This window comes from Triturus cristatus, chromosome 9 (genome assembly GCF_964204655.1).
Source record: "Triturus cristatus chromosome 9, aTriCri1.1, whole genome shotgun sequence".
Lineage (NCBI taxonomy): Eukaryota > Metazoa > Chordata > Amphibia > Caudata > Salamandridae > Triturus > Triturus cristatus.
This window is the reverse complement of record NC_140592.1, coordinates 544,549,487-544,620,734: the sequence shown is the minus strand read 5'-3', so window position 1 is coordinate 544,620,734 and position 71,248 is coordinate 544,549,487.

Here is a 71,248-nt window from a genome sequence, read left to right as displayed (position 1 = left end):
CTAAGACCTTAGCTATTAGGCCAGACTAAGAGTTAAGACCTTATCTATTAGGCCAGAGTAAGAGTTAAGACCTTAGCTATTAGGCCAGAGTAAGAGTTAAGACCTTAACCAGTAGGCCAGAGTACAAGTCTAAGACCTTAGCTAATAGGCCAGAGTAAGAGTTAAGACCTTAACCATTAGGCCAGAGTACGAGTCTAAGACCTTAGCTATTAGGCCAGAGTAAGAGTTCAGACCTTAGCTATTAGGCCAGAGTAAGAGTTACGACCTTAGCTATTAGGCCAGAGTAAGAGTTAAGACCTTAACCATTAGGCCAGAGTACGAGTCTAAGACGTTAGCTCTTAGGCCAGAGTACGAGTCTAAGACCTTAGCTATTAGGCCAGAGTAAGAGTTAAGACATTAGCTATTAGGCCAGAGTAAGAGTTAAGACCTTAATCATTAGGCCAGAGTAGGAGTCTAAGACGTTAGCTATTAGGCCAGAGTACGAGTCTAAGACCTTAGCTATTAGGCGAGACTAAGAGTTAAGACCTTATCTATTAGGCCAGAGTAAAAGTTAAGACCTTAGCTATTAGGCCAGAGTAAGAGTTAAGACCTTCACCATTAGGCCAGAGTACGAGTCTAAGACGTTAGCTATTAGGCCAGAGTACGAGTCTAAGACCTTAGCTATTAGGCCAGACTAAGAGTTAAGACCTTATCTATTAGGCCAGAGTAAGAGTTAAGACCTTAGCTATTAGGCCAGAGTAAGAGTTAAGACCTTAACCAGTAGGCCAGAGTACAAGTCTAAGACCTTAGCTATTAGGCCAGAGTAAGAGTTAAGACCTTAACTATTAGGCCAGCGTACAAGTCTAAGACCTTAGCTATTAGGCCCGAGTCAGAGTTAAGACCTTAACCAGTAGGCCAGAGTAAGAGTTAATACCTTAGCTATTCGGCCAGAGTAAGAGTTAAGACCTTAACCATTAGGCCAGAGTACGAGTCTAAGACCTTAGCTATTAGGCCAGAGTAAGAGTTAAGACCTTAGCTATTAGGCCAGAGTAAGAGTTAATTCCTTAACCTGTAGGCTATATTACAAATCTAAGACCTTAGCTATTAGGCCAGAGTAAGAGTTAAGACCTTAACCACTAGGCCAGAGTAAGAGTTAAGACCTTAGCTATTAGGCAAGAGTAAGAGTTAAGACTTTAACCAGTAGGCCAGATTAAGAGTTAAGACCTTAGCTATTAGGCCAGAGTAAGAGTTAAGACCTTAACCAGTAGGCCAGAGTACGAGTCTAAGACCTTAGCTATTAGGCCAGTGTAAGAGTTAAGACCTTAGCTATTAGGCCAGAGTAAGAGTTAAGACCTTCACCATTAGGCCAGAGTACGAGTCTAAGACGTTAGCTATTAGGCCAGAGTACGAGTCTAAGACCTTAGCTATTAGGCCAGACTAAGAGTTAAGACCTTATCTATTAGGCCAGAGTAAGAGTTAGGACCTTAACCAGTAGGCCAGAATAAGAGTTAAGACCTTAACCATTAGGCCAGAGTACGAGTCTAAGACCTTAGCTATTAGGCCAGAGTAGGAGTTAAGACCTTAACCAGTAGGTGAGAGTACGAGTCTAAGACCTTAGCTATTAGGCCAGAGTAAGAGTTAAGCCCTTAACCTGTAGGCCATAGTACAAGTCTAAGACCTTAGCTATTAGGCCAGAGTAACAGTTAAGACCTTAGCTATTAGGCCAGAGTAAGAGTTAAGACCTTAACCATTAGGCCAGAGTACGAGTCTAAGACGTTAGCTATTAGGTAAGAGTACGAGTCTAAGACCTTAGCTATTAGGTCAGACTAAGAGTTAAGACCTTATCTATTAGGCCAGAGTAAGAGTTAAGACCTTAACCAGTAGGCCAGAGTACGAGTCTAACACCTTAGCCATTAGGCCAGAATAAGAGTTAAGACCTTAACTATTAGGCCAGCGTACGAGTCTAAGACCTTAGCTATTAGGCCAGAGTAAGAGTTGAGACCTTAACCAGTAGGCCAGAGTAAGAGTTAAGACCTTAGCTATTAGGACAGAGTAAGAGTTAAGACCTTAACCATTAGGCCAGAGTACGAGTCTAAGACCTTAGCTATTAGGCCAGAGTAAGAGTTCAGACCTTAGCTATTAGGCCAGAGTAAGAGTTAAGACCTTAGCTATTAGGCAAGAGTAAGAGTTAAGACTTTAACCAGTAGGCCAGAGTAAGAGTTAAGACCTTAGCTATTAGGCCAGAGTAAGAGTTAAGACCTTAACCAGTAGGCCAGAGTACGAGTCTAAGACCTTAGCTATTAGGCCCGAGTCAGAGTTAAGACCTTAACCAGTAGGCCAGAGTAAGAGTTAATACCTTAGCTATTCGGCCAGAGTAAGAGTTAAGACCTTAACCATTAGGCCAGAGTACGAGTCTAAGACCTTAGCTATTAGGCCAGAGTAAGAGTTAAGACCTTAGCTATTAGGCCAGAGTAAGAGTTAAGACCTTAACCAGTAGGCCAGAGTAAGAGTTAAGACCTTAGCTATTAGGCCAGAGTAAGAGTTAAGACCTTAACCATTAGGCCAGAATACGAGTCTAAGACCTTAGCTATTAGGCCAGAGTAAGAGTTAAGCCCTTAACCTGTAGGCCATAGTACAAGTCTAAGACCTTAGCTATTAGGCCAGAGTAAGAGTTAAGACCTTAACCATTAGGCCAGAGTACGAGTCTAAGACGTTAGCTATTAGGCCAGAGTAAGAGTCTAAGACCTTAGCTATTAGGCCAGACTAAGAGTTAAGACCTTATCTATTAGGCCAGAGTAAGAGTTAAGACCTTAGCTATTAGGCCAGAGTAAGAGTTAAGACCTTAACCAGTAGGCCAGAGTACAAGTCTAAGACCTTAGCTAATAGGCCAGAGTAAGAGTTAAGACCTTAACCATTAGGCCAGAGTACGAGTCTAAGACCTTAGCTATTAGGCCAGAGTAAGAGTTCAGACCTTAGCTATTAGGCCAGAGTAAGAGTTACGACCTTAGCTATTAGGCCAGAGTAAGAGTTAAGACCTTAACCATTAGGCCAGAGTACGAGTCTAAGACGTTAGCTCTTAGGCCAGAGTACGAGTCTAAGACCTTAGCTATTAGGCCAGTGTAAGAGTTAAGACCTTAGCTATTAGGCCAGAGTAAGAGTTAAGACCTTCACCATTAGGCCAGAGTACGAGTCTAAGACGTTAGCTATTAGGCCAGAGTACGAGTCTAAGACCTTAGCTATTAGGCCAGACTAAGAGTTAAGACCTTATCTATTAGGCCAGAGTAAGAGTTAGGACCTTAACCAGTAGGCCAGAATAAGAGTTAAGACCTTAACCATTAGGCCAGAGTACGAGTCTAAGACCTTAGCTATTAGGCCAGAGTAGGAGTTAAGACCTTAACCAGTAGGTGAGAGTACGAGTCTAAGACCTTAGCTATTAGGCCAGAGTAAGAGTTAAGCCCTTAACCTGTAGGCCATAGTACAAGTCTAAGACCTTAGCTATTAGGCCAGAGTAACAGTTAAGACCTTAGCTATTAGGCCAGAGTAAGAGTTAAGACCTTAACCATTAGGCCAGAGTACGAGTCTAAGACGTTAGCTATTAGGTAAGAGTACGAGTCTAAGACCTTAGCTATTAGGTCAGACTAAGAGTTAAGACCTTATCTATTAGGCCAGAGTAAGAGTTAAGACCTTAACCAGTAGGCCAGAGTACGAGTCTAACACCTTAGCCATTAGGCCAGAATAAGAGTTAAGACCTTAACTATTAGGCCAGCGTACGAGTCTAAGACCTTAGCTATTAGGCCAGAGTAAGAGTTGAGACCTTAACCAGTAGGCCAGAGTAAGAGTTAAGACCTTAGCTATTAGGACAGAGTAAGAGTTAAGACCTTAACCATTAGGCCAGAGTACGAGTCTAAGACCTTAGCTATTAGGCCAGAGTAAGAGTTCAGACCTTAGCTATTAGGCCAGAGTAAGAGTTAAGACCTTAGCTATTAGGCAAGAGTAAGAGTTAAGACTTTAACCAGTAGGCCAGAGTAAGAGTTAAGACCTTAGCTATTAGGCCAGAGTAAGAGTTAAGACCTTAACCAGTAGGCCAGAGTACGAGTCTAAGACCTTAGCTATTAGGCCCGAGTCAGAGTTAAGACCTTAACCAGTAGGCCAGAGTAAGAGTTAATACCTTAGCTATTCGGCCAGAGTAAGAGTTAAGACCTTAACCATTAGGCCAGAGTACGAGTCTAAGACCTTAGCTATTAGGCCAGAGTAAGAGTTAAGACCTTAGCTATTAGGCCAGAGTAAGAGTTAAGACCTTAACCAGTAGGCCAGAGTAAGAGTTAAGACCTTAGCTATTAGGCCAGAGTAAGAGTTAAGACCTTAACCATTAGGCCAGAATACGAGTCTAAGACCTTAGCTATTAGGCCAGAGTAAGAGTTAAGCCCTTAACCTGTAGGCCATAGTACAAGTCTAAGACCTTAGCTATTAGGCCAGAGTAAGAGTTAAGACCTTAACCATTAGGCCAGAGTACGAGTCTAAGACGTTAGCTATTAGGCCAGAGTAAGAGTCTAAGACCTTAGCTATTAGGCCAGACTAAGAGTTAAGACCTTATCTATTAGGCCAGAGTAAGAGTTAAGACCTTAGCTATTAGGCCAGAGTAAGAGTTAAGACCTTAACCAGTAGGCCAGAGTACAAGTCTAAGACCTTAGCTAATAGGCCAGAGTAAGAGTTAAGACCTTAACCATTAGGCCAGAGTACGAGTCTAAGACCTTAGCTATTAGGCCAGAGTAAGAGTTCAGACCTTAGCTATTAGGCCAGAGTAAGAGTTACGACCTTAGCTATTAGGCCAGAGTAAGAGTTAAGACCTTAACCATTAGGCCAGAGTACGAGTCTAAGACGTTAGCTCTTAGGCCAGAGTACGAGTCTAAGACCTTAGCTATTAGGCCAGAGTAAGAGTTAAGACATTAGCTATTAGGCCAGAGTAAGAGTTAAGACCTTAATCATTAGGCCAGAGTAGGAGTCTAAGACGTTAGCTATTAGGCCAGAGTACGAGTCTAAGACCTTAGCTATTAGGCGAGACTAAGAGTTAAGACCTTATCTATTAGGCCAGAGTAAAAGTTAAGACCTTAGCTATTAGGCCAGAGTAAGAGTTAAGACCTTCACCATTAGGCCAGAGTACGAGTCTAAGACGTTAGCTATTAGGCCAGAGTACGAGTCTAAGACCTTAGCTATTAGGCCAGACTAAGAGTTAAGACCTTATCTATTAGGCCAGAGTAAGAGTTAAGACCTTAGCTATTAGGCCAGAGTAAGAGTTAAGACCTTAACCAGTAGGCCAGAGTACAAGTCTAAGACCTTAGCTATTAGGCCAGAGTAAGAGTTAAGACCTTAACTATTAGGCCAGCGTACGAGTCTAAGACCTTAGCTATTAGGCCCGAGTCAGAGTTAAGACCTTAACCAGTAGGCCAGAGTAAGAGTTAATACCTTAGCTATTCGGCCAGAGTAAGAGTTAAGACCTTAACCATTAGGCCAGAGTACGAGTCTAAGACCTTAGCTATTAGGCCAGAGTAAGAGTTAAGACCTTAGCTATTAGGCCAGAGTAAGAGTTAATTCCTTAACCTGTAGGCTATATTACAAATCTAAGACCTTAGCTATTAGGCCAGAGTAAGAGTTAAGACCTTAACCACTAGGCCAGAGTAAGAGTTAAGACCTTAGCTATTAGGCAAGAGTAAGAGTTAAGACTTTAACCAGTAGGCCAGAGTAAGAGTTAAGACCTTAGCTATTAGGCCAGAGTAAGAGTTAAGACCTTAACCAGTAGGCCAGAGTACGAGTCTAAGACCTTAGCTATTAGGCCAGTGTAAGAGTTAAGACCTTAGCTATTAGGCCAGAGTAAGAGTTAAGACCTTCACCATTAGTTCAGAGTACGAGTCTAAGACGTTAGCTATTAGGCCAGAGTACGAGTCTAAGACCTTAGCTATTAGGCCAGACTAAGTGTTAAGACCTTATCTATTAGGCCAGAGTAAGAGTTAAGACCTTAGCTATTAGGCCAGAGTAAGAGTTAAGACCCTAACCAGTAGGCCAGAGTAAGAGTCTAAGACCTTAGCTATTAGGCCAGAGTAAGAGTTAAGACCTTCACCATTAGGCCAGAGTACGAGTCTAAGACGTTAGCTATTAGGCCAGAGTACGAGTCTAAGACCTTAGCTATTAGGCCAGACTAAGAGTTAAGACCTTATCTATTAGGCCAGAGTAAGAGTTAGGACCTTAACCAGTAGGCCAGAATAAGAGTTAAGACCTTAACCATTAGGCCAGAGTACGAGTCTAAGACCTTAGCTATTAGGCCAGAGTAGGAGTTAAGACCTTAACCAGTAGGTGAGAGTACGAGTCTAAGACCTTAGCTATTAGGCCAGAGTAAGAGTTAAGCCCTTAACCTGTAGGCCATAGTACAAGTCTAAGACCTTAGCTATTAGGCCAGAGTAACAGTTAAGACCTTAGCTATTAGGCCAGAGTAAGAGTTAAGACCTTAACCATTAGGCCAGAGTACGAGTCTAAGACGTTAGCTATTAGGTAAGAGTACGAGTCTAAGACCTTAGCTATTAGGTCAGACTAAGAGTTAAGACCTTATCTATTAGGCCAGAGTAAGAGTTAAGACCTTAACCAGTAGGCCAGAGTACGAGTCTAACACCTTAGCCATTAGGCCAGAATAAGAGTTAAGACCTTAACTATTAGGCCAGCGTACGAGTCTAAGACCTTAGCTATTAGGCCAGAGTAAGAGTTGAGACCTTAACCAGTAGGCCAGAGTAAGAGTTAAGACCTTAGCTATTAGGACAGAGTAAGAGTTAAGACCTTAACCATTAGGCCAGAGTACGAGTCTAAGACCTTAGCTATTAGGCCAGAGTAAGAGTTCAGACCTTAGCTATTAGGCCAGAGTAAGAGTTAAGACCTTAGCTATTAGGCAAGAGTAAGAGTTAAGACTTTAACCAGTAGGCCAGAGTAAGAGTTAAGACCTTAGCTATTAGGCCAGAGTAAGAGTTAAGACCTTAACCAGTAGGCCAGAGTACGAGTCTAAGACCTTAGCTATTAGGCCAGAGTAAGAGTTAAGACCTTCACCATTAGGCCAGAGTACGAGTCTAAGACGTTAGCTATTTGGCCAGAGTACGAGTCTAAGACCTTAGCTATTAGGCCAGACTAAGTGTTAAGACCTTATCTATTAGGCCAGAGTAAGAGTTAAGACCTTAGCTATTAGGCCAGGGTAAGAGTTAAGATCTTAACCAGTAGGCCAGAGTATGAGTCTAAGACCTTAGCTATTAGGCCAGAGTAAGAGTTAAGACCTTAACCATTAGGCCAGTGTACGAGTCTAAGACCTTAGCTATAAGGCCAGAGTAAGAGTTAAGACCTTAACCTGTAGGCCATAGTACGAGTCTAAGACCTTAGCTATTAGGCCAGAGTAGGATTCTAAGACCTTAGCTATTAGGCCAGACTAAGAGTTAAGACCTTAACCAGTAGGCCAGAGTAAGAGTTAAGACCTTAACCAGTAGGCCAGAGTAAGAGTCTAAGACCTTAGCTATTAGGCCAGAGTAAGAGTTAAGACCTTAGCTATTAGGCCAGAGTAAGAGTTAAGACCTTAGCTATTAGGCCAGAGTAAGAGTTAAGACCTTAACCAGTAGGCCAGAGTGAGAGTTAAGACCTTAACCATTAGGCCAGAGTACGAGTTAAGACCTTAACCTGTAGGCCATAGTACGAGTCTAAGACCTTAGCTATTAGGCCAGAGTAAGAGTTAAGACCTTAACCAGTAGGCCAGAGTAAGAGTTAAGACCTTAGCTATTAGGCCAGATTAAGTGTTAAGACCTTAACCAGTAGGCCAGAGTAAGAGTTAAGACCTTAACCAGTAGGCCAGAGTAAGAGTTAAGACCTTAGCTATTAGGCCTCAGTAAGAGTTAAGACCTTAGCTATTAGGCCAGAGTAAGAGTTAAGACCTTAACCAGGAGGCCAGAGTAAGAGTTAAGACCTTAACCAGTAGGCCAGAGTACGAGTCTAAGACCTTAGCTCTTAGGCCAGAGTAAGAGTTAAGACCTTAGCTATTAGGCCAGAGTAAGAGTTAAGACCTTAGCTATTAGGCCAGAGTAAGAGTTAAGACCTTAACCATTAGGCCAGAGTACGAGTTAAGACCTTAACGATTAGGCCAGAGTACGAGTCTAAGACCTTAGCTATCAGACCAGAGTAAGAGTTAAGACCTTAACCAGTAGGCCAGAGTAAGAGTTAAGACCTTAACCATTAGGCCAGAGTAAGAGTTAAGACCTTAGCTATTAGGCCAGGGTAAGAGTTAAGATCTTAACCAGTAGGCCAGAGTATGAGTCTAAGACCTTAGCTATTAGGCCAGAGTAAGAGTTAAGACCTTAACCAGTAGGCCAGAGTACGAGTCTAAGTTCTTAGCTATTAGGCCAGAGTAAGAGTTAAGACCTTAGATATTAGGCCAGAGTAAGAGTTAAGACCTTAACCAGTAGGCCAGAGTAAGAGTTAAGACCTTAAACAGTAGGCCAGAGTACAAGTCTAAGACCTTAGCTATTAGGCCAGAGTAAGAGTTAAGACCTTAGCTATTAGGCCAGAGTAAGAGTTAAGACCTTAACCAGTAGGCCAGAGTAAGAGTTAAGACCTTAGCCATTAGGCCAGAGTAAGAGTTAAGACCTTAGCTATTAGGCCAGAGTAAGAGTTAAGACCTTAGCTATTAGGCCAGAGTAAGAGTTAAGACCTTAACCAGTAGGCCAGAGTAAGAGTCTAAGACCTTATCTATTAGGCCAGAGTAAGAGTTAAGACCTTAACCAGTAGGCCAGAGTGAGAGTTAAGACCTTAACCATTAGGCCAGAGTACGAGTTAAGACCTTAACCTGTAGGCCATAGTACGAGTCTAAGACCTTATCTATTAGGCCAGAGAAGAGTTAAGACCTTAACCAGTAGGCCAGAGTAAGATTTAAGACCTTAGCTATTAGGCCAGATTAAGAGTTAAGACCTTAACCAGTAGGCCAGAGTAAGAGTTAAGACCTTAACCAGTAGGCCAGAGTAAGAGTTAAGACCTTAACCAGTAGGCCATAGTACGGGTCCAAGACCTTAGCTATTAGGCCAGAGTAAGGGTTAAGACCTTAGCTATTAGGCCAGAGTAAGAGTTAAGACCTTAACCAGTAGGCCAGAGTACGAGTCTAAGACCTTAGCTATTAGGCCAGAGTAAGAGTTAAGACCTTAACCAGTAGGCCAGAGTAAGAGTTAAGACCTTAGCTATTAGGCCTCAGTAAGAGTTAAGACCTTAGCTATTAGGCCAGAGTAAGAGTTAAGACCTTAACCAGTAGGCCAGACTACGAGTCTAAGACCTTAGCTATTAGGCCAGAGTAAGAGTTAAGACCTTAGCTATTAGGCCAGAGTAAGAGTTAAGACCTTAGCTATTAGGCCAGAGTATGAGTTAAGACCTTAACCATTAGGCCAGAGTATGAGTTAAGACCTTAACCATTTGGCCAGAGTACGAGTCTAAGACCTTAGCTATCAGACCAGAGTAAGAGTTAAGACCTGAACCAGTAGGCCAGAGTAATAGTTAAGACCTTAACCAGTAGGCCAGAGTAAGAGTTAAGACCTTAACCATTAGGCCAGAGTACGAGTCTAAGACCTTAGCTATTAGGCCAGAGTAAGAGTTAAGACCTTAACCAGTAGGCCAGAGTACGAGTTTAAGTTCTTAGCTATTAGGCCAGAGTAAGAGTTAAGACCTTAACCTGTATGCCATAGTACGAGTCTAAGACCTTAGCTATTAGGCCATAGTAAGAGTTACGACCTTAGCTATTAGGCCAGAGTAAGAGTTAAGACCTTAACCAGTAGGCCAGTGTAAGAGTTAAGACCTTAACCAGTAGGCCAGAGTACAAGTCTAAGACCTTAGCTGTTAGGCCAGAGTAAGAGTTAAGACCTTAGATATTAGGCCAGAGTAAGAGTTAAGACCTTAACCATTAGGCCAGAGTACGAATTAAGACCTTAACCATTAGGCCAGGGTACGAGTCTAAGACCTTAGCTATTAGGTCAGAGTAAGAGTTAAGACCTTAACCAGTAGGCCAGAGTAAGAGTTAAGACCTTAACCAGTAGGCCAGAGTACGAGTCTAAGACCTTAGCTATTAGGCCAGAGTAAGAGTTAAGACCTTATCCAGTAGGCCAGAATAAGAGTTAAGACCTTCACCATTAGGCCAGAGTACGAGTCTAAGACCTTAGCTATTAGGCCAGAGTAGGAGTTAAGACCTTAACCAGTAGGCGAGAGTACGAGTCTAAGACCTTAGCTATTAGGCCAGAGTAAGAGTTAAGCCCTTAACCTGTAGGCCATAGTACAAGTCTAAGACCTTAGCTATTAGGCCAGAATAAGAGTTAAGACCTTAGCTATTAGGCCAGAGTAAGAGTTAAGACCTTAACCATTAGGCCAGAGTACGAGTCTAAGACGTTAGCTATTAGGCCAGAGTACGAGTCTAAGACCTTAGCTATTAGGCCAGACTAAGAGTTAAGACCTTATCTATTAGGCCAGAGTAAGAGTTAAGACCTTAGCTATTAGGCCAGAGTAAGAGTTAAGACCTTAACCAGTAGGCCAGAGTAAGAGTAAAGACCTTAGCTATTAGGCCAGAGTAAGAGTTAAGACCTTAACCATTAGGCCAGAATACGAGTCTAAGACCTTAGCTATTAGGCCAGAGTAAGAGTTAAGCCCTTAACCTGTAGGCCATAGTACAAGTCTAAGACCTTAGCTATTAGGCCAGAGTTAGAGTTAAGACCTTAACCATTAGGCCAGAGTACGAGTCTAAGACCTTAGCTAATAGGCCAGAGTAAGAGTTGAGACCTTAACCATTAGGCCAGAGTACGAGTCTAAGACGTTAGCTCTTAGGCCAGAGTACGAGTCTAAGACCATAGCTATTAGGCCAGAGTAAGAGTTAAGACCTTAGCTATTAGGCCAGAGTAAGAGTTAAGACCTTAATCATTAGGCCAGAGTAGGAGTCTAAGACGTTAGCTATTAGGCCAGAGTACGAGTCTAAGACCTTAGCTATTAGGCGAGACTAAGAGTTAAGACCTTATCTATTAGGCCAGAGTAAAAGTTAAGACCTTAGCTATTAGGCCAGAGTAAGAGTTAAGACCTTCACCATTAGGCCAGAGTACGAGTCTAAGACGTTAGCTATTAGGCCAGAGTAAGAGTCTAAGACCTTAGCTATTAGGCCAGACTAAGAGTTAAGACCTTATCTATTAGGCCAGAGTAAGAGTTAAGACCTTAGCTATTAGGCCCTACACCGTACCGAGGAGCATTCAGAAAGACGGAGCCAGCATCGGTACCGGCTGATCTGGTGTAAAGAACGTAACTAGCACAGCAAACGCAACTGACGTAGCGCTTTACACATGGAGGAGAGTGCTCCCATCGACTACGGCTCATACAGTGAGAGCTCATAGAGGTGAGAAGTGAGAGGTGAGAGGTGAGGCGCTTGCAGTTGCTGAGGCCGGGGGGGGGCTTTCTTTTACTACAACAGTCCCGTACCTTGGATACAATTTGATTGGGCAGGGTCACACTGAGCTCTGAACAACTGATGCTTCTCATTTACAAGGTACTCCAGCGTTTGTTGGGGTCAGTTCGCTTTGCTCTCCCCACGGCGCCTAGGCTTTCGGACACTTGCCTCCTTCACAGCTCAAGACTTTCAGCGCTCTTTTCTTATTATTTGGGGGGGGAGCACGCGGATAAGTTTTTTTACCACTCCTCCATGGCTCCTAAGCTGATAGCACGAGGCGCCCGTATCGGACGAAACACATCCCACCAGGCAGGTCGAGCCCAGGCCCCCGCTTCACGTGCAAACAATAACGCCTCTTCAGATGGGCTAGGAGGTGGAACTGACACGGGCAGCGGCAGCAGTTCTGATCGACCCCCTATGGATGCGGCTAAAATATCTAAAATATCTAATTCAGTCAACATGAATATGAATATGCCCATGATCCGCCCTTCCCTCTTGGCCGCTCCCACTATCTCTCCTAGTGGTGAAGGGGGGCTTGGGGGACCGGGACTACCTACTATCTGTAACAATGAATCCTCGGGGGAAAACATGGGTTCAGGGCATCTCTCCGCTTCTGGGGATACTCCTCTTTGCGGCCCACTGCTTGCCTCACCTGCATGCCTGACTGGTGCTTCACTAGATGTTGAGCCTCCTTCTCCCCAAGACAAGACCTTCAGTGAAGCTTTGACTCCGGGGTTCGCCGAGGAGGATGTAATCACAGCCCTCCACTCTCCATCCATCCTCGCAGTGTCATCTTCAATTCACGAACTTCCGGAGCTACCCCTGCTTATCCCAGCTATCTTGGGTGGAGAAGGTGGAGAAGGAGAGACTCCCCAGGATATGGGAAACTCAGACTTCAATAACGATAATGAGGCAGAGTCCGATGTAGAGTCTGACGAAGAACCCGAACCATCTCTCATCTCCCCGGCCAATGTTATAAGAAAATCCTCACGGAAGAAGGGTTGGTTCAAGGCTAAAAACAAGCTAAAAGCAGGCAAGCCCTCATCAACTCAGAAGGCTGTCAACACTTCTTTGCCCGCGCAAGTCAAGCCCATAGCTGAAAATAGCCCTCTACGTAAATGGATACAAGCCAATGGAAATGTAAGGAAGATGGCTCTCCGCCTGTCCGGTGCTAGCTCTCTGCTGGGAGACCAAACAAAGGAAACGCCTATGGCTCAATCTCAACCTCAACCTCTAGTGCCAATGGATATATCAGTACTCTCCTCTCCCAATCCTGCTCCTGCTCCTGCTCCTGATCCTGCTCCTGTACTCACTAACCCCTGTATATCTGTCTCCAGTTCTCTAACCGACTTAAGTAGCCTGACTACTACTGATACTACTACTGATACTACAGACACTCAGGAGAAAAGCTCAACGTCTAATACTATTATTCCTGAGCAATCTATTCTGCCCCCTATTGTTTCAGAGCTCTCTCTTTCCGATCATACAAACCTCTCGCCCTCTTCCGATTTTGACTCTGATAGATCAGGAAAACACAGCTCTCCCCTCAATATCATTTTGCAGACCCTACCTGCCCAACACAAAGAAACACAATTACAGTTTTCCCAACTCAGAGAGGACAATGCCAAGATACAACATTCCATTCAGGACTTAAATAAAAAGGTGGGAGGGGTAGTTCAAGACATTGAATCTCTTCAGCAAAGGGTCTCCAAGGTGGAGGAGACAACTGCTGGTAATCAGAGTGTGGTTAATCAATATCAGGAACAGATCGGCAAGCTTCAAGACAAAGTTGAGGATATGGAAAACAGACAGAGACGCCTTAACCTAAGACTTTTTGGCATACCTGAAGGATCGGAAGGGGCTGACCCTAGGGCGTATATGGTATCACTTTTTCAGAAAGCTTTCCCGGAACTTTCAGATTGGGATTGGGACTCTCAGCTTCAGAGAGTTCATAGACTCCCTTCTTTCACAGTTAATAAGGCGAATAGATTTCCTCGTCCTTTTCTGATTTATTTTGGGAACTTCCTTCTTAGGCAGGCTGTCTCACTTAAAGCTAGGCCCAACTCACCTGTCACAATTAATTCTGTAACATTCTTTGTAAGATCAGACCTTAGCAAAACTACCATGGATAGACGCTGGAGGCTTCGCCAGCTCATTGATCCATTTAAGGCTCTGGGTGGCCAGGCCTTTCTACAGGAGCCTGCTCGCCTAAAAGTCATTCACGGTGGGCGGACTTATGCATTCACAGATGAAAAAGAGGCAGAACAGGTTCTAACGAAATTAACATCTTAACACCTTAACACCGTAACACTTTAGAGCTGCGAATTATTCTACTAATTATACTACTATCCTACTATCCTTCAATATATAATCAGGGGGTAAAATTTAAAATTTAATAAATAAAATAAAAAATAAAAAAAAATAAAAAGGGGGATAGGCGCACGTGCTCTCTTATATTCACATAACTCTGGTGTACTAATTGTAATTAAATTGCTTTAAATTTGCTTTACAAATAAGATCCAACATTTGTTTAGCAGGTTGACCTCTGCTGCTCCTCTCTTGCGCTGCCCAACCACCGGCAGCTGGGTATAAGAGGTTTCCCTCCTCTTTGGGATAGGGGTTCTCACCTGAACCCCCAAGGGTGGTCCTTATGGGGTGGGTTTGGGGGGGGTAAAAATGTTAAAATGATCAGGCGGGAGGGGAAGGCTATCTGTTACTATAATTTGTATTTGATGTTGTTATGTAGTATGAAAAAGTATAATCAACAACAGGCAAAGCGTTTTAATAGATTGAAATGACACACAGAATCAGATGTTTGGTTTGGAATGTATCAGGACTCAATGGCAGGAACAAGAGACGGCTTGTCTCCGAGGAGCTTAATTTGTATAAGCCACAGATCGTTTTGCTTACTGAAACACATATTATTTACTCTGACCGCAAGCTTTTGGGGCAGTTAGGATACGACGTGCTTATTTGTTCAGAATGTAGTCTACCAACTAGAGGTGTCGCTATTTTGGCACAGAAAAGGCTAAATATAGAATTGACTAAAACAAAGGTTGATAAAGCTGGCCGCTGGGCTACTGCTCAAGTGCTCTGGGATGACAATAATTTTACCTTTTGTGTATTTTACGGGCCGAATATTGATGACCCGTCTGTCCTAGATAGGCTAAATATTGAACTATTGGATACTTGTGGGGAACTTATCATAATGGGGGACTTCAATCTTATTATGGATTATAATATCGATACTACTCGACAACGAGCATTTCAGAGGATGCGCCGCTCACGAGCCGCGCTTATTGAACTTGGACGTATTCATAATTTAAAAGATGTTTGGCGAACAATACATCCCTCTACTGCCGGCTTTACATACTACTCTGCCCCCCATCAACTCTGCTCAAGAATTGACATGGTTTGGGCATCAGACAATATTATAAAGAATAGCCTTATCGAGCTGTGCCCAAGAGTCACATCGGATCATAATCCAATAGTGATATCATTTACCCCGCCACGGACCAATCGGAAACTTAGGACATTCACCTTTCCCAGACATCTACTATCTAATATGGACTATATCACCCAACTTAAAGCACACTTACGCGAGTTCATTGCTATAAATATTAATTCTGCTTCTCTGAGTATAGTTTGGGATACGGTTAAAGCAAGTGTCCGTGGGTTTACACAACAGTTTGTCTTCAAACAAAACTCATTAAATAGACGTGGCTGGACGGCTTTGAGCAACACCATAATTATGCTTGAAAACCAGTTGTCACAGGCTCTGATACAGGATGTGCCAAATATTTCTGACATATGTCAAAAGTTAGCTTCATCTAAGCTCAATATTAAAACAAGATTTATGGAGAAAAATCTAAATAGTTTGCAAAAATTCCATATATCTCAATACGAGAATGGGGATAGGGTGGGCAAAATTTTGGCATACAAAATTGCTGATGACAGATCTAAAACCCTTATAAAGGAAATTAAGGGACCAAACAACTTGGTTTACACCCAACCTGAACAGATTCTCCAGCAATTCGTCGCATTTTATAGTACATTATACACTCTAGAGGATCATCCTGATATGAATAAGATACAAGAATATTTAGATACTCACATAACTAAAGGAAACCAGATCGAAGACCAGGAGTTGCTCTCTGAAAACATCACTGAGCAAGAGATTAGGAAAGCAATTGCTTCACTACCCCTAGGAAAAGCTGCTGGAGAGGACACTATCCCACTAGACATTTACCAAAAATGCTCTGAGGAAACTCTCCCATTACTCACTGATGTGATCAATAATGTTGGGATAAATGGGGAGGCTCCTAAATCCTGGAACACAACCAGGATGGTCTTCTTTTTAAAAAAGGGTAAACCGGCGGATCAATGTGGGTCCTACCGACCCATCTCACTCATCAATGCAGATGCCAAAATTTTTGCCAAGGTACTTGCTTCCCGATTAGCTCCACTCATCCCTCTCCTGGTGTCCCCTCACCAACATGGTTTTGTTATGGGAAGAGATACTACTGCCCATATTAATATGGCCATTACGGCATTCGATGTTGCCAGGGTTGGACCCACCCCACTCGGTATGATTCTCTTGGATGCTGAAAAAGCCTTTGACCGAGTGGGGTGGGAATTTCTCTGGTCAACAATGATCACTATGGGATTTCATGGCCGATTTCTTAAATGGCTCCAGGCTTTATATAACCGTCCTTCAGCTACGCTCTGCTATGATGGGCTAACTTCTTCTAGCTTTTTCATCTCTCGTGGCACTCGGCAAGGGTGTCCGTTATCACCCTTGCTCTTCGCGCTATCGCTTGAACCATTTCTCGTGGCATTACAAACGAATTCTAAAATTACCCCTTTCATACACGGTCAGAAACAACTAAAAATAACGGCGTATGCCGACGATATTGCGGTCTATTCAACCAATATCCCACTAGCTATACTGGGAATTACTGAGGAGGCTAACAAATTCGGGTTAGTCTCCGGCTATAAACTTAACTCACATAAAACACAAGTTATTCTTAACTATAAATCATCGATTCAAATAGAAGGGACTTGCAAAACAGCCACTTACCTTGGTATTAAAATCTCTTCCGACACTAATGAGATTATCAAACTTAATTATGAGACTCTTCTTAAAGAAACTGCCACAACTCTAAAAAAATGGAACAAGGTTCCCTTAAGCATGGTTGGTAGGATCAACCTAATTAAAATGAACATACTACCAAAATTCTTATATTTATTTAGGTCCATACCTCTTCTCGTTAGTAATGCATATTTTAAGCGGCTTGATGGGATCTTTAGCAGTTATATTTGGGGATACAAGAAGGCCCGCAGGTCAATAAGTCTTCTTAAACTGCCTCTTAACCAAGGTGGCCTGACCTTTCCCGATTTCAGAGTTTATTATTTTTCTGCTTTTCTGAGCCGTCTCCGTGGCCTGTTTATCCGCAACATACAAACGATATACTGTTATCAATTCGCCCTCGGCGAGGACTCCAATATGTTTCTAGCCAAATCTACTGACCCAAACTACTTCAAGCGGGTAAAATTTAAGACGATCAGAGACACGGTTAAAATTTGGCAACTTATTTTAGCCAAATGTAATACGTCTTTTTTTCATCCTAAACTGTCTTTATGGGCGAATCCCGGTCTTCCGGACATATTTCATGACGGTGTATTTCATAAGTGGAAGGCTGCCGGAATTGAAACACTCGGTGACCTTTATGGTAATGATGGACTACTATCCTTTGAGTCACTAAGAGTAATCTTCAAATTACCTTTAGTTGCACAGTTTAAATACATTCAGATACATGACTATTTAATACGCAAAACAAAGCTACTTAAAATTGAAGATTCAGATATATGGAATTGCTTTTACACTGTTAAGGTTAGATCACTCATCAGTTCAGGCTATAAAGTTCTCACATCGTTCAAACCGGACGATTGCGGGAATATCGCGGATAAATGGAGCTCCCGTTTGGGGTTGAATATCACAGCTAACCAGATATCATCTTCACTTACTAGTTTTAACCGCTCGGTCCAATCTTCCAGCTTACGTATACAACAATATAAAACGATATTTCAGCTATATTATACTCCGGAAAAAGTTTCAAAATGGTCTAGTAATAGTTTCAGCAGTGACCGGACAAGGTGCCCTAAATGTGACCTGCTAGCCGCTACTCTCGAACACATGATGTTCATGTGTCCCCGACTCACTGAATTTTGGTCTAAAGTTAGCCAGGGTATTACGCAGATCTTGACACAACCAATCATAATAAGCTTGGCCAATGTTTTGCTTGGCATCCCCCTGCTGAATCATCCATCTCTAGCCTTACACACTGATCTTATTAATATCCTGATTGGTTGTGCCAGACTTACTATCGCTAGGACCTGGATCTCTTGCAACCCTCCAGATGTGATGGAGTGGTGGCTTCTTGTCAAAGAAATTCACACTATGGAAACTTCGTTAGCTAAGATCAGAGGCCACAAATTTTTACAAAAAACTAATAGAATCTGGGGCTCATCAACTCTAAGTAAAGACTGAGGGGGCCCTTTCCCCCTTTTTTTTTTTTTTTTTTTTTTTTTTTTATGCCATTGAGTCGATTCTGATACAACTGATACGGTTTCTGATCCGAATATACATGCTCTGTATTGTATTGCCTGTTCGATTTGATCAATATGTTTAATTGCCTGTTATGCTAGCTATTATGTGTTGTCCCGCTCTCCTGTCCTGATCTCAATAAAAAATTTCAAAAAAAAAAAAAAAAAAAAAAAAAAGCTATTAGGCCAGAGTAAGAGTTAAGACCTTAACCAGTAGGCCAGAGTACAAGTCTAAGACCTTAGCTAATAGGCCAGAGTAAGAGTTAAGACCTTAACCATTAGGCCAGAGTACGAGTCTAAGACCTTAGCTATTAGGCCAGAGTAAGAGTTCAGACCTTAGCTATTAGGCCAGAGTAAGAGTTAAGACCTTAGCTATTAGGCCAGAGTAAGAGTTAAGACCTTAACCATTAGGCCAGAGTACGAGTCTAAGACGTTAGCTCTTAGGCCAGAGTACGAGTCTAAGACCTTAGCTATTAGGCCAGAGTAAGAGTTAAGACCTTAGCTATTAGGCCAGAGTAAGAGTTAAGACCTTAATCATTAGGCCAGAGTAGGAGTCTAAGACGTAAGCTATTAGGCCAGAGTACGAGTCTAAGACCTTAGCTATTAGGCGAGACTAAGAGTTAAGACCTTATCTATTAGGCCAGAGTAAAAGTTAAGACCTTAGCTATTAGGCCAGAGTAAGAGTTAAGACCTTCACCATTAGGCCAGAGTACGAGTCTAAGACGTTAGCTATTAGGCCAGAGTACGAGTCTAAGACCTTAGCTATTAGGCCAGACTAAAAGTTAAGACCTTATCTATTAGGCCAGAGTAAGAGTTAAGACCTTAGCTATTAGGCCAGAGTAAGAGTTAAGACCTTAACCAGTAGGCCAGAGTACGAGTCTAAGACCTTAGCTATTAGGCCAGAGTAAGAGTTAAGACCTTAACTATTAGGCCAGCATACGAGTTTAAGACCTTAGCTATTAGGCCAGAGTCAGAGTTAAGACCTTAACCAGTAGGCCAGAGTAAGAGTTAAGACCTTAGCTATTCGGCCAGAGTAAGAGTTAAGACCTTAACCATTAGGCCAGAGTACGAGTCTAAGACCTTAGCTATTAGGCCAGAGTAAGAGTTAAGACCTTAGCTATTAGTCCAGAGTAAGAGTTAATTCCTTAACCTGTAGGCCATATTACAAATCTAAGACCTTAGCTATTAGGCCAGAGTAAGAGTTAAGACCTTAACCACTAGGCCAGAGTAAGAGTTAAGACCTTAGCTATTAGGCAAGAGTAAGAGTTAAGACTTTAACCAGTAGGCCAGAGTAAGAGTTAAGACCTTAGCTATTAGGCCAGAGTAAGAGTTAAGACCTTAACCAGTAGGCCAGAGTACGAGTCTAAGACCTTAGCTATTAGGCCAGAGTAAGAGTTAAGACCTTAGCTATTAGGCCAGAGTAAGAGTTAAGACCTTCACCATTAGGCCAGAGTACGAGTCTAAGACATTAGCTATTAGGCCAGAGTACGAGTCTAAGACCTTAGCTATTAGGCCAGACTAAGTGTTAAGACCTTATCTATTAGGCCAGAGTAAGAGTTAAGACCTTAGCTATTAGGCCAGAGTAAGAGTTAAGACCCTAACCAGTAGGCCAGAGTAAGAGTCTAAGACCTTAGCTATTAGGCCAGAGTAAGAGTTAAGACCTTCACCATTAGGCCAGAGTACGAGTCTAAGACGTTAGCTATTAGGCCAGAGTACGAGTCTAAGACCTTAGCTATTAGGCCAGACTAAGAGTTAAGACCTTATCTATTAGGCCAGAGTAAGAGTTAAGACCTTAGCTATTAGGCCAGAGTAAGAGTTAAGACCTTAACCAGTAGGCCAGAGTACGAGTCTAAGACCTTAGCTATTAGGCCAGAGTAAGAGTTAAGACCTTAACTATTAGGCCAGCGTACGAGTCTAAGACCTTAGCTATTAGGCCAGAGTCAGAGTTAATACCTTAACCAGTAGGCCAGAATAAGAGTTAAGACCTTAGCTATTCGGCCAGAGTAAGAGTTAAGACCTTAACCATTAGGCCAGAGTACGAGTCTAAGACCTTAGCTATTAGGCCAGAGTAAGAGTTAAGACCTTAGGAATTAGGCCAGAGTAAGAGTTAATTCCTTAACCTGTAGGCCATATTACAAATCTAAGACCTTAGCTATTAGGCCAGAGTAAGAGTTAAGACCTTAACCACTAGGCCAGAGTAAGAGTTAAGACCTTAGCTATTAGGCAAGAGTAAGAGTTAATACTTTAACCAGTAGGCCAGAGTAAGAGTTAAGACCTTAGCTATTAGGCCAGAGTAAGAGTTAAGACCTTAACCAGTAGGCCAGACTACGAGTCTAAGACCTTAGCTATTAGGCCAGAGTAAGAGTTAAGACCTTAGCTATTAGGCCAGAGTAAGAGTTAAGACCTTAGCAATTAGGCCAGAGTACGAGTCTAAGACGTTAGCTATTAGGCCAGAGTACGAGTCCTAGACCTTAGCTATTAGGCCAGACTAAGTGTTAAGACCTTATCTATTAGGCCAGAGTAAGAGTTAAGACCTTAGCTATTAGGCCAGAGTAAGAGTTAAGACCTTAACCAGTAGGCCAGAGTACGAGTCTAAGACCTTAGCTATTAGGCCAGAGTAAGAGTTAAGACCTTAACCATTAGGCCAGTGTACGAGTCTAAGACCTTAGCTATAAGGCCAGAGTAAGAATTAAGACCTTAACCTGTAGGCCATAGTACGAGTCTAAGACCTTAGCTATTAGGCCAGAGTAGGATTCTAAGACCTTAGCTATTAGGCCAGACTAAGAGTTAAGACCTTAACCAGTAAGCCAGAGTAAGAGTTAAGACCTTAACCAGTAGGCCAGAGTAAGAGTCTAAGACCTTAGCTATTAGGCCAGAGTAAGAGTTAAGACCTTAACTATTAGGCCAGAGTAAGAGTTAAGACCTTAACCAGTAGGCCAGAGTACGAGTCTAAGACCTTAGCTATTAGGCCAGAGTAAGAGTTAAGACCTTAACCAGTAGGCCAGAGTAAGAGTTAAGACCTTAGCTATTAGGCCTGAGTAAAAGTTAAGACCTTAGCTATTAGGCCACAGTAAGAGTTAAGACCTTAACCAGGAGGCCAGAGTAAGAGTTAAGACCTTAACCAGTAGGCCAGACTACGAGTCTAAGACCTTAGCTATTAGGCCAGAGTAAGAGTTAAGACCTTAGCTATTAGGCCAGAGTAAGAGTTAAGACCTTAGCTATTAGGCCAGAGTACGAGTCTAAGACGTTAGCTATTAGGCCAGAGTACGAGTCCTAGACCTTAGCTATTAGGCCAGACTAAGTGTTAAGACCTTATCTATTAGGCCAGAGTAAGAGTTAAGACCTTAGCTATTAGGCCAGAGTAAGAGTTAAGACCTTAACCAGTAGGCCAGAGTACGAGTCTAAGACCTTAGCTATTAGGCCAGAGTAAGAGTTAAGACCTTAACCATTAGGCCAGTGTACGAGTCTAAGACCTTAGCTATAAGGCCAGAGTAAGAGTTAAGACCTTAACCTGTAGGCCATAGTACGAGTCTAAGACCTTAGCTATTAGGCCAGAGTAGGATTCTAAGACCTTAGCTATTAGGCCAGACTAAGAGTTAAGACCTTAACCAGTAAGCCAGAGTAAGAGTTAAGACCTTAACCAGTAGGCCAGAGTAAGAGTCTAAGACCTTAGCTATTAGGCCAGAGTAAGAGTTAAGACCTTAGCTATTAGGCCAGAGTAAGAGTTAAGACCTTAACCAGTAGGCCAGAGTAAGAGTTAAGACCTTAGCTATTAGGCCTGAGTAAAAGTTAAGACCTTAGCTATTAGGCCACAGTAAGAGTTAAGACCTTAACCAGGAGGCCAGAGTAAGAGTTAAGACCTTAACCAGTAGGCCAGACTACGAGTCTAAGACCTTAGCTATTAGGCCAGAGTAAGAGTTAAGACCTTAGCTATTAGGCCAGAGTAGGAGTTAAGACCTTAGCTATTAGGCCAGAGTACGAGTCTAAGACGTTAGCTATTAGGCCAGAGTACGAGTCCTAGACCTTAGCTATTAGGCCAGACTAAGTGTTAAGACCTTATCTATTAGGCCAGAGTAAGAGTTAAGACCTTAGCTATTAGGCCAGAGTAAGAGTTAAGACCTTAACCAGTAGGCCAGAGTACGAGTCTAAGACCTTAGCTATTAGGCCAGAGTAAGAGTTAAGACCTTAACCATTAGGCCAGTGTACGAGTCTAAGACCTTAGCTATAAGGCCAGAGTAAGAGTTAAGACCTTAACCTGTAGGCCATAGTACGAGTCTAAGACCTTAGCTATTAGGCCAGAGTAGGATTCTAAGACCTTAGCTATTAGGCCAGACTAAGAGTTAAGACCTTAACCAGTAAGCCAGAGTAAGAGTTAAGACCTTAACCAGTAGGCCAGAGTAAGAGTCTAAGACCTTAGCTATTAGGCCAGAGTAAGAGTTAAGACCTTAGCTATTAGGCCAGAGTAAGAGTTAAGACCTTAACCAGTAGGCCAGAGTACGAGTCTAAGACCTTAGCTATTAGGCCAGAGTAAGAGTTAAGACCTTAACCAGTAGGCCAGAGTAAGAGTTAAGACCTTAGCTATTAGGCCTGAGTAAAAGTTAAGACCTTAGCTATTAGGCCACAGTAAGAGTTAAGACCTTAACCAGGAGGCCAGAGTAAGAGTTAAGACCTTAACCAGTAGGCCAGACTACGAGTCTAAGACCTTAGCTATTAGGCCAGAGTAAGAGTTAAGACCTTAGCTATTAGGCCAGAGTAAGAGTTAAGACCTTAGCTATTAGGCCAGAGTAAGAGTTAAGACCTTCACCATTAGGCCAGAGTACGAGTCTAAGACGTTAGCTATTAGGCCAGAGTACGAGTCTAAGACCTTAGCTATTAGGCCAGACTAAGTGTTAAGACCTTATCTATTAGGCCAGAGTAAGAGTTAAGACCTTAGCTATTAGGCCAGAGTAAGAGTTAAGACCTTAACCAGTAGGCCAGAGTACGAGTCTAAGACGTTAGCTATTAGGCCAGAGTACGAGTCTAAGACCTTAGCTATTAGGCCAGACTAAGTGTTAAGACCTTATCTATTAGGCCAGAGTAAGAGTTAAGACCTTAGCTATTAGGCCAGAGTAAGAGTTAAGACCTTAATCATTAGGCCGGAGTACGAGTCTAAGACCTTAGCTATTAGGCCAGAGTAGGAGTTAAGACCTTAACCAGTAGGCGAGAGTACGAGTCTAAGACCTTAGCTATTAGGCCAGAGTAAGTCTTAAGCCCTTAACCTGTAGGCCATAGTTCAAGTCTAAGACCTTAGCTATTAGGCCAGAGTAAGAGTTAAGACCTTAGCTATTAGGCCAGAGTAAGAGTTAAGACCTTAACCATTAGGCCAGAGTACGAGTCTAAGACGTTAGCTATTAGGCCAGAGTACGAGTCTAAGACCTTAGCTATTAGGCCAGACTAAGAGTTAAGACCTTATCTATTAGGCCAGAGTAAGAGTTAAGACCTCAGCTATTAGGCCAGAGTAAGAGTTAAGACCTTAACCAGTAGGCCAGAGTACGAGTCTAAGACCTTAGCTATTAGGTCAGAGTAAGAGTTAAGACCTTAACTATTAGGCCAGCGTACGAGTCTAAGACCTTAGCTATTAGGCCAGAGTAAGAGTTAAGACCTTAACCAGTAGGCCAGAGTAAGAGTTAAGACCTTAGCTATTAGGCCAGAGTAAGAGTAAAGACCTTAACCATTAGGCCAGAGTACGAGTCTAAGACCTTAGCTATTAGGCCAGAGTAAGAGTTCAGACCTTAGCTGTTATGCCAGAGTAAGAGTTAAGACCTTAACCTGTAGGCCATATTACGAGTGTAAGACCTTAGCTATTAGGCCAGAGTAAGAGTTAAGACCTTAACTATTAGGCCAGCGTACGAGTCTAAGACCTTAGCTATTAGGCCAGAGTAAGAGTTAAGACTTTAACCAGTAGGCCAGAGTAAGAGTTAAGACCTTAGCTATTAGGCCAGAGTAAGAGTTAAGACCTTAACCAGTAGGCCAGAGTACGAGTCTAAGGCCTTAGCTATTAGGCCAGAGTAAGAGTTAAGACCTTAGCTATTAGGCCAGAGTAAGAGTTAAGACCTTCACCATTAGGCCAGAGTACGAGTCTAAGACGTTAGCTATTAGGCCAGAGTACGAGTCTAAGACCTTATCTATTAGGCCAGACTAAGTGTTAAGACCTTATCTATTAGGCCAGAGTAAGAGTTAAGACCTTAGCTATTAGGCCAGAGTAAGAGTTAAGACCTTAACCAGTAGGCCAGAGTACGAGTCTAAGATCTTAGCTATTAGGCCAGAGTAAGAGTTAAGACCTTCACCATTAGGCCAGAGTACGAGTCTAAGACGTTAGCTATTAGGCCAGAGTACGAGTCTAAGACCTTAGCTATTAGGCCAGACTAAGTGTTAAGACCTTATCTATTAGGCCAGAGTAAGAGTTAAGACCTTAGCAATTAGGCCAGAGTAGGAGTTAAGACCTTAACCAGTAGGCGAGAGTACGAGTCTAAGACCTTAGCTATTAGGCCAGAGTAAGAGTTAAGACCTTAACCTGTAGGCCATAGTACGAGTCTAAGACCTTAGCTATTAGGCCAGAGTAGGATTCTAAGACCTTAGCTATTAGGCCAGACTAAGTGTTAGGACCTTAACCAGTAGGCCAGAGTAAGAGTTAAGACCTTAACCAGTAGGCCAGAGTAAGAGTCTAAGACCTTAGCTATGAGGCCGGAGTAAGAGTTAAGACCTTAGCTATTAGGCCAGAGTAAGAGTTAAGACCTTAACCAGTAGGCCAGAGTATGAGTCTAAGACCTTGGCTATTAGGCTAGAGTAAGAGTTAAGACCTTAACCTGTAGGCCATAGTACGAGTCTAAGACCTTAGCTATGAGGCCAGAGTAGGATTCTAAGACCTTAGCTATTAGGCCAGACTAAGAGTTAAGACCTTAACCAGTAGGCCAGAGTAAGAGTTAGGACCTTAACCAGTAGGCCAGAGTAAGAGCCTAAGACCTTAGCTATTAGGCCAGAGTAAGAGTTAAGACCTTAGCTATTAGGCCAGAGTAAGAGTTAAGACCTTAGCTATTAGGCCAGAGTAAGAGTTAAGACCTTAACCAGTAGGCCAGAGTACGAGTCTAAGACCTTGGCTATTAGGCCAGAGCAAGAGTTAAGACCTTAACCTGTAGGCCATAGTACGAGTCTAAGACCTTAGCTATTAGGCCAGAGTAAGAGTTAAGACCTTAGCCATTAGGCCAGAGTAAGAGTTAAAACCTTAGCTATTAGGCCAGAGTAAGAGTTAAGACCTTAGCTATTAGGCCAGATTAAGAGTTAAGACCTTAACCAGTAGGCTAGAGTAAGAGTCTAAGACCTTAGCTATTAGGCCAGAGTAAGAGCTAAGACCTTAACCATTAGGCCAGAGTAAGAGTTAAGACCTTAGCTATTAGGCCAGAGTAAGAGTTAAGACCTTAACCAGTAGGCCAGAGTGAGAGTTAAGACCTTAACCATTGAGCCAGAGTACGAGTTAAGACCTTAACCTGTAGGCCATAGTACGAGTCTAAGACCTTAGCTATTAGGCCAGAGTAAGAGTTAAGACCTTAACCAGTAGGCCAGAGTAAAAGTTAAGACCTTAGCTATTAGGCCAGATTAAGAGTTAAGACCTTAACCAGTAGGCCAGAGTAAGAGTTAAGACCTTAACCAGTAGGTCAGAGTAAGAGTTAAGACCTTAACCATTAGGCTATAGTACGAGTCTAAGACCTTAGCTATTAGGCCAGAGTAAGAGTTAAGAACTTAACCAGTAGGCCAGAGTAAGAGTTAAGACCTTAACCTGTAGGCCATAGTATGAGTCTAAGACCTTAGCTATTAGGCCAGAGTAAGAGTTAAGACCTTAACCTGTAGGCCATAGTACGAGTCTAAGACCTTAGCTATTAGGCCATAGTAAGAGTTAAGACCTTAGCTATTAGGCCAGAGTAAGAGTTAAGACCTTAACCAGTAGGCCAGTGTAAGAGTTAAGACCTTAACCAGTAGGCCAGAGTACAAGTCTAAGAACTTAGCTATTAGGCCAGAGTAAGAGTTAAGACCTTAGCTATTAGGCCAGAGTAAGAGTTAAGACCTTAACCATTAGGCCAGAGTACGAATTAAGACCTTAACCATTAGGCCAGGGTACGAGTCTAAGACCTTAGCTATTAGGTCAGAGTAAGAGTTAAGACCTTAACCAGTAGGCCAGAGTAAGAGTTAAGACCTTAACCAGTAGGCCAGAGTACGAGTCTAAGACCTTAGCTATTAGGCCAGAGTAAGAGTTAAGACCTTAACCAGTAGGCCAGAGTAAGAGTTAAGACCTTAACCAGTAGGCCAGAGTACGAGTCTAAGACCTTAGCTATTAGGCCAGAGTAAGAGTTAAGACCTTAGCTATTAGGCCAGACTAAGAGTTAAGACCTTATCTATTAGGCCAGAGTAACAGTTAAGACCTTAGCTATTAGGCCAGAGTAAGAGTTAAGACCTTAACCAGTAGGCCAGAGTACGAGTCTAAGACCTTAGCTATTAGGCCAGAGTAAGAGTTAAGACCTTAACTATTAGGCCAGCGTACGAGTCTAAGACCTTAGCTATTAGGCCAGAGTAAGAGTTAAGACCTTAACCAGTAGGCCAGAGTAAGAGTTAAGACCTTAGCTATTAGGCCAGAGTACGAGTCTAAGACCTTAGCTATTAGGCCAGAGTAAGAGTTCAGACCTTAGCTGTTATGCCAGAGTAAGAGTTAAGACCTTAACCTGTAGGCCATATTACGAGTCTAAGACCTTAGCTATTAGGCCAGAGTAAGAGTTAAGACCTTAACTATTAGGCCAGCGTACGAGTCTAAGACCTTAGCTATTAGGCCAGAGTAAGAGTTAAGACTTTAACCAGTAGGCCAGAGTAAGAGTTAAGACCTTAGCTATTAGGCCAGAGTAAGAGTTAAGACCTTAACCAGTAGGCCAGAGTACGAGTCTAAGACCTTAGCTATTAGACCAGAGTAAGAGTTAAGACCTTAGCTATTAGGCCAGAGTAAGAGTTAAGACCTTCACCATTAGGCCAGAGTACGAGTCTAAGACGTTAGCTATTAGGCCAGAGTACGAGTCTAAGACCTTAGCTATTAGGCCAGACTAAGTGTTAAGACCTTATCTATTAGGCCAGAGTAAGAGTTAAGACCTTAGCTATTAGGCCAGAGTAAGAGTTAAGACCTTAACTATTAGGCCAGCGTACGAGTCTAAGACCTTAGCTATTAGGCCAGAGTAAGAGTTAAGACTTTAACCAGTAGGCCAGAGTAAGAGTTAAGACCTTAGCTATTAGGCCAGAGTAAGAGTTAAGACCTTAACCAGTAGGCCAGAGTACGAGTCTAAGGCCTTAGCTATTAGGCCAGAGTAAGAGTTAAGACCTTAGCTATTAGGCCAGAGTAAGAGTTAAGACCTTCACCATTAGGCCAGAGTACGAGTCTAAGACGTTAGCTATTAGGCCAGAGTACGAGTCTAAGACCTTATCTATTAGGCCAGACTAAGTGTTAAGACCTTATCTATTAGGCCAGAGTAAGAGTTAAGACCTTAGCTATTAGGCCAGAGTAAGAGTTAAGACCTTAACCAGTAGGCCAGAGTACGAGTCTAAGATCTTAGCTATTAGGCCAGAGTAAGAGTTAAGACCTTCACCATTAGGCCAGAGTACGAGTCTAAGACGTTAGCTATTAGGCCAGAGTACGAGTCTAAGACCTTAGCTATTAGGCCAGACTAAGTGTTAAGACCTTATCTATTAGGCCAGAGTAAGAGTTAAGACCTTAGCAATTAGGCCAGAGTAGGAGTTAAGACCTTAACCAGTAGGCGAGAGTACGAGTCTAAGACCTTAGCTATTAGGCCAGAGTAAGACTTAAGCCCTTAACCTGTAGGCCATAGTACAAGTCTAAGACCTTAGCTATTAGGCCAGAGTAAGAGTTAAGACCTTAACCAGTAGGCCAGAGTACGAGTCTAAGACCTTAGCTATTAGGCCAGAGTAAGAGTTAAGACCTTAACCATTAGGCCAGAGTACGAGTCTAAGACGTTAGCTATTAGGCCAGAGTACGAGTCTAAGACCTTAGCTATTAGGCCAGACTAAGAGTTAAGACCTTATGTATTAGGCCAGAGTAAGAGTTAAGACCTTAGCTATTAGGCCAGAGTAAGAGTTAAGACCTTAAGCAGTAGGCCAGAGTACGAGTCTAAGACCTTAGCTATTAGGCCAGAGTAAGAGTTAAGACCTTAACTATTAGGCCAGCGTACGAGTCTAAGACCTTAGCTATTAGGCCAGAGTAAGAGTTAAGACCTTAACCAGTAGGCCAGAGTAAGAGTTAAGACCTTAGCTATTAGGCCAGAGTAAGAGAAAAGACCTTAACCATTAGGCCAGAGTACGAGTCTAAGACCTTAGCTATTAGGCCAGAGTAAGAGTTCAGACCTTAGCTGTTATGCCAGAGTAAGAGTTAAGACCTTAACCTGTAGGCCATATTATAAGTCTAAGACCTTAGCTATTAGGCCAGAGTAAGAGTTAAGACCTTAACCACTAGGCCAGAGTAAGAGTTAAGACCTTAGCTATTAGGCCAGAGTAAGAGTTAAGACTTTAACCAGTAGGCCAGAGTAAGAGTTAAGACCTTAGCTATTAGGCCAGAGTAAGAGTTAAGACCTTAACCAGTAGGCCAGAGTACGAGTCTAAGACCTTAGCTATTAGGCCAGAGTAAGAGTTAAGACCTTAGCTATTAGGCCAGAGTAAGAGTTAAGACCTTCACCATTAGGCCAGAGTACGAGTCTAAGACGTTAGCTATTAGGCCAGAGTACGAGTCTAAGACCTTAGCTATTAGGCCAGACTAAGTGTTAAGACCTTATCTATTAGGCCAGAGTAAGAGTTAAGACCTTAGCTATTAGGCCAGAGTAAGAGTTAAGACCTTAACCAGTAGGCCAGAGTACGAGTCTAAGACCTTAGCTATTAGGCCAGAGTAAGAGTTAAGACCTTCACCATTAGGCCAGAGTACGAGTCTAAGACGTTAGCTATTAGGCCAGAGTATGAGTCTAAGACCTTAGCTATTAGGCCAGACTAAGTGTTAAGACCTTATCTATTAGGCCAGAGTAAGAGTTAAGACCTTAGCAATTAGGCCAGAGTAAGAGTTAAGACCTTAACCAGTAGGCCAGAGTACGAGTCTAAGACATTAGCTATTAGGCCAGAGTAAGGGTTAAGACATTAACCATTAGGCCAGTGTACGAGTCTAAGACCTTAGCTATAAGGCCAGAGTAAGAGTTAAGACCTTAACCTGTAGGCCATAGTACGAGTCTAAGACCTTAGCTATTAGGCCAGAGTAGGATTCTAAGACCTTAGCTATTAGGCCAGACTAAGAGTTAGGAACTTAACCAGTAGGCCAGAGTAAGAGTTAAGACCTTAACCAGTAGGCCAGAGTAAGAGTCTAAGACCTTAGCTATGAGGCCGGAGTAAGAGTTAAGACCTTAGCTATTAGGCCAGAGTAAGAGTTAAGACCTTAACCAGTAGGCCAGAGTATGAGTCTAAGACCTTGGCTATTAGGCTAGAGTAAGAGTTAAGACCTTAACCTGTAGGCCATAGTACGAGTCTAAGACCTTAGCTATTAGGCCAGAGTAGGATTCTAAGACCTTAGCTATTAGGCCAGACTAAGAGTTAAGACCTTAACCAGTAGGCCAGAGTAAGAGTTAAGACCTTAACCAGTAGGCCAGAGTAAGAGCCTAAGACCTTAGCTATTAGGCCAGAGTAAGAGTTAAGACCTTAGCTATTAGGCCAGAGTAAGAGTTAAGACCTTAGCTATTAGGCCAGAGTAAGAGTTAAGACCTTAACCAGTAGGCCAGAGTACGAGTCTAAGACCTTGGCTATTAGGCCAGAGCAAGAGTTAAGACCTTAACCTGTAGGCCATAGTACGAGTCTAAGACCTTAGCTATTAGGCCAGAGTAAGAGTTAAGACCTTAGCCATTAGGCCAGAGTAAGAGTTAAAACCTTAGCTATTAGGCCAGAGTAAGAGTTAAGACCTTAGCTATTATGCCAGATTAAGAGTTAAGACCTTAACCAGTAGGCTAGAGTAAGAGTCTAAGACCTTAGCTATTAGGCCAGAGTAAGAGCTAAGACCTTAACCATTAGGCCAGAGTAAGAGTTAAGACCTTAGCTATTAGGCCAGAGTAAGAGTTAAGACCTTAACCAGTAGGCCAGAGTGAGAGTTAAGACCTTAACCATTAGGCCAGAGTACGAGTTAAGACCTTAACCCGTAGGCCATAGTACGAGTCTAAGACCTTAGCTATTAGGCCAGAGTAAGAGTTAAGACCTTAACCAGTAGGCCAGAGTAAAAGTTAAGACCGTAGCTATTAGGCCAGATTAAGAGTTAAGACCTTAACCAGTAGGCCAGAGTAAGAGTTAAGACCTTAACCAGTAGGTCAGAGTAAGAGTTAAGACCTTAACCATTAGGCTATAGTACGAGTCTAAGACCTTAGCTATTAGGCCAGAGTAAGAGTTAAGAACTTAACAAGTAGGCCAGAGTAAGAGTTAAGACCTTAACCTGTAGGCCATAGTATGAGTCTAAGACCTTAGCTATTAGGCCAGAGTAAGAGTTAAGACCTTAACCTGTAGGCCATAGTACGAGTCTAAGACCTTAGCTATTAGGCCATAGTAAGAGTTAAGACCTTAGCTATTAGGCCAGAGTAAGAGTTAAGACCTTAACCAGTAGGCCAGTGTAAGAGTTAAGACCTTAACCAGTAGGCCAGAGTACAAGTCTAAGACCTTAGCTATTAGGCCAGAGTAAGAGTTAAGACCTTAGCTATTAGGCCAGAGTAAGAGTTAAGACCTTAACCATTAGGCCAGAGTACGAATTAAGACCTTAACCATTAGGCCAGGGTACGAGTCTAAGACCTTAGCTATTAGGTCAGAGTAAGAGTTAAGACCTTAACCAGTAGGCCAGAGTAAGAGTTAAGACCTTAACCAGTAGGCCAGAGTACGAGTCTAAGACCTTAGCTATTAGGCCAGAGTAAGAGTTAAGACCTTAACCAGTAGGCCAGAGTAAGAGTTAAGACCTTAACCAGTAGGCCAGAGTACGAGTCTAAGACCTTAGCTATTAGGCCAGAGTAAGAGTTAAGACCTTAGCTATTAGGCCAGACTAAGAGTTAAGACCTTATCTATTAGGCCAGAGTAACAGTTAAGACCTTAGCTATTAGGCCAGAGTAAGAGTTAAGACCTTAACCAGTAGGCCAGAGTACGAGTCTAAGACCTTAGCTATTAGGCCAGAGTAAGAGTTAAGACCTTAACTATTAGGCCAGCGTACGAGTCTAAGACCTTAGCTATTAGGCCAGAGTAAGAGTTAAGACCTTAACCAGTAGGCCAGAGTAAGAGTTAAGACCTTAGCTATTAGGCCAGAGTACGAGTCTAAGACCTTAGCTATTAGGCCAGAGTAAGAGTTCAGACCTTAGCTGTTATGCCAGAGTAAGAGTTAAGACCTTAACCTGTAGGCCATATTACGAGTCTAAGACCTTAGCTATTAGGCCAGAGTAAGAGTTAAGACCTTAACTATTAGGCCAGCGTACGAGTCTAAGACCTTAGCTATTAGGCCAGAGTAAGAGTTAAGACTTTAACCAGTAGGCCAGAGTAAGAGTTAAGACCTTAGCTATTAGGCCAGAGTAAGAGTTAAGACCTTAACCAGTAGGCCAGAGTACGAGTCTAAGACCTTAGCTATTAGGCCAGAGTAAGAGTTAAGACCTTAGCTATTAGGCCAGAGTAAGAGTTAAGACCTTCACCATTAGGCCAGAGTACGAGTCTAAGACGTTAGCTATTAGGCCAGAGTACGAGTCTAAGACCTTAGCTATTAGGCCAGACTAAGTGTTAAGACCTTATCTATTAGGCCAGAGTAAGAGTTAAGACCTTAGCTATTAGGCCAGAGTAAGAGTTAAGACCTTAACCAGTAGGCCAGAGTACGAGTCTAAGACCTTAGCTGTTAGGCCAGAGTAAGAGTTAAGACCTTCACCATTAGGCCAGAGTACGAGTCTAAGACGTTAGCTATTAGGCCAGAGTACGAGTCTAAGACCTTAGCTATTAGGCCAGACTAAGTGTTAAGACCTTATCGATTTAATAAACTTTATTCGACAATTAAGTCATGAAAGTATCATACATTTGCCAAACTTCATACACAAGCTAAAACATAAGTTAAGACATAACATATTTCCATAAACACATGATTTTCGGACTTACACCTGTACTAAACAACAATTTAGGTAAACAACAATAATATCTAGTGAAGCAATTAATAAAGAAAAACTTCCTAGTTTAATTTAAATTAAACAGATAAATCCGAAATTAAAAGATAAAAGATACATTATACATGACTTCAAATCAGCGCTACTAAATTGGCACTATTGATATTTGTCTGCCTGGAGCGTATTATCCAGGCCCACTTTATGTACTTTGCCATTGCAATTGCAATTAGTGGGCTTGGGTCAGAACACAAGATTCTTAATGCCTCGACATATCTTCGGGTGCCTAAGAGGCGACAGACAGGTAAAACCCATTTTTTCCGTGGGAGCTCATAAAGGGGACAAAAAAAAACAAAGTGGCTCATAGATTCGATCTTGTCCCTACATTTTGGACATTTGTCCGAGGACCCTTTTGTCCATTTTGATGTAAATGAAGTAATAGGGAGAGTGCCTAACCTAAACTGAAAGTAAAGTTTGCGATCAGTTGGTGCCTCTATCAAGTCCCAATAACGTTCCTGACTGGGATAAACCTTGATCTCTAGGTATCTAGCTGTTAGCTGGGAAGTACACCCCTTTGCAGCAGATTCGATGGCGATAAATTCCCAGTATCTGATTTTGACAATTTCCTTTGAGGGGAAAACAGCATTTAGGGGATCGTCCCAAATGTTGCTCCAACCCAGTCTGTATAGTAACACCTTAATGGACCTCAACCAGTCTATTCTATGGAAGTGATCTTTCTCCATTATTTCTTTTAGGCCCAACGCATAATGCTTTAGCTCCTCAGTTGACCAGATCCTGCGCCAATAAAGCAATGGTCGCAGATTGGCAGTGTCTTGTATGGTTTTCAGACCTAAGTCCCAAAAAAGGGGTAACAAAGGAGTACTTTGCGGTACGCCAACAACTTTCCTTATGAACTCACTCTCCATGGCGATCAATCACTTTGGGTTACTTCCATATCCCCATAGCTCAGAACCATATAAGGATGAGCTGCGTACCTTCATCGTATAAACCTCGAGGAGTGGGGCTATTGGCTGGGTCTGCGAGGTTTTGAACCTTTTTAGAAGGAAACCTGTCTGCTGTTTAAACTTCAGAATAGAGGAGTCTATTTGGCTTTTCCTGTACATATTCTTCTGTAATGTTACTCCCAAATAAGTAAAGGCGTCCACCTGTTCCAGGGGGGAGCCGTTCATTACAATTACGCCACTAAAGGGTTTGTACGATCTACACGGGTTCGGGCCATTTAAAACCATAAACTTGGTCTTGGAGACATTAATCTCCAAGCCACGTAGCAAGCAGAATTCTTCAAAGCGCCGGAGGGTCAGCTGTAGGCCACTCGGGGTTTTCGAAATCAGCAGAGTGTCGTCCGCGAACATAAGGACAGGAATGCGGGTACCGGCCATTGCTGGAGCATCTGAGGGGACCCGGGAGAGGAACTCGGCCACCCCGTTCACGAAGAGTGAGAACAAGGTCGGTGCCAAAACACAGCCTTGCCGCACTCCTCGCTCCACGGGGAAAGACTCCGTAACCTCGCCCTGCCTTCCCCACCGGACCCAAGCAAAATTGCCCTCATGTAGGCGGACGACTAATGCCAACAACTCCGGAGCCATCCCCAAACCCTCCAGCACTTGCCACAGCTTGCCACGTGGGACCAAGTCGAAGGCCGCCCGCAGGTCGACGAACACGGCATACAAAACCCCTTTTTCCAGGACCACTGTCCTCCAATAGAGGACAATAAACCTAAATACCTGGTCTATAGTGCTGGTTTTAGGGCGAAACCCCGCCTGCAATGGACTTAGCATGTTACTTGATTCCATCCAGGTCTGGATTTTGCCCAAGACCAGCCTGCCCAAAATCTTTTGTAAAGCATCTATCAGGCTAATGGGTCTATAGTTGCAAGCCAACGATTTATCCCCTTTTTTATATATTGGGACGATTTCCGCACCTTTCCAAGAGTACGGGATCGGCATTCCCTGTGCAATAGCATTTGCTAGGTGCATAATATATAATAACCACCTCTCTCTTTTGTACAAAAAAACGTCGGCCGGGATACAGTCCATGCCGGGTGCACGACCCGGAGTCACCTTGTCGAGCGCAATGTCAACATCCCCGACACTAAACACAGGAGTATCATAAAAAGGCCTTACCTGAGAAGACTCGCTAGCTTCCACAGGGCCTATCGAATATTGAGACTTAAAAAAATCTACCCAAGAGCTCTGTGGTACATGATTTTGAGGGCTGTCAACTATTTCGCCCTTTTTCCATTTAAAAATGTTCCAGAATTTTTTCTGGTCTTTATGAGCACATGCTGCTTTTAAGTCTTGCCACTCACTTTCATTCCACTCCTTTTTTGCTTTCCATAGGGCTTTTTTATGAATATTACGAGCAAATTTAATCTTACTCGGATCTTTTGATGTTAAAGCAAGTCCCAGCTCGGTGCGAGCATGTTTGCAGGAGGCGTTATACCAACCCTCCTGGTTACTTCTTTGGGCTTTCAGCACTACGGGGGGGTTTGCATAAACAAGATTTTAGTTTTCCAACTAACTTCCCATGGATTTCCTCAAATGTTACTGGGAGTTGTCCTAAATTACCTACTGCCGTAATTGACGACAGTGCCTCTTCAACGTGGGACTCTATACTATCCAACAGGTCTGGGTGTTCTACTACGTAGCGCCATTTAAGGTGGCGTTCGTTATTTGATAGAACTACCGCTGGACCATTCTTATCGGGTATTTGATCTTTGCTAGCTCCCATTCTCAAATCAAACGCAGCTATTAGGGGATTGTGATCACTTTCAATCCGTGTCTCAACCACCATATCCACTAACATATGCCACATCCTCAAATGGACTAAGAGGTAATCTATATTGCTTGCCCTTGTGCCATTGCTATACGTTTTATTACACATCCTATCTGAGTTGGTTCTGCCATTGGCTGCCCTCAGCTGGTTACCCAGGCAGAACCCTTTCAGGTACAGGGCCGCCTCAGTCCATTTGCTGACAGTCTTCGCCTCAAGCTGTGGGACACCCCATTTTGCATCCTCTTCCTCTGTCAGGAGCATGTCTTGAGACCCAAGTGGCTCGAAGGTCGTGTTAAAGTCTCCAGCGATAAGTGGGAGCACATCAAAGGGGCTAGATTCTACAATGGTGTTTAATGCAGATATCACCTCAGATTTTTTCCCACCTGGTAAGCCCCTTGCATATACATTGAAAATGTCAATTTTAAGGTTTTGCGGACTGGTCAGCCTAATTCCCAATATATCAGGGTTCTGTGTTTGGATAATTTGAAATTTACATTCCAAATTCTTTTTAACCCAGATGATCAGGCCTCCTGATGCCCGTCCCCTGGGCATTTTCACTGCCGGAGCAAAATAGTTCAGATATCCCAGCATGAACACCGGATCCACTGACCATGTCTCTTGAAAAAGACAGATGTCATGCTTACTGATAAAATCCACCCAAAGGGGAGATGCTAGCTTAGAGTTTATACCCGCCACGTTCCAAGATAAAAACAATACGTGGCTTGCAGAATTGGATCCCACTTCCATACTCCCTATGATTGGTATAGGAGAAGGGACTATATCTTGACCAAGACAAGGCCTGGAATTAATGCCTAAGATTTCCTTCTGACGTTCAACATACATGCCTTGTACACTAGTCCCAATCATGTTTACTTGTACAAGGGATGTATTAACATCACTACCATTAGGCGGATCGCTATCACACGTACCCTCATCTGGCATTAAGAGCACATTTGTTTTACCACATGTGCCTGATGATAGTAAGGATACACATGGTATGGTAGCGTTAGAGTGTATACTACCACTAAACAGTCAGTCACAGTCCGCTAACCCAGAGAGTACATCGAATCTATTAATCGATCTTATATCCTCAAAAAAGGTTCCGTTAGTCAAGGGGCCCCTGCATGTATTCCCACCTGTAAACTGTGGCTTGGATACATAAAAGTAAGACAGTGGCATTGTGCTTATCACAGAGGAAGAAGCGGAAACGTTTTGGGGCCAGGAACAAATGTATTCCACACACCGCCTATCCCTAAAATTAACAACCACACAATCCCCCTTAGATGATTTTGTATTTCTGCCCACCCAGTTTACACGCCTTACATATAAGATCTCAGCACTCATCTGGGCCGGCAGTGGTCGTTTGGCATTAAGCCAATGAGTGCATTTGTTCTTCAAATCCCAATAGGATTCCCTTGCCCCCTTCGCCAGGCTGGGAACCCCAATTAAAATCACCACATAGGGGGCAGCTTCAGGGGGTAGGTGTAAATCAATTAGGCCTGAGGAGGCCTGTGCTCCGGACTGAATGGATGGAAACTGCCTGCCAGTTATTTCTCTACTATCCCTAGGGCTGGCTGATATCGGGTGTGGGGAGAGATGTTCATCTGCTATCCTAATGTCCACTGCTGGGGTCTGGTCGGGCTCATGGGGGATAGGCCGATTATCTAGTGTGGAGTTAGTCAAATTACTGACTGTAGATTTGGTCACAATCCGTTGGCCTGTTATACCAGAATGCTGTTTTGACGAGCTCTGGTGTTGTTTGCCACCCCGAGAATTCCCCGATGCGAGTGAGAGTTCCATACACACAAGTCTACTCTCAATAGAGCCTAATCTTTCGTAGATGGGATCACATAATTTCTTAAGAATACTTTCAATTTTAGCCCAAAAAGGTACAGTATCAGTTACTTCCACATCCGCCATCCCCAACAATGGTGATGGATGTGACCTTAAATCAGTTGTTTGGGGTTTGGGATGTGAGGCAAAAGCCTTCGGTGGAGCTGGGGCTAGGGATTGACCAGCCTTGGTATTAATGATCTTCCCAGCGGCTTTCTTTTGGTTACCCCTACAGTTTTTTTTCAGGGTAGTGGCTGGTTGTTGCTTGCCGGAAGCCGCATTTAGGTTGCTGGTTGAGCGAGTTTTTACACCTAGCAAAGGTTCTGAAATGGAGACCCCATTACCCATATTAGCATTATCAACATTATCGTCCGGTATTTCAATGAAAGACGTAGGGCATATCATTGGCTCGTTGGTTTGTTCTTCCAACACGGGCGATACTGGGCTCGAAGAATCCAACCTTACGGGCTGACCACAGGGAGGTGATTTTGAATTGACCATACTCCCCAGAGAAGACCTCTTGTCGCAGAGAATGTCTAATGAAAGTCTTTTCTCCGTTAGTTCGATGTCCTTAGCAAGGACTGTCTGCACTCTCACCAAGAAATTGTCCAATGTTCCCATTAGAGCACCCCCAGTCGATTGCAAGATAGGACCATCCCTTTTCTGCGTTTTATCCATTTTTGTCATCCGGTCACCACGATTTAAAACAAAGTCTCTCTGAGTTACAAAGGAGCTATAATAGGCTTGGACTTACCAGGCTCCCAGAGTTACAAGCAGCAGCTGTTAGAGAGGGGTCCCGTTCCGTTCTCTGGCGTTCTCGGACGGGCTCAGACGGGCCCGCCCTTGGCCCGGGCTGCGCCCGCGCGCGTCCCGCGTAGCGGGGGCCGTGAGGAGTGTTATAGCCTCAGGGCGGGAGGGCGGGAGTACGGGAAGAGGACACAGCTGTGTCCAGGCACGGGGCTGCTGGTCCTCGCAGTCCCGCTTTACACTCACTTCCTCAGGTGACAGCCTCCAGCAAAGATTTCAGGCGACTCCTCCACTGCTCTGCCTTGGATAGACCACCTCCGTTTAAAAACTCTTCATTAAAATCAATGTCCAACTCCTTCCACGAACGGCGCCCGCGTAGCGGGGGCCGTGAGGAGTGTTATAGCGTCAGGGCGGGAGGGCGGGAGTACGGGAAGAGGACACAGCTGTGTTCAGGCACGGGGCTGCTGGTCCTCGCAGTCCCGCTTTACACTCACTTCCTCAGGTGACAGCCTCCAGCAAAGATTTCAGGCGACTCCTCCGCTGCTCTGCCTTGGATAGACCCCTCCGTTTAAAAACTCTTCATTAAAATCAATGTCCAACTCCTTCCACGAACGGCACCCGCGTAGCGGGGGCCGTGAGGAGTGTTATAGCGTCAGGGCGGGAGGGCGGGAGTACGGGAAGAGGACACAGCTGTGTTCAGGCACGGGGCTGCTGGTCCTCGCAGTCCCGCTTTACACTCACTTCCTCAGGTGACAGCCTCCAGCAAAGATTTCAGGCGACTCCTCCGCTGCTCTGCCTTGGATAGACCCCTCAGTTTAAAAACTCTTCATTAAAATCAATGTCCAACTCCTTCCACGAACGGCACCCCTTATAGACCTTATCTATTAGGCCAGAGTAAGAGTTAAGACCTTAGCAATTAGGCCAGAGTAGGAGTTAAGACCTTAACCAGTAGGCGAGAGTACGAGTCTAAGACCTTAGCTATTAGGCCAGAGTAAGACTTAAGCCCTTAACCTGTAGGGCATAGTACAAGTCTAAGACCTTAGCTATTAGGCCAGAGTAAGAGTTAAGACCTTCACCATTAGGCCAGAGTACGAGTCTAAGACGTTAGCTATTAGGCCAGAGTACGAGTCTAAGACCTTAGCTATTAGGCCAGACTAAGTGTTAAGACCTTATCTATTAGGCCAGAGTAAGAGTTAAGACCTTAGCTATTAGGCCAGAGTAAGAGTTAAGACCTTATCCAGTAGGCCAGAGTACGAGTCTAAGACCTTAGCTATTAGGCCAGAGTAAGAGTTAAGACCTTAACCATTAGGCCAGTGTATGAGTCTAAGACCTTAGCTATAAGGCCAGAGTAAGAGTTAAGACCTTAACCTGTAGGCCATAGTACGAGTCTAAGACCTTAGCTATTAGGCCAGAGTAGGATTCTAACACCTTAGCTATTAGGCCAGACTAAGAGTTAAGACCTTAACCAGTACGCCAGAGTAAGAGTTAAGACCTTAACCAGTAGGCCAGAGTAAGAGTCTAAGACCTTAGCTATTAGGCCAGAGTAAGAGTTAAGACCTTAGCTATTAGGCCAGAGTAAGAGTTAAGACCTTAGCTATTAGGCCAGAGTAAGAGTTAAGACCTTAACCAGTAGGCCAGAGTACAAGTCTAAGACCTTGGCTATTAGGCCAGAGTAAGAGTTAAGACCTTAACCTGTAGGCCATAGTACGAGTCTAAGACCTTAGCTATTAGGCCAGAGTAAGAGTTAAGACCTTACCCTGTAGGCCGGAGTAAGAGTTAAGACCTTAACCTGTAGGCCATAGTACTAGTCTAAGACCTTAGCTATTAGGCCAGAGTAAGAGTTAAGACCTTAACCAGTAGGCCAGAGTAAGAGTTAAGACCTTAACCAGTAGGCCAGAGTACGAGTCTAAGACCTTAGCTATTAGGCCAGAGTATGAGTTAAGACCTTAGCTATTAGGCCAGAGTAAGAGTTAAGACCTTAACTAGTAGGCCAGAGTAAGAGTTAAGACCTTAGCCATTAGGCCAGAGTAAGTGTTAAAACCTTAGCTATTAGGCCAGGGTAAGAGTTAAGACCTTAGCTATTAGGCCAGATTAAGAGTTAAGACCTTAACCAGTAGGCCAGAGTAAGAGTCTAAGACCTTAGCTATTAGGCCAGAGTAAGAGCTAAGACCTTAACCATTAGGCCAGAGTAAGAGTTAAGACCTTAGCTATTAGGCCAGAGTAAGAGTTAAGACCTTAACCAGTAGGCCAGAGTACGAGTCTAAGACCTTAGCTATTAGGCCAGAGTAAGAGTTAAGACCTTAACCAGTAGGCCAGAGTGAGAGTTAATACCTTAACCATTAGGCCAGAGTACGAGTTAAGACCTTAACCTGTAGGCCATAGTACGAGTCTAGACCTTAGCTATTAGGCCAGAGAAAGAGTTAAGACCTTAACCAGTAGGCCAGAGTAAGAGTTAAGACCTTAGCTATTAGGCCAGATTAAGAGTTAAGACCTTAACCAGTAGGCCAGAGTAAGAGTTAAGACCTTAACCAGTAGGCCAGAGTACGAGTCTAAGACCTTAGCTATTAGGCCAGAATAAGAGTTAAGACCTCAACCAGTAGGCCAGAGTAAGAGTTAAGACCTTAACCAGTAGGCCAGAGTAAGAGTTAAGACCTTAACCATTAGGCCATAGTACGAGTCTAAGACCTTAGCTATTAGGCCAGAGTAAGAGTTAAGACCTTAACCATTAGGCCAGAGTACAAGTCTAAGACCTTAGCTATTAGGCCAGAGTAAGAGTTAAGAACTTAACCAGTAGGCCAGAGTAAGAGTTAGGACCTTAACCTGTAGGCCATAGTATGAGTCTAAGACCTTATCTATTAGGCCAGAGTAAGAGTTAAGACCTTAGCTATTAGGCCAGAGTAAGAGTTAAGACCTTAACCTGTAGGCCATAGTACGAGTCTCAGACCTTAGCTACTAGGCCAGAGTAAGAGTTAAGACCTTAACCATTAGGCCAGAGTACGAGTCTAAGACCTTAGCTATTAGGCCAGAGTAAGAGTTAAGACCTTAACACGTAGGCCAGAGTAAGAGTTAAGACCTTAACCAGTAGGACAGAGTAAGAGTTAAGACCTTAGCTATTAGGCCAGAGTAAGAGTTAAGACCTTAACCAGTAGGCCAGAATAAGAGTTTAGACCTTAACCATTAGGCCAGAGTACGAGTCTAAGACCTTAGCTATTAGGCCAGAGTAGGAGTTAAGACCTTAACCAGTAGGCAAGAGTACGAGTATAAGACCTTAGCTATTAGACCAGAGTAAGAGTTAAGCCCTTAACCTGTAGGCCATAGTACAAGTCTAAGACCTTAGCTATTAGGCCAGAGTAAGAGTTAAGACCTTAGCTATTAGGCCAGAGTAAGAGTTAAGACCTTAACCATTAGGCCAGAGTACGAGTCTAAGACGTTAGCTATTAGGCCAGAGTACGAGTCTTAGACCTTAGCTATTAGGCCAGACTAAGAGTTAAGACCTTATCTATTAGGCCAGAGTAAGAGTTAAGACCTTAGCTATTAGGCCAGAGTAAGAGTTAAGACCTTAACCAGTAGGCCAGAGTACGAGTCTAAGACCTTAGCTATTAGGCCAGGGTAAGAGTTAAGACCTTAACTATTAGGCCAGCGTACGAGTCTAAGACCTAAGCTATTAGGCCAGAGTAAGAGTTAAGACCTTAACCAGTAGGCCAGAGTAAGAGTTAAGACCTTAGCTATTAGGCCAGAGTAAGAGTTAAGACCTTAACCATTAGGCCAGAGTACGAGTCTAAGACCTTAGCTATTAGGCCAGAGTAAGAATTCAGACCTTAGCTATTAGGCCAGAGTAAGAGTTAAGACCTTAGCTATTAGGCCAGAGTAAGAGTTAAGACCTTAACCATTAGGCCAGAGTACGAGTCTAAGACGTTAGCTCTTAGGCCAGAGTACGAGTCTAAGACCTTAGCTATTAGGCCAGACTAAGAGTTAAGACCTTATCTATTAGGCCAGACTAAGAGTTAAGACCTTAGCTATTAGGCCAGAGTAAGAGTTAAGACCTTAACCAGTAGGCCAGAGTACGAGTTTAAGACCTTAGCTATGAGGCCAGAGTAAGAGTTAAGACCTTAATTATTAGGCCAGCGTACGAGTCTAAGACCTTAGCTATTAGGCCAGAGTAAGAGTTAAGACCTTAACCAGTAGGCCAGAGTAAGAGTTAAGACCTTAGCTATTAGGCCAGAGTAAGAGTTAAGACCTTAACCATTAGGCCAGAGTACGAGTCTAAGACCTTAGCTATTAGGCCAGAGTAAGAGTTCAGACCTTAGCTATTAGGCCAGAGTAAGAGTTAAGACCTTAGCTATTAGGCCAGAGTAAGAGTTAAGACTTTAACCAGTAGGCCAGAGTAAGAGGTAAGACCTTAGCTATTAGGCCAGAGTAAGAGTTAAGACCTTAACCAGTAGGCCAGAGTACGAGTCTAAGACCTTAGCTATTAGGCCAGAGTAAGAGTTAAAACCTTAGCTATTAGGCCAGAGTAAGAGTTAAGACCTTCACTATTAGGCCAGAGTACGAGTCTAAGACATTAGATATTAGGCCAGAGTACGAGTCTAAGACCTTAGCTATTAGGCCAGACTAAGAGTTAAGACCTTATCTATTAGGCCAGAGTAAGAGTTAAGACCTTAGCTATTAGGCCAGAGTAAGAGTTAAGACCTTAACCAATAGGCCAGAGTACGAGTCTAAGACCTTAGCTATTAGGCCAGAGTAAGAGTTAAGACCTTAACCATTAGGCCAGCGTACGAGTCTAAGACCTTAGCTATAAGGCCAGAGTAAGAGTTAAGACCTTAACCTGTAGGCCATAGTACGAGTGTAAGACCTTAGCTATTAGGCCAGAGTAGGATTCTAAGACCTTAGCTATTAGGCCAGACTAAGAGTTAAGACCTTAACCAGTAGGCCAGAGTAAGAGTTAAGACCTTAACCAGTAGGCCAGAGTAAGAGTCTAAGACCTTAGCTATTAGGCCAGAGTAAGAGTTAAGACCTTAGCTATTAGGCCAGAGTAAGAGTTAAGACCTTAACCAGTAGGCCGGAGTACGAGTCTAAGACCTTGGCTATTAGGCCATAGCAAGAGTTAAGACCTTAACCTGTAGGCCATAGTACGAGTCTAAGACCTTAGCTATTAGGCCAGAGTAAGAGTTAAGACCTTAGCCTGGAGGCCAGAGTAAGAGTTAAGACCTTAACCTGTAGGCCAGAGTACGAGTCTAAGACCTTAGCTATTAGGCCAGAGTAAGAATTCAGACCTTAGCTATTAGGCCAGAGTAAGAGTTAAGACCTTAGCTATTAGGCCAGAGTAAGAGTTAAGACCTTAACCATTAGGCCAGAGTACGAGTCTAAGACGTTAGCTCTTAGGCCAGAGTACGAGTCTAAGACCTTAGCTATTAGGCCAGACTAAGAGTTAAGACCTTATCTATTAGGCCAGAGTAAGAGTTAAGACCTTAGCTATTAGGCCAGAGTAAGAGTTAAGACCTTAACCAGTAGGCCAGAGTACAAGTTTAAGACCTTAGCTATGAGGCCAGAGTAAGAGTTAAGACCTTAACCAGTAGGCCAGAGTAAGAGTTAAGACCTTAGCTATTAGGCCAGAGTAAGAGTTAAGACCTTAACCATTAGGCCAGAGTAAGAGTCTAAGACCTTAGCTATTAGGCCAGAGTAAGAGTTCAGACCTTAGCTATTAGGCCAGAGTAAGAGTTAAGACCTTAGCTATTAGGCCAGAGTAAGAGCTAAGACTTTAACCAGTAGGCCAGAGTAAGAGGTAAGACCTTAGCTATTAGGCCAGAGTAAGAGTTAAGACCTTAACCAGTAGGCCAGAGTACGAGTCTAAGACCTTAGCTATTAGGCCAGAGTAAGAGTTAAAACCTTAGCTATTAGGCCAGAGTAAGAGTTAAGACCTTCACTATTAGGCCAGAGTATGAGTCTAAGACATTAGATATTAGGCCAGAGTACGAGTCTAAGACCTTAGCTATTAGGCCAGACTAAGAGTTAAGACCTTATCTATTAGGCCAGAGTAAGAGTTAAGACCTTAGCTATTAGGCCAGAGTAAGAGTTAAGACCTTAACAAATAGGCCAGAGTACGAGTCTAAGACCTTAGCTATTAGGCCAGAGTGAGAGTTAAGACCTTAACCATTAGGCCAGCGTACGAGTCTAAGACCTTAGCTATAAGGCCAGAGTAAGAGTTAAGACCTTAGCCTGTAGGCCATAGTACGAGTGTAAGACCTTAGCTATTAGGCCAGAGTAGGATTCTAAGACCTTAGCTATTAGGCCAGACTAAGAGTTAAGACCTTAACCAGTAGGCCAGAGTAAGAGTTAAGACCTTAACCAGTAGGCCAGAGTAAGAGTCTAAGACCTTAGCTATTAGGCCAGAGTAAGAGTTAAGACCTTAGCTATTAGGCCAGAGTAAGAGTTAAGACCTTAACCAGTAGGCCGGAGTACGAGTCTAAGACCTTGGCTATTAGGCCATAGCAAGAGTTAAGACCATAACCTGTAGGCCATAGTACGAGTCTAAGACCTTAGCTATTAGGCCAGAGTAAGAGTTAAGACCTTAGCCTGGATGCCAGAGTAAGAGTTAAGACCTTAACCAGTAGGCCAGAGTAAGAGCCTAAGACCTTAGCTATTAGGCCAGAGTAAGAGTTAAGACCTTAGCTATTAGGCCAGAGTAAGAGTTAAGACCTTAACCAGTAGGCCAGAGTATGAGTCTAAGACCTTGGCTATTAGGCTAGAGTAAGAGTTAAGACCTTAACCTGTAGGCCATAGTACGAGTCTAAGACCTTAGATATTAGGCCAGAGTAGGATTCTAAGACCTTAGCTATTAGGCCAGACTAAGAGTTAAGACCTTAACCAGTAGGCCAGAGTAAGAGTTAAGACCTTAACCAGTAGGCCAGAGTAAGAGCCTAAGACTTTAGCTATTAGGCCAGAGTAAGAGTTAAGACCTTAGCTATTAGGCCAGAGTAAGAGTTAAGACCTTAGCTATTAGGCCAGAGTAAGAGTTAAGACCTTAACCAGTAGGCCAGAGTACGAGTCTAAGACCTTGGCTATTAGGCCAGAGCAAGAGTTAAGACCTTAACCTGTAGGCCATAGTACGAGTCTAAGACCTTAGCTATTAGGCCAGAGTAAGAGTTAAGACCTTAGCCATTAGGCCAGAGTAAGAGTTAAAACCTTAGCTATTAGGCCAGAGTAAGAGTTAAGACCTTAGCTATTAGGCCAGATTAAGAGTTAAGACCTTAACCAGTAGGCTAGAGTAAGAGTCTAAGACCTTAGCTATTAGGCCAGAGTAAGAGCTAAGACCTTAACCATTAGGCCAGAGTAAGAGTTAAGACCTTCGCTATTAGGCCAGAGTAAGCGTTAAGACCTTAACCAGTAGGCCAGAGTGAGAGTTAAGACCTTAACCATTAGGCCAGAGTACGAGTTAAGACCTTAACCTGTAGGCCATAGTACGAGTCTAAGACCTTAGCTATTAGGCCAGAGTAAGAGTTAAGACCTTAACCAGTAGGCCAGAGTAAAAGTTAAGACCTTAGCTATTAGGCCAGATTAAGAGTTAAGACCTTAACCAGTAGGCCAGAGTAAGAGTTAAGACCTTAACCAGTAGGTCAGAGTAAGAGTTAAGACCTTAACCATTAGGCTATAGTACGAGCCTAAGACCTTAGCTATTAGGCCAGAGTAAGAGTTAAGAACTTAACCAGTAGGCCAGAGTAAGAGTTAAGACCTTAACCTGTAGGCCATAGTATGAGTCTAAGACCTTAGCTATTAGGCCAGAGTAAGAGTTAAGACCTTAACCTGTAGGCCATAGTACGAGTCTAAGACCTTAGCTATTAGGCCATAGTAAGAGTTAAGACCTTAGCTATTAGGCCAGAGTAAGAGTTAAGACCTTAACCAGTAGGCCAGTGTAAGAGTTAAGACCTTAACCAGTAGGCCAGAGTACAAGTCTAAGACCTTAGCTATTAGGCCAGAGTAGGAGTTAAGACCTTAGCTATTAGGCCAGACTAAGAGTTAAGACCTTATCTATTAGGCCAGAGTAACAGTTAAGACCTTAGCTATTAGGCCAGAGTAAGAGTTAAGACCTTAACCAGTAGGCCAGAGTACGAGTCTAAGACCTTAGCTATTAGGCCAGAGTAAGAGTTAAGACCTTAACTATTAGGCCAGCGTATGAGTCTAAGACCTTAGCTATTAGGCCAGAGTAAGAGTTAAGACCTTAACCAGTAGGCCAGAGTAAGAGTTAAGACCTTAGCTATTAGGCCAGAGTACGAGTCTAAGACCTTAGCTATTAGGCCAGAGTAAGAGTTCAGACCTTAGCTTTTATGCCAGAGTAAGAGTTAAGACCTTAACCTGTAGGCCATATTACGAGTCTAAGACCTTAGCTATTAGGCCAGAGTAAGAGTTAAGACCTTAACTATTAGGCCAGCGTACGAGTCTAAGACCTTAGCTATTAGGCCAGAGTAAGAGTTAAGACTTTAACCAGTAGGCCAGAGTAAGAGTTAAGACCTTAGCTATTAGGCCAGAGTAAGAGTTAAGACCTTAACCAGTAGGCCAGAGTACGAGTCTAAGACCTTAGCTATTAGGCCAGAGTAAGAGTTAAGACCTTAGCTATTAGGCCAGAGTAAGAGTTAAGACCTTCACCATTAGGCCAGAGTACGAGTCTAAGACGTTAGCTATTAGGCCAGAGTACGAGTCTAAGACCTTAGCTATTAGGCCAGACTAAGTGTTAAGACCTTATCTATTAGGCCAGAGTAAGAGTTAAGACCTTAGCTATTAGGCCAGAGTAAGAGTTAAGACCTTAACCAGTAGGCCAGAGTACGAGTCTAAGACCTTAGCTGTTAGGCCAGAGTAAGAGTTAAGACCTTCACCATTAGGCCAGAGTACGAGTCTAAGACGTTAGCTATTAGGCCAGAGTACGAGTCTAAGACCTTAGCTATTAGGCCAGACTAAGTGTTAAGACCTTATCTATTAGGCCAGAGTAAGAGTTAAGACCTTAGCAATTAGGCCAGAGTAGGAGTTAAGACCTTAACCAGTAGGCGAGAGTACGAGTCTAAGACCTTAGCTATTAGGCCAGAGTAAGACTTAAGCCCTTAACCTGTAGGCCATAGTACAAGTCTAAGACCTTAGCTATTAGGCCAGAGTAAGAGTTAAGACCTTAGCTATTAGGCCAGAGTAAGAGTTAAGACCTTCACCATTAGGCCAGAGTACGAGTCTAACACGTTAGCTATTAGGCCAGAGTACGAGTCTAAGACCTTAGCTATTAGGCCAGACTAAGTGTTAAGACCTTATCTATTAGGCCAGAGTAAGAGTTAAGACCTTAGCTATTAGGCCAGAGTAAGAGTTAAGACCTTATCCAGTAGGCCAGAGTACGAGTCTAAGACCTTAGCTATTAGGCCAGAGTAAGAGTTAAGACCTTAACCATTAGGCCAGTGTACGAGTCTAAGACCTTAGCTATAAGGCCAGAGTAAGAGTTAAGACCTTAACCTGTAGGCCATAGTACGAGTCTAAGGCCTTAGCTATTAGGCCAGAGTAGGATTCTAACACCTTAGCTATTAGGCCAGACTAAGAGTTAAGACCTTAACCAGTACGCCAGAGTAAGAGTTAAGACCTTAACCAGTAGGCCAGAGTAAGAGTCTAAGACCTTAGCTATTAGGCCAGAGTAAGAGTTAAGACCTTAGCTATTAGGCCAGAGTAAGAGTTAAGACCTTAGCTATTAGGCCAGAGTAAGAGTTAAGACCTTAACCAGTAGGCCAGAGTACAAGTCTAAGACCTTGGCTTTTAGGCCAGAGTAAGAGTTAAGACCTTAACCTGTAGGCCATAGTACGAGTCTAAGACCTTAGCTATTAGGCCAGAGTAAGAGTTAAGACCTTACCCTGTAGGCCGGAGTAAGAGTTAAGACCTTAACCTGTAGGCCATAGTACTAGTCTAAGACCTTAGCTATTAGGCCAGAGTAAGAGTTAAGACCTTAACTAGTAGGCCAGAGTAAGAGTTAAGACCTTAGCCATTAGGCCAGAGTAAGTGTTAAAACCTTAGCTATTAGGCCAGGGTAAGAGTTAAGACCTTAGCTATTAGGCCAGATTAAGAGTTAAGACCTTAACCAGTAGGCCAGAGTAAGAGTCTAAGACCTTAGCTATTAGGCCAGAGTAAGAGCTAAGACCTTAACCATTAGGCCAGAGTAAGAGTTAAGACCTTAGCTATTAGGCCAGAGTAAGAGTTAAGACCTTAACCAGTAGGCCAGAGTACGAGTCTAAGACCTTAGCTATTAGGCCAGAGTAAGAGTTAAGACCTTAACCAGTAGGCCAGAGTGAGAGTTAATACCTTAACCATTAGGCCAGAGTACGAATTAAGACCTTAACCTGTAGGCCATAGTACGAGTCTAGACCTTAGCTATTAGGCCAGAGAAAGAGTTAAGACCTTAACCAGTAGGCCAGAGTAAGAGTTAAGACCTTAGCTATTAGGCCAGATTAAGAGTTAAGACCTTAACCAGTAGGCCAGAGTAAGAGTTAAGACCTTAACCAGTAGGCCAGAGTACGAGTCTAAGACCTTAGCTATTAGGCCAGAATAAGAGTTAAGACCTTAACCAGTAGGCCAGAGTAAGAGTTAAGACCTTAACCAGTAGGCCAGAGTAAGAGTTAAGACCTTAACCATTAGGCCATAGTACGAGTCTAAGACCTTAGCTATTAGGCCAGAGTAAGAGTTAAGACCTTAACCATTAGGCCAGAGTACAAGTCTAAGACCTTAGCTATTAGGCCAGAGTAAGAGTTAAGAACTTAACCAGTAGGCCAGAGTAAGAGTTAGGACCTTAACCTGTAGGCCATAGTATGAGTCTAAGACCTTATCTATTAGGCCAGAGTAAGAGTTAAGACCTTAGCTATTAGGCCAGAGTAAGAGTTAAGACCTTAACCTGTAGGCCATAGTACGAGTCTCAGACCTTAGCTACTAGGCCAGAGTAAGAGTTAAGACCTTAACCATTAGGCCAGAGTACGAGTCTAAGACCTTAGCTATTAGGCCAGAGTAAGAGTTAAGACCTTAACACGTAGGCCAGAGTAAGAGTTAAGACCTTAACCAGTAGGACAGAGTAAGAGTTAAGACCTTAGCTATTAGGCCAGAGTAAGAGTTAAGACCTTAACCAGTAGGCCAGAATAAGAGTTTAGACCTTAACCATTAGGCCAGAGTACGAGTCTAAGACCTTAGCTATTAGGCCAGAGTAGGAGTTAAGACCTTAACCAGTAGGCAAGAGTACGAGTCTAAGACCTTAGCTATTAGACCAGAGTAAGAGTTAAGCCCTTAACCTGTAGGCCATAGTACAAGTCTAAGACCTTAGCTATTAGGCCAGAGTAAGAGTTAAGACCTTAGCTATTAGGCCAGAGTAAGAGTTAAGACCTTAACCATTAGGCCAGAGTACGAGTCTAAGACGTTAGCTATTAGGCCAGAGTACGAGTCTTAGACCTTAGCTATTAGGCCAGACTAAGAGTTAAGACCTTATCTATTAGGCCAGAGTAAGAGTTAAGACCTTAGCTATTAGGCCAGAGTAAGAGTTAAGACCTTAACCAGTAGGCCAGAGTACGAGTCTAAGACCTTAGCTATTAGGCCAGGGTAAGAGTTAAGACCTTAACTATTAGGCCAGCGTACGAGTCTAAGACCTAAGCTATTAGGCCAGAGTAAGAGTTAAGACCTTAACCAGTAGGCCAGAGTAAGAGTTAAGACCTTAGCTATTAGGCCAGAGTAAGAGTTAAGACCTTAACCATTAGGCCAGAGTACGAGTCTAAGACCTTAGCTATTAGGCCAGAGTAAGAATTCAGACCTTAGCTATTAGGCCAGAGTAAGAGTTAAGACCTTAGCTATTAGGCCAGAGTAAGTGTTAAGACCTTAACCATTAGGCCAGAGTACGAGTCTAAGACGTTAGCTCTTAGGCCAGAGTACGAGTCTAAGACCTTAGCTATTAGGCCAGACTACGAGTCTAAGACCTTAGCTATTAGGCCAGACTAAGTGTTAAGACCTTATCTATTAGGCCAGAGTAAGAGTTAAGACCTTAGCAATTAGGCCAGAGTAGGAGTTAAGACCTTAACCAGTAGGCGAGAGTACGAGTCTAAGACCTTAGCTATTAGGCCAGAGTAAGACTTAAGCCCTTAACCTGTAGGCCATAGTACAAGTCTAAGACCTTAGCTATTAGGCCAGAGTAAGAGTTAAGACCTTAGCTATTAGGCCAGAGTAAGAGTTAAGACCTTCACCATTAGGCCAGAGTACGAGTCTAACACGTTAGCTATTAGGCCAGAGTACGAGTCTAAGACCTTAGCTATTAGGCCAGACTAAGTGTTAAGACCTTATCTATTAGGCCAGAGTAAGAGTTAAGACCTTAGCTATTAGGCCAGAGTAAGAGTTAAGACCTTATCCAGTAGGCCAGAGTACGAGTCTAAGACCTTAGCTATTAGGCCAGAGTAAGAGTTAAGACCTTAACCATTAGGCCAGTGTACGAGTCTAAGACCTTAGCTATAAGGCCAGAGTAAGAGTTAAGACCTTAACCTGTAGGCCATAGTACGAGTCTAAGACCTTAGCTATTAGGCCAGAGTAGGATTCTAACACCTTAGCTATTAGGCCAGACTAAGAGTTAAGACCTTAACCAGTACGCCAGAGTAAGAGTTAAGACCTTAACCAGTAGGCCAGAGTAAGAGTCTAAGACCTTAGCTATTAGGCCAGAGTAAGAGTTAAGACCTTAGCTATTAGGCCAGAGTAAGAGTTAAGACCTTAACCAGTAGGCCAGAGTACAAGTCTAAGACCTTGGCTATTAGGCCAGAGTAAGAGTTAAGACCTTAACCTGTAGGCCATAGTACGAGTCTAAGACCTTAGCTATTAGGCCAGAGTAAGAGTTAAGACCTTACCCTGTAGGCCGGAGTAAGAGTTAAGACCTTAACCTGTAGGCCATAGTACTAGTCTAAGACCTTAGCTATTAGGCCAGAGTAAGAGTTAAGACCTTAACTAGTAGGCCAGAGTAAGAGTTAAGACCTTAGCCATTAGGCCAGAGTAAGTGTTAAAACCTTAGCTATTAGGCCAGGGTAAGAGTTAAGACCTTAGCTATTAGGCCAGATTAAGAGTTAAGACCTTAACCAGGAGGCCAGAGTAAGAGTTAAGACCTTAGCTATTAGGCCAGAGTAAGAGTTAAGACCTTAACCAGGAGGCCAGAGTACGAGTCTAAGACCTTAGCTATTAGGCCAGAGTAAGAGTTAAGACCTTAACCAGTAGGCCAGAGTGAGAGTTAATACCTTAACCATTAGGCCAGAGTACGAGTTAAGACCTTAACCTGTAGGCCATAGTACAAGTCTAGAACTTAGCTATTAGGCCAGAGAAAGAGTTAAGACCTTAACCAGTAGGCCAGAGTAAGAGTTAAGACCTTAGCTATTAGGCCAGATTAAGAGTTAAGACCTTAACCAGTAGGCCAGAGTAAGAGTTAAGACCTTAACCAGTAGGCCAGAGTACGAGTCTAAGACCTTAGCTATTAGGCCAGAATAAGAGTTAAGACCTTAACCAGTAGGCCAGAGTAAGAGTTAAGACCTTAACCAGTAGGCCAGAGTAAGAGTTAAGACCTTAACCATTAGGCCATAGTACGAGTCTAAGACCTTAGCTATTAGGCCAGAGTAAGAGTTAAGACCTTAACCATTAGGCCAGAGTACAAGTCTAAGACCTTAGCTATTAGGCCAGAGTAAGAGTTAAGAACTTAACCAGTAGGCCAGAGTAAGAGTTAGGACCTTAACCTGTAGGCCATAGTATGAGTCTAAGACCTTATCTATTAGGCCAGAGTAAGAGTTAAGACCTTAGCTATTAGGCCAGAGTAAGAGTTAAGACCTTAACCTGTAGGCCATAGTACGAGTCTCAGACCTTAGCTACTAGGCCAGAGTAAGAGTTAAGACCTTAACCATTAGGCCAGAGTACGAGTCAAAGACCTTAGCTATTAGGCCAGAGTAAGAGTTAAGACCTTAACACGTAGGCCAGAGTAAGAGTTAAGACCTTAACCAGTAGGACAGAGTAAGAGTTAAGACCTTAGCTATTAGGCCAGAGTAAGAGTTAAGACCTTAACCAGTAGGCCAGAATAAGAGTTTAGACCTTAACCATTAGGCCAGAGTACGAGTCTAAGACCTTAGCTATTAGGCCAGAGTAGGAGTTAAGACCTTAACCAGTAGGCAAGAGTACGAGTCTAAGACCTTAGCTATTAGACCAGAGTAAGAGTTAAGCCCTTAACCTGTAGGCCATAGTACAAGTCTAAGACCTTAGCTATTAGGCCAGAGTAAGAGTTAAGACCTTAGCTATTAGGCCAGAGTAAGAGTTAAGACCTTAACCATTAGGCCAGAGTACGAGTCTAAGACGTTAGCTATTAGGCCAGAGTACGAGTCTTAGACCTTAGCTATTAGGCCAGACTAAGAGTTAAGACCTTATCTATTAGGCCAGAGTAAGAGTTAAGACCTTAGCTATTAGGCCAGAGTAAGAGTTAAGACCTTAACCAGTAGGCCAGAGTACGAGTCTAAGACCTTAGCTATTAGGCCAGGGTAAGAGTTAAGACCTTAACTATTAGGCCAGCGTACGAGTCTAAGACCTAAGCTATTAGGCCAGAGTAAGAGTTAAGACCTTAACCAGTAGGCCAGAGTAAGAGTTAAGACCTTAGCTATTAGGCCAGAGTAAGAGTTAAGACCTTAACCATTAGGCCAGAGTACGAGTCTAAGACCTTAGCTATTAGGCCAGAGTAAGAATTCAGACCTTAGCTATTAGGCCAGAGTAAGAGTTAAGACCTTAGCTATTAGGCCAGAGTAAGAGTTAAGACCTTAACCATTAGGCCAGAGTACGAGTCTAAGACGTTAGCTCTTAGGCCAGAGTACGAGTCTAAGACCTTAGCTATTAGGCCAGACTAAGAGTTAAGACCTTATCTATTAGGCCAGACTAAGAGTTAAGACCTTATCTATTAGGCCAGAGTAAGAGTTAAGACCTTAGCTATTAGGCCAGAGTAAGAGTTAAGACCTTAACCAGTAGGCCAGAGTACGAGTCTAAGACCTTAGCTATTAGGCCAGGGTAAGAGTTAAGACCTTAACTATTAGGCCAGCGTACGAGTCTAAGACCTAAGCTATTAGGCCAGAGTAAGAGTTAAGACCTTAACCAGTAGGCCAGAGTAAGAGTTAAGACCTTAGCTATTAGGCCAGAGTAAGAGTTAAGACCTTAACCATTAGGCCAGAGTACGAGTCTAAGACCTTAGCTATTAGGCCAGAGTAAGAATTCAGACCTTAGCTATTAGGCCAGAGTAAGAGTTAAGACCTTAGCTATTAGGCCAGAGTAAGAGTTAAGACCTTAACCAGTAGGCCAGAGTACGAGTTTAAGACCTTAGCTATGAGGCCAGAGTAAGAGTTAAGACCTTAATTATTAGGCCAGCGTACGAGTCTAAGACCTTAGCTATTAGGCCAGAGTAAGAGTTAAGACCTTAACCAGTAGGCCAGAGTAAGAGTTAAGACCTTAGCTATTAGGCCAGAGTAAGAGTTAAGACCTTAACCATTAGGCCAGAGTACGAGTCTAAGACCTTAGCTATTAGGCCAGAGTAAGAGTTCAGACCTTAGCTATTAGGCCAGAGTAAGAGTTAAGACCTTAGCTATTAGGCCAGAGTAAGAGTTAAGACTTTAACCAGTAGGCCAGAGTAAGAGGTAAGACCTTAGCTATTAGGCCAGAGTAAGAGTTAAGACCTTAACCAGTAGGCCAGAGTACGAGTCTAAGACCTTAGCTATTAGGCCAGAGTAAGAGTTAAAACCTTAGCTATTAGGCCAGAGTAAGAGTTAAGACCTTCACTATTAGGCCAGAGTACGAGTCTAAGACATTAGATATTAGGCCAGAGTACGAGTCTAAGACCTTAGCTATTAGGCCAGACTAAGAGTTAAGACCTTATCTATTAGGCCAGAGTAAGAGTTAAGACCTTAGCTATTAGGCCAGAGTAAGAGTTAAAACCTTAACCAATAGGCCAGAGTACGAGTCTAAGACCTTAGCTATTAGGCCAGAGTAAGAGTTAAGACCTTAACCATTAGGCCAGCGTACGAGTCTAAGACCTTAGCTATAAGGCCAGAGTAAGAGTTAAGACCTTAACCTGTAGGCCATAGTACGAGTGTAAGACCTTAGCTATTAGGCCAGAGTAGGATTCTAAGACCTTAGCTATTAGGCCAGACTAAGAGTTAAGACCTTAACCAGTAGGCCAGAGTAAGAGTTAAGACCTTAACCAGTAGGCCAGAGTAAGAGTCTAAGACCTTAGCTATTAGGCCAGAGTAAGAGTTAAGACCTTAGCTATTAGGCCAGAGTAAGAGTTAAGACCTTAACCAGTAGGCCGGAGTACGAGTCTAAGACCTTGGCTATTAGGCCATAGCAAGAGTTAAGACCTTAACCTGTAGGCCATAGTACGAGTCTAAGACCTTAGCTATTAGGCCAGAGTAAGAGTTAAGACCTTAGCCTGGAGGCCAGAGTAAGAGTTAAGACCTTAACCTGTAGGCCAGAGTACGAGTCTAAGACCTTAGCTATTAGGCCAGAGTAAGAATTCAGACCTTAGCTATTAGGCCAGAGTAAGAGTTAAGACCTTAGCTATTAGGCCAGAGTAAGAGTTAAGACCTTAACCATTAGGCCAGAGTACGAGACTAAGACGTTAGCTCTTAGGCCAGAGTACGAGTCTAAGACCTTAGCTATTAGGCCAGACTAAGAGTTAAGACCTTATCTATTAGGCCAGAGTAAGAGTTAAGACCTTAGCTATTAGGCCAGAGTAAGAGTTAAGACCTTAACCAGTAGGCCAGAGTACAAGTTTAAGACCTTAGCTATGAGGCCAGAGTAAGAGTTAAGACCTTAACCAGTAGGCCAGAGTAAGAGTTAAGACCTTAGCTATTAGGCCAGAGTAAGAGTTAAGACCTTAACCATTAGGCCAGAGTACGAGTCTAAGACCTTAGCTATTAGGCCAGAGTAAGTGTTCAGACCTTAGCTATTAGGCCAGAGTAAGAGTTAAGACCTTAGCTATTAGGCCAGAGTAAGAGCTAAGACTTTAACCAGTAGGCCAGAGTAAGAGGTAAGACCTTAGCTATTAGGCCAGAGTAAGAGTTAAGACCTTAACCAGTAGGCCAGAGTACGAGTCTAAGACCTTAGCTATTAGGCCAGAGTAAGAGTTAAAATCTTAGCTATTAGGCCAGAGTAAGAGTTAAGACCTTCACTATTAGGCCAGAGTATGAGTCTAAGACATTAGATATTAGGCCAGAGTACGAGTCTAAGACCTTAGCTATTAGGCCAGACTAAGAGTTAAGACCTTATCTATTAGGCCAGAGTAAGAGTTAAGACCTTAGCTATTAGGCCAGAGTAAGAGTTAAGACCTTAACCAATAGGCCAGAGTACGAGTCTAAGACCTTAGCTATTAGGCCAGAGTAAGAGTTAAGACCTTACCCATTAGGCCAGCGTACGAGTCTAAGACCTTAGCTATAAGGCCAGAGTAAGAGTTAAGACCTTAGCCTGTAGGCCATAGTACGAGTGTAAGACCTTAGCTATTAGGCCAGAGTAGGATTCTAAGACCTTAGCTATTAGGCCAGACTAAGAGTTAAGACCTTAACCAGTAGGCCAGAGTAAGAGTTAAGACCTTAACCAGTAGGCCAGAGTAAGAGTCTAAGACCTTAGCTATTAGGCCAGAGTAAGAGTTAAGACCTTAGCTATTAGGCCAGAGTAAGAGTTAAGACCTTAACCAGTAGGCCGGAGTACGAGTCTAAGACCTTGGCTATTAGGCCATAGCAAGAGTTAAGACCATAACCTGTAGGCCATAGTACGAGTCTAAGACCTTAGCTATTAGGCCAGAGTAAGAGTTAAGACCTTAGCCTGGAGGCCAGAGTAAGAGTTAAGACCTTAACCTGTAGGCCAGAGTATGAGTCTAAAACCTTAGCTATTAGGCCAGAGTAAGAATTCAGACCTTAGCTATTAGGCCAGAGTAAGAGTTAAGACCTTAGCTATTAGGCCAGAGTAAGAGTTAAGACCTTAACCATTAGGCCAGAGTACGAGTCTAAGACGTTAGCTCTTAGGCCAGAGTACGAGTCTAAGACCTTAGCTATTAGGCCAGACTAAGAGTTAAGACCTTATCTATTAGGCCAGAGTAAGAGTTAAGACCTTAGCTATTAGGCCAGAGTAAGAGTTAAGACCTTAACCAATAGGCCAGTGTACGAGTTTAAGACCTTAGCTATGAGGCCAGAGTAAGAGTTAAGACCTTAACTATTAGGCCAGCGTACGAGTCTAAGACCTTAGCTATTAGGCCAGAGTAAGAGTTAAGACCTTAACCAGTAGGCCAGAGTAAGAGTTAAGACATTAGCTATTAGGCCAGAGTAAGAGTTAAGACCTTAACCATTAGGCCAGAGTACGAGTCTAAGACCTTAGCTATTAGGCCAGAGTAAGAGTTCAGACCTTAGCTATTAGGCCAGAGTAAGAGTTAAGACCTTAGCTATTAGGCCAGAGTAATAGTTAAGACTTTAACCAGTAGGCCAGAGTAAGAGTTAAGACCTTAGCTATTAGGCCAGAGTAAGAGTTAAGACCTTAACCAGTAGGTCAGAGTACGAGTCTAAGACCTTAGCTATTAGGCCAGAGTAAGAGTTAAAACCTTAGCTATTAGGCCAGAGTAAGAGTTAAGACCTTCACTATTAGGCCAGAGTACGAGTCTAAGACATTAGCTATTAGGCCAGAGTACGAGTCTAAGACCTTAGCTATTAGGCCAGACTAAGAGTTAAGACCTTATCTATTAGGCCAGAGTAAGAGTTAAGACCTTAGCTATTAGGCCATAGTAAGAGTTAAGACCTTAACCAGTAGGCCAGAGTACGAGTCTAAGACCTTAGCTATTAGGCCAGAGTAAGAGTTAAGACCTTAACCATTAGGCCAGCGTACAAGTCTACGACCTTAGCTATAAGGCCAGAGTAAGAGTTAAGACCTTAACCTGTAGGCCATAGTACGAGTGTAAGACCTTAGCTATTAGGCCAGAGTAGGATTCTAAGGCCTTAGCTATTAGGCCAGACTAAGAGTTAAGACCTTAACCAGTAGGCCAGAGTAAGAGTTAAGACCTTAACCAGTAGGCCAGAGTAAGAGTCTAAGACCTTAGCTATTAGGCCAGAGTAAGAGTTAAGACCTTAGCTATAAGGCCAGAGTAAGAGTTAAGACCTTAACCAGTAGGCCGGAGTACGAGTCTAAGACCTTGGCTATTAGGCCATAGCAAGAGTTAAGACCTTAACCTGTAGGCCATAGTACGAGTCTAAGACCTTAGCTATTAGGCCAGAGTAAGAGTTAAGACCTTAACCTGGAGGCCAGAGTAAGAGTTAAGACCTTAACCTGTAGGCCAGAGTACGAGTCTAAGACCTTAGCTATTAGGCCAGAGTAAGTATTCAGACCTTAGCTATTAGGCCAGAGTAAGAGTTAAGACCTTAACCATTAGGCCGGAGTACGAGTCTAAGACGTTAGCTCTTAGGCCAGAGTACGAGTCTAAGACCTTAGCTATTAGGCCAGACTAAGAGTTAAGACCTTATCTATTAGGCCAGACTAAGAGTTAAGACCTTAGCTATTAGGCCAGAGTAAGAGTTAAGACCTTAACCAGTAGGCCAGAGTACGAGTTTAAGACCTTAGCTATGAGGCCAGAGTAAGAGTTAAGACCTTAACTATTAGGCCAGCGTACGAGTCTAAGACCTTAGCTATTAGGCCAGAGTAAGAGTTAAGACATTAACCAGTAGGCCAGAGTAAGAGTTAAGACCTTAGCTATTAGGCCAGAGTAAGAGTTAAGACCTTAACCATTAGGCCAGAGTACGAGTCTAAGACCTTAGCTATTAGGCCAGAGTAAGAGTTCAGACCTTAGCTATTAGGCCAGAGTAAGAGTTAAGACCTTAGCTATTAGGCCAGAGTAAGAGTTAAGACTTTAACCAGTAGGCCAGAGTAGAAGTTAAGTCCTTAGCTATTAGGCCAGAGTAAGAGTTAAGACCTTAACCAGTAGGCCAGAGTACGAGTCTAAGACCTTAGCTATTAGGCCACAGTAAGAGTTAAAACCTTAGCTATTAGGCCAGAGTAAGAGTTAAGACCTTCACTATTAGGCCAGAGTACGAGTCTAAGACATTAGCTATTAGGCCAGAGTACGAGTCTAAGACCTTAGCTATTAGGCCAGACTAAGAGTTAAGACCTTATCTATTAGGCCAGAGTAATAGTTAAGACCTTAGCTATTAGGCCAGAGTAAGAGTTAAGACCTTAACCAGTAGGCCAGAGTACGAGTCTAAGACCTTAGCTATTAGGCCAGAGGAAGAGTTAAGACCTTAACCATTAGGCCAGCGTACGAGTCTAAGACCTTAGCTATAAGGCCAGAGTAAGAGTTAAGACCTTAACCTGTAGGCCATTGTACGAGTGTAAGACCTTAGCTATTAGGCCAGAGTAGGATTCTAAGACCTTAGCTATTAGGCCAGACTAAGAGTTAAGACCTTAACCAGTAGGCCAGAGTAAGAGTTAAGACCTTAACCAGTAGGCCAGAGTAAGAGTCTAAGACCTTAGCTATTAGGCCAGAGTAAGAGTTAAGACCTTAGCTATTAGGCCAGAGTAAGAGTTAAGACCTTAACCAGTAGGCCGGAGTACGAGTCTAAGACCTTGGCTATTAGGCCATAGCAAGAGTTAAGACCTTAAGCTGTAGGCCATAGTACGAGTCTAAGACCTTAGCTATTAGGCCAGAGTAAGAGTTAAGACCTTAACCTGGAGGCCAGAGTAAGAGTTAAGACCTTAACCTGTAGGCCATAGTACTAGTCTAAGACCTTAGCTATTAGGCCAGAGTAAGAGTTAAGACCTTAGATATTAGGCCAGAGTAAGAGTTAAGACCCTAGCTATTAGGCCAGAGTAAGAGTTAAGACCTTAACCAGTAGGCCGGAGTACGAGTCTAAGACCTTGGCTATTAGGCCATAGCAAGAGTTAAGACCTTAACCTGTAGGCCATAGTACGAGTCTAAGACCTTAGCTATTAGGCCAGAGTAAGAGTTAAGACCTTAACCTGGAGGCCAGAGTAAGAGTTAAGACCTTAACCTGTAGGCCATAGTACTAGTCTAAGACCTTAGGTTTTAGACCAGAGTAAGAGTTAAGACCTTAGCTATTAGGCCAGAGTAAGAGTGAAGACCTTAACCAGTAGGCCAGAGTAAAAGTTAAGAACTTAACCAGTAGGCCATAGTACGGGTCCAAGACCTTAGCTATTAGGCCAGAGTAAGAGTTAAGACCTTAGCTATTAGGCCAGAGTAAGAGTTAAGACCTTAACCAGTAGGCCAGAGTACGAGTCTAAGACCTTAGCTATTAGGCCAGAGTAAGAGTTAAGACCTTAACCAGTAGGCCAGAGTAAGAGTTAAGACCTTAGCTATTAGGCCTGAGTAAAAGTTAAGACCTTAGCTATTAGGCCACAGTAAGAGTTAAGACCTTAACCAGGAGGCCAGAGTAAGAGTTAAGACCTTAACCAGTAGGCCAGACTACGAGTCTAAGACCTTAGCTATTAGGCCAGAGTAAGAGTTAAGACCTTAGCTATTAGGCCAGAGTAAGAGTTAAGACCTTAGCTATTAGGCCAAAGTAAGAGTTAAGACCTTCACCATTAGGCCAGAGTACGAGTCTAAGACGTTAGCTATTAGGCCAGAGTACGAGTCCTAGACCTTAGCTATTAGGCCAGACTAAGTGTTAAGACCTTATCTATTAGGCCAGAGTAAGAGTTAAGACCTTAGCTATTAGGCCAGAGTAAGAGTTAAGACCTTAACCAGTAGGCCAGAGTACGAGTCTAAGACCTTAGCTATTAGGCCAGAGTAAGAGTTAAGACCTTAACCATTAGGCCAGTGTACGAGTCTAAGACCTTAGCTATAAGGCCAGAGTAAGAGTTAAGACCTGTAGGCCATAGTACGAGTCTAAGACCTTAGCTATTAGGCCAGAGTAGGATTCTAAGACCTTAGCTATTAGGCCAGACTAAGAGTTAAGACCTTAACCAGTAAGCCAGAGTAAGAGTTAAGACCTTAACCAGTAGGCCAGAGTAAGAGTCTAAGACCTTAGCTATTAGGCCAGAGTAAGAGTTAAGACCTTAGCTATTAGGCCAGAGTAAGAGTTAAGACCTTAACCAGTAGGCCAGAGTACAAGTCTAAGACCTTGGCTATTAGGCCAGAGTAAGAGTTAAGACCTTAACCTGTAGGCCATAGTACGAGTCTAAGACCTTAGCTATTAGGCCAGAGTAAGAGTTAAGACCTTACCCTGTAGGCCGGAGTAAGAGTTAAGACCTTAACCTGTAGGCCATAGTACTAGTCTAAGACCTTAGCTATTAGGCCAGAGTAAGAGTTAAGACCTTAACCAGTAGGCCAGAGTAAGAGTTAAGACCTTAACCAGTAGGCCAGAGTACGAGTCTAAGACCTTAGCTATTAGGCCAGAGTATGAGTTAAGACCTTAGCTATTAGGCCAGAGTAAGAGTTAAGACCTTAACCAGTAGGCCAGAGTAAGAGTTAAGACCTTAGCCATTAGGCCAGAGTAAGTGTTAAAACCTTAGCTATTAGGCCAGGGTAAGAGTTAAGACCTTAGCTATTAGGCCAGATTAAGAGTTAAGACCTTAACCAGTAGGCCAGAGTAGGAGTCTACGACCTTAGCTATTAGGCCAGAGTAAGAGTTAAGACCTTAGCTATTAGGCCAGAGTAAGAGTTAAGACCTTAACCTGTAGGCCAGAGTACGAGTCTAAGACCTTGGCTATTAGGCCATAGCAAGAGTTAAGACCTTAACCTGTATGCCATAGTACGAGTCTAAGACCTTAGCTATTAGGCCAGAGTAAGAGTTAAGACCTTAACCTGGAGGCCAGAGTAAGAGTTAAGACCTTAACCTGTAGGCCATAATACTAGTCTAAGACCTTAGCTATTAGGCCAGAGTAAGAGTTAAGACCTTAGATATTAGGCCAGAGTAAGAGTTAAGACCTCAACCTGTAGGCCATTGTACAAATCTAAGACCTTAGGTTTTAGACCAAAGTAAGAGTTAAGACCTTAGCTATTAGGCCAGAGTAAGAGTGAAGACCTTAACCAGTAGGCCAGAGTAAAAGTTAAGACCTTAACCAGTAGGCCATAGTACGGGTCCAAGACCTTAGCTATTAGGCCAGCGTAAGAGTTAAGACCTTAGCTATTAGGCCAGAGTAAGAGTTAAGACCTTAACCAGTAGGCCAGAGTACGAGTCTAAGACCTTAGCTATTAGGCCAGAGTAAGAGTTAAGACCTTAACCAGTAGGCCAGAGTAAGAGTTAAGACCTTAGCTATTAGGCCTGAGTAAAAGTTAAGACCTTAGCTATTAGGCCACAGTAAGAGTTAAGACCTTAACCAGGAGGCCAGAGTAAGAGTTAAGACCTTAACCAGTAGGCCAGACTACGAGTCTAAGACCTTAGCTATTAGGCCAGAGTAAGAGTTAAGACCTTAGCTATTAGGCCAGAGTAAGAGTTAAGACCTTAGCTATTAGGCCAGAGTACGAGTCTAAGACCTTAGCTATTAGGCCAGAGTACGAGTCTAAGACCTTAGCTATTAGGCCAGACTAAGTGTTAAGACCTTATCTATTAGGCCAGAGTAAGAGTTAAGACCTTAGCTATTAGGCCAGAGTAAGAGTTAAGACCTTAACCAGTAGGCCAGAGTACGAGTCTAAGACGTTAGCTATTAGGCCAGAGTACGAGTCTAAGACCTTAGCTATTAGGCCAGACTTAGTGTTAAGACCTTATCTATTAGGCCAGAGTAAGAGTTAAGACCTTAGCTATTAGGCCAGAGTAAGAGTTAAGACCTTAATCATTAGGCCAGAGTACGAGTCTAAGACCTTAGCTATTAGGCCAGAGTAGGAGTTAAGACCTTAACCAGTAGGCGAGAGTACGAGTCTAAGACCTTAGCTATTAGGCCAGAGTAAGACTTAAGCCCTTAACCTGTAGGCCATAGTACAAGTCTAAGACCTTAGCTATTAGGCCAGAGTAAGAGTTAAGACCTTAGCTATTAGACCAGAGTAAGAGTTAAGACCTTTACCATTAGGCCAGAGTACGAGTCTAAGACGTTAGCTATTAGGCCAGAGTACGAGTCTAAGACCTTAGCTATTAGGCCAGACTAAGAGTTAAGACCTTATCTATTAGGCCAGAGTAAGAGTTAAGACCTTAGCTATTAGGCCAGAGTAAGAGTTAAGACCTTAACCAGTAGGCCAGAGTACGAGTCTAAGACCTTAGCTATAAGGCCAGAGTAAGAGTTAAGACCTTAACTATTAGGCCAGCGTACGAGTCTAAGACCTTAGCTATTAGGCCAGAGTAAGAGTTAAGACCTTAACCAGTAGGCCAGAGTAAGAGTTAAAACCTTAGCTATTAGGCCAGAGTAAGAGTAAAGACCTTAACCATTAGGCCAGAGTACGAGTCTAAGACCTTAGCTATTAGGCCAGAGTAAGAGTTCAGACCTTAGCTGTTATGCCAGAGTAAGAGTTAAGACCTTTAGGCCATATTACGAGTGTAAGACCTTAGCTATTAGGCCAGAGTAAGAGTTAAGTCCTTAACTATTAGGCCAGCGTACAAGTCTAAGACCTTAGCTATTAGGCCAGAGTAAGAGTTAAGACTTTAACCAGTAGGCCAGAGTAAGAGTTAAGACCTTAGCTATTAGGCCAGAGTAAGAGTTAAGACCTTAACCAGTAGGCCAGAGTACGAGTCTAAGACCTTAGCTATTAGGCCAGAGTAAGAGTTAAGACCTTAGCTATTAGGCCAGAGTAAGAGTTAAGACCTTCACCATTAGGCCAGAGTACGAGTCTAAGACGTTAGCTATTAGGCCAGAGTACGAGTCTAAGACCTTATCTATTAGGCCAGACTAAGTGTTAAGACCTTATCTATTAGGCCAGAGTAAGAGTTAAGACCTTAGCTATTAGGCCAGAGTAAGAGTTAAGACCTTAACCAGTAGGCCAGAGTACGAGTCTAGGACCTTAGCTATTAGGCCAGAGTAAGAGTTAAGACCTTCACCATTAGACCAGAGTACGAGTCTAAGACGTTAGCTATTAGGCCAGAGTACAAGTCTAAGACCTTAGCTATTAGGCCAGACTAAGTGTTAAGACCTTATCTATTAGGCCAGAGTAAGAGTTAAGACCTTAGCAATTAGGCCAGAGTAGGAGTGAAGACCTTAACCAGTAGGCCAGAGTAAAAGTTAAGAACTTAACCAGTAGGCCAGAGTACGAGTCTAAGACCTTAGCTATTAGGCCAGAGTAAGAGTTAAGACCTTAACCAGTAGGCCAGAGTAAGAGTTAAGACCTTAGCTATTAGGCCTGAGTAAAAGTTAAGACCTTAGCTATTAGGCCACAGTAAGAGTTAAGACCTTAACCAGGAGGCCAGAGTAAGAGTTAAGACCTTAACCAGTAGGCCAGACTACGAGTCTAAGACCTTAGCTATTAGGCCAGAGTAAGAGTTAAGACCTTAGCTATTAGGCCAGTGTGAGAAGTTGGCCTGGCATATGCTGTTCCTAGTTATAGGGACACCTTGCACCAGTCCAATTCGACTCCTATTGATGGTAGGTTTAAGACAACCTTTAAAGAAAGCTATCCTAGTGGTAGCTGTGGAGAGCAGCCTTCAGGCTAAGTCTTGAAGGAGTGTTAAGCTTATTGTTTTACCATAATAACCTCTTGAATAACCAAATGAAAGAGTAGCCCACACAGGTATATATATAAAATATATGTATTTATTCTAGACAGAATCCCACAGACACTTTATGTGGCTAGTGGCAAAGTTACAATTCAAACAAGCATTTCTAAACACAATAAATAGCACAGAAATCAATGGGCCCCAGGGGGGGACCAAACCATATACTAAAATAGTGGTATAAGAACCACGACAATTCTACAGGCAATGCCTAGGGCATTCAGGATCGCTGGCCCCTTAAGAATCCACCCACAGTTAAGAGGAAGGGGACCCACGGGAGGCGTGTGCAGTGCGAGAAGTTGCTGTCGGGATCGCAATGTTAGCCTATGGAGAATGTCGCGGTTGAATAATTAAGGTTTAAGGACACTTCTAACAACAGTACAAAGTTAAGGCTTGAGACTTAAGGCTTTGGAGAGCCCACCACCACGGAAGTACCGAAGTACCACTGTTACCTGCCCCAGGGAAGCCGGGTGCATAGGTCGATTCTGGTGTCGGGTCGCGGGCTGATTTTCTATGGAAAAGGAGTCCAAACTGCTGCTAGCTGGAAGTGTCGCTGAAGTCGTGAAGATTGAAGTTGAAGAAAAGACAAAGATGAACCTGAAAGCAGAGGGGACAGAGTCTGGGTCACAGCACAGTGACCAGGGAGCTCACAGGAAGGAGCTCGTGGATGTCGGGTGCTTCAGGTGTGGAAGGTACAGCTGGGCTCTGCAGTCACGGGCTCCGGGAGGCTTCAAGGAAGGCCAGCTTCTGGAGGGCGACTGTCCCACGTCGGCTGAGGGTCGCTGCGGTGTTAGTGTCCCGATTGGATCCACTAAGCATTGGCAACCGCAACCCACGCAAGATGAACAAAGCAGCTGCTGGTGCAGACCCACGTGGTCTGAGGGTGCTCTCCTTTGCAGGGAGCGTAGAGCAGGCCTGGAGCAACCAGGGGAACTCTTAGAAAAGAAGATTGTCCTCCGTCAGGGCCCACAAGTCGAGAGACAAGGGACCGCGGAAGGCAGCAAAATGGAGTGCGTAAAAGGGCTCCCACGGGCCACCGGAGCGGGCCAGGGAGCTGAGGGTTGGCACAAATACTGCTTGAAGGTTGGCTCAAGAATGGGCCAAAGCACAACTCCCCCACTGGTCGGGGTCGTGTGCTGGACAAGAGGTGGCCGGTGTCTCGGGGTATGCAGGGATCTCGACACCCACGTGGTCCAGGGTGCTCAGACTTGCTGGGCACGCTCACAGGACGCTGGGATGCACTGGAGACCCACCTCGAGGTTGCTGGAAGGCGTCGAAGGTCGTGAGAGCAACGAAGTTCCAACCGGGTATCTTGTAGTCTTTTAGGTGCCTGCCAAGCAGGGGGATAACTCCTTTATCCCAAGGGAGATTTCTTCAGTCAGCTGGGCAGCAGCTCGTCGAAGGTCAGTTCTGTGAAGTCCTGTACGAATCTAAGGCTCTAGGGCAAAGTTATTCCCATATATCCCCAAGATTAGGGGATGGTCCAAAATAGAGCCTACCAATCAGAGTAGAGGCGGGAAAGGGTGGCTACACCCACTCCCCTTTGTGTGTTTCCCGCCTGGGCGAGGGGCAGGATGCCCCTGAACCGGTTCCAGGCGGTGTATGCAGAATTGGGGCTCTGCAGCTGCCTACGTGCAACTCTGAATGGACTTTTGGTGCACCCACCCTGTTCCAATCCACATATCCTGTCTGGGGAGGTGCTGGCACCTCCCTGCCACAGGAGCCCTATTGTCCAGATGGCGAGGCTGGGGTTTTCCCCAGCAACAGCCAGCCAGAGTCGTGTAGGTGGCGAACAGTAGCCATTTTGTGGTACATGTGCACTTTTAAATTGGTTTCCAAATTCTACCGCTTTTCCCATATCACCCTCCTAGCAAGGGGGAATCGTGCCCCCATGCCCATGGCTGGACTGGGGGTATGATTCCTTCATGTTTGACACCAAACACGATATGGTTCGGTGTAGCCATTCCAAAGTTACAGCGATGACGCAATAACTTATAATGCGGTTAAGAGTATATGGTATGGCTACACTACAAACAACCCAGTAACGATTTTACGAAGGTTGCAGAGAGGTCCTACTCACGTAGGGGTCCCCCCTCACACATACCTCAGCACCCAGCCCTGTAGGGTTACCAGGGCCTGCCATAGGGGTGACCTATGAGAGTATATGTGTTGTATGGTATGGGACATAGGGTACCTATGTCCCTGTAAGGGGTGCTAGCACTACCTTACCCAGGCTACAGTAGTGGCCTGGTGGTGTCAGTTTGGGTGGCTGTCCCAGGGTGGCACAATAAGTGCTGCAGCCCTGGTAGGCCTACTGGGGGCCCCATGCCCTGGGTACCTAGGGTACCATCTACAAGGGACTGGTAGGGCATGCCCAGCATCCAATTATGTTTGTACCTAGAGTACTCACAACAGTTTTAGGGAGAAAGCAGATAGGCTGGGGTCCTGGATAGCAGGATCCCAGCCAGACTAGTCAAAAACCACTTAAATACCAGGCAAAAAGTTGGGGGCAACCATTAGTCAGATTCCACTCTCCTACATAACCCCCCCCCAAACGAAAGGAGATAAGGCTAACCTTGTCCAGATAAGCCTTTATTTCCTGAGTGGCCATATAAGGAAGAACCTGTACTAACATGGTTGCTCCCTGTGTCATGGTCCACTTGGGAAATCCTACCCCAAGGGGTTCTAGAGTTTCTCCAAAGTCTAGGGAAATTACCTGTATTGGTTTTTGGGTCAGAGGTGGGCTGGTGGGGTGTCTGAGTCTGGAAGTGGGACCCTACTTGGGTTGGTCTCAACCTCCTCAGATCACTGGCCACTATGGAAGCCTTTCTGCCCAGGACGGTGTCATATCTGGCCCTCAAGGTCAACCTCTGGCTGCCTACAGCTGGGGGTTGGATCCCTTTGGCTGGAATAGCGGAGGGCACTGGAAGGTCTGGGGCAGCTAGGCCCCAGGTTTCCCTGTGCTCAACAACATCCATTTGAGGGGTGCCTATCCCTAGGGGTAAGGGGGATCCCTCAGTTTGTAGAGGAATATTCACCTGGCTGAAACTACTCTGCTGGGTGTCCCTAATCTGTTGATGAGGGGGTTCCTCTGGGCAGGGGCCCAATAAGGGTCCACTGACCTCCCTGACCTCTGCAGCCCTGGGCTGACTGAGGCAGGGTAGAGAGGGGCAGGATACCTGCTCCAGACTGGGTACCACCTTGGAAGGATCCCCTGCCATCAGAGAGGTGGGCAGGCCAAGCCTGTCCACTTCTGGGGCAGTTACTTCACAAGGGGCAGGGTCAGTTCCCTGAGAAACTGGACCTTTACCTGTAGTCTGGTGGGGGGAAGACTGCTCTTCCTCCCCTATGCTCTCTGTTTGTGTAGAGTGATCCATAGTTTCAGGCTTCACTCTTTCTATTTCCTCCTGGGGTGGAGGTGAGGCCCTCAGGGTCTCATCCACTCTCTCAGGAATTCCTACCATTTTCAAATGGGCCTTGTGGTCAACCTCAGCCCAGGCTGAGATTTCTAGATCATTCCCCAGTAGACAATCTACAGGCAAGTTTGGGGACACTGCCACTCTCTTGGGGCCAGTGACTCCTCCCCAGCTGAGATTTATCACTGCCATGGGATGATCTGTCCTGATTCCATCAATATTGGTCACCTGATAGCTAAACCCAGGTAAAAGCTGATCTAGGGGCACTAGCCTCTTGGTCACCATGGTGACACTGGCCCCTGTGTCCTTATAGGCCACAGCCTTCTGACCATTGATCATTGGTTCTTGTCTGTACCTGCCCAGAATACTGGGGCTCATGGTAAAGTTGGCAAACCCCATGCCACCATCACAGACCATTGTTGCTAATGCAGGGGACCTGGCTAGGCCAGAGTCCACTGGTGTCCCCAAAGAGAACCCAACTAAGTTTTTGGGTGCACTCCCACCGCCTGGGGGATTACTACTAGTAGTAACAGGAGGTGTTGGAGCTGGTTTTGGAGGAACACTTTCTTTATTGCCATTCTTAGGACAGCTGGAGTCAGTTTTCCAGTGGCCAGGTTTCTTACACACATGGCAATATGGTTTCTTGGTATTAGAGGAAGTATTTTGGGACCCACCCCCAGCACTGGTTTGTTGGGGCCCTTCAGAGGACTTTTCTTGTTTATCATCCCCACCTTTCTCTTTGGGCTTAGTGGAATCCTTCTTCTGGTCACCAACTTGGTTCTTAGGCCTAATCCTGGTTCTGACCCATTTGTCTGCCTTCTTTCCCAATTCTTGGGGAGAGGTCAGATCAGAGTCCACCAGGTGCTGGTGTAAAAGTTGGTTCTGACAATTATTAAGAATCTGCTCCCTCATAATGAGATTATACAATCCTTGATAATCATTAACTTTACTGCCATTTAACCAACCTTCCAGTGCCTTGGTTGCACAATCCACAAAGTCTACCCAATCTTGATTCTGTGCTTTCTGGGTGTCTCTGAACTTAAGTCTGTATTGATCAGTGGTTAAGCCAAACCCATCTATTAAAGCAGCTTTCAAGATATAATAATCATCAGCATCCTCTTCTCTTACAGAGAGGAGCTTGTCTCTCCCTTTATCTGAAAAGGAGAGCCACAGGATTGCTGCCCACTGCTCTACAGGGACCCTCTGTACTCTACAGGCCCTTTCAAGAGCAGATATCCATTTGTGGATATCATCCCCATTCTGATAGGGGGGCACAATCTTGTGGAGGTTCCTATTGTCAGGGACTCTCTCTCTAACTCTAGGGGTTTCATTACTGCCACCAGGGATCTCTAGACCCCACTTTCTTGAAGCTTTCTGAAGCTCCAGGGTTTCCCTGTCTAATGCTAACTGTTCTCTTTTAAGCTCAAGCTTAGCCTGCTCAAATTTGATCAGTCTGCATTTCCTCTCATGAGAGGTTTCTCTTCTCTGAGAAGAGGCAGAGGACCCTTTGGATCCCTTAGAATGGTTGGATCCCACTGAGGGGGATCTGTTCCTTCTTGGACCCACCACTCCCCTTTTAAGGGTGGAGGGAGTGCCTCTTGGGCCATCACCTCCATGCTGTGAGTGGTTTGTTTCTTCCAGGTCAGGATTTTCATCCTCTTCCTGTTCCTCTTCAGATTCCACTCTGGGAGTGTCCTCTTCTGAGGGGTGCCCACACACTCTGTCCGTCCCTCTGGATCCTATGGACTCCATAAAGTCTGCTATGAGCAGGATCTCCTTGAGACGTTTTGTGTTGGCACCTCTTTCTGTCTTCAGTCCCCTAAGGGTGCACATTTCCCTGAGCTCTGCAAAGGTGAAATTATCATACTTATCTACTGGGACCCTCTGGGGTCCTTCCATAGCCTTAGTGCCACCTGAAGACATGTTTAGTGTAGTGATGTATCTACCTACACTAAGTGTGGCCTACTGAACCCTCTCTTGAGTTGTAGTCAAGGTGTGCTAAACCCTCTACACACAACTCCAAGTTCAGTAGAACTTATTGTATTCTAGCTTGAATTTATATGTACCTTTGGTACCTTGTGGCTTTCACTTTAGAAATTCAATTTGTTATCTGGTAAAACAATGGCAAGCTTGAATCCAACCGCTGCACACCAATGTGAGAAGTTGGCCTGGCATATGCTGTTCCTAGTTATAGGGACACCTTGCACCAGTCCAATTTGACTCCTATTGATGGTAGGTTTAAGACAACCTTTAAAGAAAGCTATCCTAGTGGTAGCTGTGGAGAGCAGCCTTCAGGCTAAGTCTTGAAGGAGTGTTAAGCTTATTGTTTTACCATAATAACCTCTTGAATAACCAAATGAAAGAGTAGCCCACACAGGTATATATATAAAATATATGTATTTATTCTAGACAGAATCCCACAGACACTTTATGTGGCTAGTGGCAAAGTTACAATTCAAACAAGCATTTCTAAACACAATAAATAGCACAGAAATCAATGGGCCCCAGGGGGGGACCAAACCATATACTAAAATAGTGGTATAAGAACCACGACAATTCTACAGGCAATGCCTAGGGCATTCAGGATCGCTGTCCCCTTAAGAATCCACCCACAGTTAAGAGGAAGGGGACCCACGGGAGGCGTGTGCAGTGCGAGAAGTTGCTGTCGGGATCGCAATGTTAGCCTATGGAGAATGTCGCGGTTGAATAATTAAGGTTTAAGGACACTTCTAACAACAGTACAAAGTTAAGGCTTGAGACTTAAGGCTTTGGAGAGCCCACCACCACGGAAGTACCGAAGTACCACTGTTACCTGCCCCAGGGAAGCCGGGTGCATAGGTCGATTCTGGTGTCGGGTCGCGGGCTGATTTTCTATGGAAAAGGAGTCCAAACTGCTGCTAGCTGGAAGTGTCGCTGAAGTCGTGAAGATTGAAGTTGAAGAAAAGACAAAGATGAACCTGAAAGCAGAGGGGACAGAGTCTGGGTCACAGCACAGTGACCAGGGAGCTCACAGGAAGGAGCTCGTGGATGTCGGGTGCTTCAGGTGTGGAAGGTACAGCTGGGCTCTGCAGTCACGGGCTCCGGGAGGCTTCAAGGAAGGCCAGCTTCTGGAGGGCGACTGTCCCACATCGGCTGAGGGTCGCTGCGGTGTTAGTGTCCCGATTGGATCCACTAAGCATTGGCAACCGCAACCCACGCAAGATGAACAAAGCAGCTGCTGGTGCAGACCCACGTGGTCTGAGGGTGCTCTCCTTTGCAGGGAGCGTAGAGCAGGCCTGGAGCAACCAGGGGAACTCTTAGAAAAGAAGATTGTCCTCCGTCAGGGCCCACAAGTCGAGAGACAAGGGACCGCGGAAGGCAGCAAAATGGAGTGCGTAAAAGGGCTCCCACGGGCCACCGGAGCGGGCCAGGGAGCTGAGGGTTAGCACAAATGCTGCTTGAAGGTTGGCTCAAGAATGGGCCAAAGCACAACTCCCCCACTGGTCGGGGTCGTGTGCTGGACAAGAGGTGGCCGGTGTCTCGGGGTATGCGGGGATATTCTCGACACCCACGTGGTCCAGGGTGCTCAGACTTGCTGGGCACGCTCACAGGACGCTGGGATGCACTGGAGACCCACCTCGAGGTTGCTGGAAGGCGTCGAAGGTCGTGAGAGCAACGAAGTTCCAACCGGGTATCTTGTAGTCTTTTAGGTGCCTGCCAAGCAGGGGGATAACTCCTTTATCCCAAGGGAGATTTCTTCAGTCAGCTGGGCAGCAGCTCGTCGAAGGTCAGTTCTGTGAAGTCCTGTACGAATCTAAGGCTCTAGGGCAAAGTTATTCCCATATATCCCCAAGATTAGGGGAAGGTCCAAAATAGAGCCTACCAATCAGAGTAGAGGCGGGAAAGGGTGGCTACACCCACTCCCTTTTGTGTGTTTCCCGCCTGGGCGAGGGGCAGGATGCCCCTGAACCGGTTCCAGGCGGTGTATGCAGAATTGGGGCTCTGCAGCTGCCTACGTGCAACTCTGAATGGACTTTTGGTGCACCCACCCTGTTCCAATCCACATATCCTGTCTGGGGAGGTGCTGGCACCTCCCTGCCACAGGAGCCCTATTGTCCAGATGGCGAGGCTGGGGTTTTCCCCAGCAACAGCCAGCCAGAGTCGTGTAGGTGGCGAACAGTAGCCATTTTGTGGTACATGTGCACTTTTAAATTGGTTTCCAAATTCTACCGCTTTTCCCATATCACCCTCCTAGCAAGGGGGAATCGTGCCCCCATGCCCATGGCTGGACTGGGGGTATGATTCCTTCATGTTTGACACCAAACACGATATGGTACGGTGTAGCCATTCCAAAGTTACAGCGATGACGCAATAACTTATAATGCGGTTAAGAGTATATGGTATGGCTACACTACAAACAACCCAGTAACGATTTTACGAAGGTTGCAGAGAGGTCCTACTCACGTAGGGGTCCCCCCTCACACATACCTCAGCACCCAGCCCTGTAGGGTTACCAGGGCCTGCCATAGGGGTGACCTA